The sequence below is a fragment of the Neodiprion lecontei genome, chromosome 7 (genome assembly GCF_021901455.1).
Source record: "Neodiprion lecontei isolate iyNeoLeco1 chromosome 7, iyNeoLeco1.1, whole genome shotgun sequence".
Lineage (NCBI taxonomy): Eukaryota > Metazoa > Arthropoda > Insecta > Hymenoptera > Diprionidae > Neodiprion > Neodiprion lecontei.
In genome coordinates this window covers 10,006,169-10,078,257 of record NC_060266.1, presented here as the reverse complement: position 1 = coordinate 10,078,257, position 72,089 = coordinate 10,006,169, and the positions used below count along the sequence as shown (strand labels likewise).

Here is a 72,089-nt window from a genome sequence, read left to right as displayed (position 1 = left end):
TGTATTCTCCGTTTCCTTCTGTTGTTGGTTCGGTCTGGTTAACGTTTCTCGTGTTGTTTCCCATTGATACATAATATTGCGTGACCGTAGGTTTTGGCGCTGGTACTTCTTGCTTCAGGGATCCGGGTATCGCGTATTCGTGTTTGATTGACATGTCCATGTGTATTTCGGGGATTCCGGAGCAGTGTTTCGGTTTTGGTTGTTCTTGGTTCCAGGATATATCTAAAGGTTTTGGTTCTGGCGGCGGTTTAGTTTGATTGTTAGATGGTCCTTTGGATTCCGTATCATTCTCTTGTTTTTGTCTGGCTAAATGTAAGAGCAGTGTTATGTTTAGGTTCTTTATAAATAAGGAACAAGATGATGTAAATAAAAGTAGGATTTATTAACAATAGATGACAGGATACTGTGATGCGTCAGTACGCTACGAGGGCTGAAGCCATTCTCTCCCAGTGTGTGCCCTCTCAGGCTCATACTCTACGTGTTGTACTACTCATTCAGCATACATACAACATCCTTCCTCTTTTAAAATAGACAAGATTGATAATTATTCTGTTTGGTAATCGTTTAGGTACGCTGGTCTTTTTACCGTGCGTCCTGATCTAGTTTGGCTTAATTTATCATTACTTTGGTTTTGATTATTGATCAATGAACTCTCTTGCACGCTTAAACTATTATTATTTTGTTGAGACTGATTCAAGGAATGCTCATTACACCCGTTTTCACTATTTACTTCTATACTATCATAGTTATTATTATCTTCATTGAATTTACCGCCATGAATAAGCATTCTTCGATTCCTTCTCATCATTTCTCCATTTTCTTTTTTAATCATGTATGATCTTTCTCCATCTGAAGGTCCTAAAACTATCGCACTTTCGTTAGGTGTCTTTTTGTTTTCATCTCTTATTTTAACAATTTCACCCTCTTTTAATGGAGTTAAGCTTTTAGAACCTTTGTCGATACAATTTTTGTTTAGCTTGTTTCGCAATTAATTCTTTATGTCTTTTCTCATTAACTTTGTCAATTATTTTTCTTTTTTCCCCTTCTGGTATAAAATTACGTACTTTTCTGTTATACAATAGTTCCGCAGGTGTTTGGCCTTCATTATTTATTGGAGTATTTCTCATTTGCATTAACGCTATACAAGGATCTCTACCGTCTTCTTTGACTTTTTTTAGTATTCTTTTTACAGTTTGAATATGTCTTTCTGCTAGCCCTTTAGCCTGATGGTGTTGTGGACTAGTTACTTTGTGGTTAATACCCCAACTCTTACATAATTCTTTACATTTTAGTGCTGTAAATTGAGTACCTGAGTCCGAATACATTTCTTCAGGTATTCCATGACGTGCGAATATTACTTTTAACATATTAATTGTCGTTTCCGCATACATATCTTTTAACATCTCAATTTCTACAAACTTACTGTACATATCAACCACTAGTAAATATCGTTTGTCATCTAAATAAAAAATATCAACAGCTACTGATTGCCATGGAAGCTTTGGTACAGTTTTGTTTATCATTGGTTCTTTTGCATTATTATTTTGATATCTCTTACATACGTCGCAATTTTGTATTAAGTCTTCTATTTGTTTAGACATCATTGGCCAAAATAATGTTTTTCTCGCTAGCATTTTACATTTCTCTATACCTAAGTGTGCATAATGTATTTTTTCTAACATTTCACTCTGTATTTTTGATGGAATTACAATTTTGTTAGCCTTATAAACAATTCCATTGTACACACTTAGTTCATCTCTATATGTGTAAAACGATTTTGCTTTTTCGCTTACTTCATTTTTGTTATTTGGCCAACCTTCTTTTATGTATTTACTTACCTCACTTAACTCAACATCACTCTTTGTTTTCTCTTTTATTTCTGTTAACTTCGTATCTGTTATATTATAACTACTATTTATCATAGCTACGTGAGCTTCTATATCAATTTGACTTGATTCTTCACTTTCATCTAAATATGACCTACTCAAGTGATCAGCCACTAACAACTCTTTACCAGCCTTATAAACTAATTTAAAATCATATGGTTGTAGACTTAACATAATACGTTGTAAACGCGCTGGACATTTGTTTAGCGGTTTATTAATAATAGATACTAACGGTTTATGATCCGTTTCTACTGTAAATCGTTGAGCACACAAATATTGATGAAATTTTATACAGCCATGCCATATTGCTAGAGCTTCTTTCTCTATTTGACTATAGTTCTGCTCAGCTTCTGTGAGTGCTCGTGAACCGTACGCTACTGGTTTATTCTTTTGTAAAAGTACTGCGCCTAAGCCTTGTTTTGAAGCATCTACACTTAGTGTTATTGACTCATTTACATCAAAATATGCTAAAACTGGCGGTTCACAAAGTTTTTTCTTTAAGGTTTCAAAAGCAATTTGTTGCGTTTTACCCCATACAAACGGTATTTCTTTTTTTGTTAACATTCTAAGGCTTGCTGTTATTTCTGATACATTAGGTATAAATTTTGAAACATAATTAATCATACCTAAAAATCTCATTAACTCTTTTTTATCACAAGGCTCTTTCATTTCAACAATGGCTCTTACTTTCTCAGTGTCTACTCTAACACCTTCTTCAGATAATATATGTCCTAAATATTTAACTTGCTTTTGCTTAAATTGACATTTTCTTAAGTTAAATTTAACACCGCGTTCTTGAGCTCTCTCACATACTTTTTCTAAAATTTTATCATGTTCTTCCTCTGTTTCTGCTCTTATTATAATATCATCACCATATATATCAACACCATCTATACCTTTAAATATTTCAGAAAATACTTTATAGAATACTTCCGGAGCCGAACATAATCCAAACGGTAATCTATTATACATATATCTGCCAAACGGTGTGTTAAACGTGGTTAATTCACGTGATTCTTCTTCGAGCTCTATCATCCAAAACCCTTTATACGCATCTAATGTAGTAAATATTTTAGCTTTAGGTTTATTAGCGTTTATCTCTTCTACAGTAGGTATTTGCAAGTGTTCTCTCTGTATTTGTTTATTTAAATGTTGAGGATCTAAACACGTTCTTATTTCAGCATTTGATCTTGTCGTTACTACTAGAGAATTAACAAACTCTGTTGGCTTATCAATTTTACTTATTATTTTCTCATTTTCCATTTTATCTAAGTTTTCTTTTAACTTAGGTTTTAATTTAAATGGCACATGTCGACAAGGTTCAATTTTTCCTACAGCATCTTTCTTTAATTTTATTTGGTATTTGTAACCTTTAATTTTTCCAACCTTACCATCAAATAAATTTTTAAATTTTTTAACTATGGGTAAGTTTTCTTTATCCTCAATGCTTTCAACTTTACTTTTTGCTCTTTTCAATAATCCTAGCTTAACAATACTTGGTAAACCTAATACAGAAGCATTATTTTCTTTAGTTACTTCAAATCTTAAAGAGCTTATTTTACCATTAATCTTACACTTTTTATGAATAAAGCCAACTGTATCAATTTCTTTGCCATCATAATTAATTAACTGCACGTTACTTTTTTCTACATTATCAATTCCAATTTGTTTACATGTTTGCATTGATATTACATTACTTTGTGCGCCTGAGTCAAGTTTACACCTAATACTTTTATCATTTTCAACAAAATGCACTTGCTCATACCAACCATTACTTACGCTTCCTACAGTGTTAACATTAATCACTTGTATAAGTAATTCTCCTATATTACTAGTTACATCATCATACTCATTGGTTATCGTTTGTACCTTTTTAACATTTTTACATAACTTAACGAAATGCCCTTTTTTCTTGCATGCATTACATATCTTGTTATACGCCGGGCAGTTGTTTCTCTGATGTTGATATCCACACCTTTGACACGTCTTCTTTTGTTCTTCTTGCGTCGATCTGTTCGCTGACTGCCTCTGTCCTTGTCCTCTCGAAGCTTCTCGATGTTGATCACGTGATCCGTGTGCTCCTCTCCCGGCTCCTCTCCCGCGAGTGCCTTGTGTTCTCTCCGTCTGTATTGCAGCTATCTCCGTTTTATGATTCAATTTCTTCACTTGCTCGTTTGCTAATTCTGCCGCTTTACATATTTGCATTGTTTTTTGAAGCGTTAATCCACTTTCTCTCAATAGTCTGTCTTTTAATTTTTTGTCATGTATTCCAGCTACTATTCTATCTTTAATCATTCTATCTTTCATGTTGCCAAAATCACAATCTAAACTTATTTTTTTTAGATCCGTGACGTATGAGTCAAACGTTTCATCTGGTTGTTGATCTCTTGTAGAAAACATGTGTGCACAGACACTTTCATTTTTCGTTGGTATAAAATATTCTCTGAACTTTTTTAACACTTCATCATATTTATCTTTGTCTGCTTCGTTCGTAAATACAAGTGTTTCAAATATGTCTTGACACGCTTCACCCATGCAATGTAGCAATAAATTCACTTGCACATCTTCACTTTTCTTGTGTGCACCTGACGCTTTTCTGTATCTCTCGAATCTTTTCTCCCATCTTTTAAATTCTTCTGCCGTTAAGTTTTGTAGGTTATCCGGGGGTCTCAAGCCCGTAATACCTTCTTCTACTTGATTCACCGTCACTGTCGGTTGTGGCTGTTCGGGAGGCGCCATTTTTCTCTGTTTCTTTGTTATACGTTGACGTTCACACCAATTCTGTACTTTTATTTAGTCTTTTCTTCTTCTTTAATTCACCACTTTATGCTACTTTTTCACTTTAGCCGCAGCGCCATGTTATGTTTAGGTTCTTTATAAATAAGGAACAAGATGATGTAAATAAAAGTAGGATTTATTAACAATAGATGACAGGATACTGTGATGCGTCAGTACGCTACGAGGGCTGAAGCCATTCTCTCCCAGTGTGTGCCCTCTCAGGCTCATACTCTACGTGTTGTACTACCCATTCAGCATACATACAACAAGCAGGTTGGTCAGGGAATTCCATATGGCTTCGAGCATGTGAAAGCTGCACCCGTAGGCATTTTTCAGAGCATATCCGTAGATTATTGTGTCGAGGATGAATTTGGTTATTTGGATGGTTACCCAAATTCCGATTCCTCCTGCGGTGAGGGTGCCGAAGCTTACGAACCAACCCCACATATTTGTCCATGTGTTCTTGGCTATTTTTTGCATCGCTTCTTCGGTTAGGAATTGCATGATAGATAACTGTTGATTTGCTATGGTTTGTCCTGACATTCCTCTTGCCATGTCGTTTAGTATTCCAGATCTCTCTGCTGGGAACATGATATCTCTCAGTCGTTCCAGATCTTCCGAGGAGTAGATTCCGCTGGTTGCTGGGTTATTGGGGTTAATGTATTTCCATGTTGGTGTGGTCAAAGGTTCTATTGTGCCTGGTTACACTGATTCAGTCAATTCTGGTAGTAGTTTATACCATTTCTTATCGAGAATGGAACATTACTGGGATGAAAGGGTTACACTCTATCTGTACTCCGGTTTTTAACAACATGCGGCTCTTCGGTGATACAAACATGCTGGTGTTTCCTCTGAATGGCGGTAATTCTTGGTAACAGTTCTTCGTCTTTCTAACTTTTACGTCGACTGGTATGCATTTGATTATGTGGATTACTTCTCCTGCTATTGTTGCCATGTAGCCTGGTCCTTTCATTGATTGGTGCGCGAAGTCGTCGGGCGTTAGGGCTGCGGTTGTCAATAAGTTCCGTAAAACTTGTTGTTCCAATTTGCATTTCTGCGAGAGTACGTCTCGGTATAATGCTGACATCTGCATTCTCATATGTCTTTCCACGTATACGAATTTTGAGTTTACATAGGTGAAAATGTCCAAGTTGCTGGTTGCTATGGGTTTTTTGTGAGTGAACGCGTTTTTAGTCGGTTCTTCGATGATGAGTAGTTTCGGGTGTTCGGTCCGAATCAATTCGTACCCGCATAATTGTTGACGTCCCTTTTTCGAAAAGGCGAAGGTTATGTCTTGAGTGGTAACTGTATACACTTCGTCATAGGTTTCATCGCTGTTTTTGATTTTTATGGCTCTGCCTTCGTATAAGACATCGTATCGGTCCAGTTGACAGGAATCCTTTGGCAAGGTTTCCCAAAACGTGTTTCCCCCTTCATTGTCTACGCAATTACCGTTGCTGAAGTCACATGTTGTTTCAGATCGAAATATGATTTTATTTGAATTTAAGTTTATTTTTGCAGTATTTTCGGCTAGACTAATCTTTACGTATCCTTGGACTATTACGTCGCTCCATGTTCCGTATTCGTCAGAGTATTGTATGCCTTCGCAAGTCCCGTCAAAATTCGTTGCTCCGCCAAGTGATATGGTTTTTGTCGTTGTTCCATTTGGTTTTAATAAGGATATAACGCTATTAACTCCGAATCTCCATGATTTGTGCATTGCAGGTGCATTTGTATGCATTCTTCTTTTGATACGAAGTGTATATATTCGAGTTGTCCGTTGCTAGTTGCCGAAATATGCGAATGCATTCCGCAGTGAAAGATCGATCGATGTATCTCTACCTTGCATTGCGTGATTCGTGCCTCTGAGTAGTCGGTGAGTTGTAGGAGCTGCATTTTGATGGTGCTAGTCACAGGTTGTAGCTTTGGCAGGTCGCATGTTCCTACTTCAAGGAGAGATACCGTGGTCAGGTTCATCATTTTCGATCCGCAGTCGTAGGCGATTAGGGCCATGGTCATCCAGATCAGTTAGGGCAGGATTGCTAGCCGGAGACCCATCTCGATCCTCTGCGATCGTAAAAGAAAATCGACTGTAATTAATAAACATTCTGGTGTTCGACGGAATTGTCTTTTGCTCTGGTGAGGACGTGTGGTTGTGGAGGAGGTTAGGACACTTTGATAGTTGTTATATTTCGTCAGTGTTTTGTGAGATGGGTGGTTCTTATTTTAGGCTTCGTCTTCCTTAATGTTGCAGTTAATTCTCTTGATTGCTTCGACTACTTGTTCCAAGACGTCTAGCCCTTTCCTTGCGGTGAGCGCTCGATCTAGTTTCGCCGGGTCTGTAGCCACAGGTGGTTCTAAAGCGATGTCTGGGTTGGGTTTCCATCGGCTACAAGGCACCGGTCCACAGAATTTTGTTTTCAGCCAATACATTATGGCTGCGGTATTTTGGTATGAGCAGTTGAAGTCCGGGTTCAATTTTGAATGTTCGTCGCACGAGGTTCCGTAGTTTTTTATGTCCGATATACCTGGGCATCTATAATCTTCTAGGTTGATTACCGTGTTAAAATATTCACGTAGTATGGTTTGCTTTTCCTTGCCTTTAACGTATACAGTTTCATCAGCGTCCAGTGAGTTTATTAATTCCTCCAATTGAGCGCGGGTGTTTGATCCGGCTTCCCAGGAAAGGCCGTGGAGACACTCTTTCAGCCAGCGATTAGTCCTTTGAATTTTCGCGGGTAGGTTAGTCCCATTTGTCTTTGTGATGAGGATAAGGTGGTGTATTGCGGTTCCGCAGCACCTTCTCACGGTGATTTCTTTAATGATGAACGTGTTATTTTTCCCTCTAAGTCCTTGTATGTCGATAACGTACATCTTTAGCCCTGTAATGTTACAACGTATAGGCATCAGTACTATCAATTCGGTGAAGTTACGAGTTCAACAAATTCTTTTCATAGTGCAAATGAATTCATTACGTCTGGGCTATCGAGTGGGCATAATTATATGGGGTTTGCAAGTCTGATTATCGGTTTAGGTATTTGGTTCGTTAGAGGACTGGTGACACGTATTCATTATTATTTCTTTTTTATTCTGGATTGTTGCAAACTTTTTCGATCGTGTTAACGATGTGTCCCAGTAAATTCAGGGCTATTTTCTTATGTGACTCAGGCACCCTTCGTTTCGGTGTCTCCTGTCGTCGTTGACAGCTTGGCATTGCTATTTGTGGGGGCCGATTAGGTTCGTTTGTCCATTTGTTGCAGTTCACAGGCTCGCGGAAGGATTGTTTCATCCAGTGAAGTAATACTGTGACGTTGCGGAGTGGACAGTTGAATTTGAAATCCATAAAAGAATGTTGGATGCAGGGTACTCCGCTTTCTTTAATCGCCGCTGAGGGCGGGCAACCGTGGTTATCCAGGTTTACTATGTCGTTGAAGTATGGTCTTAAGGCTTCGACCTTATCTGAGCCCTTTACGTAGATTCTTGTGTTCTTGTACATTGCCTCTAATGCCTTAGTTACGTCACTGGCAACGGCGGTGCCATCGTGCCAATCGAGCCCGTGGTGGTGATCTGTTAATTGCTGGTTGAGCGTTCGGATTTCTGGCGGAAGAGTAGATTTTTCTGTTTCCATACGGACTATCGAATGGTGTATTGGTCCTTCGCAGCAACTCATCACTGCGATTTCCTTTATCATGAAGACATGATTTTCCCCGTGAAATCCTTGAAGGTCTATGATGTACATTTTGGAGCTGCAACCACCATAGTTTCGCATCAGTTCGATTATCGTTTATTTCGCATTGTGATAGTTCCCTTGCACACAGGTTAAAGCGTTGTTCTCGTATGGCATCATTTCTTTTAAGGGACTTGTTCGATGTACTTTCTCGTCGTATATTAGCCGTCACTCCCGCATAAGGGCTGGGTGTTTCTTTATTCCTATCTTATTGTTAGAGGTATGCTATATGTATGTATATATCCGATGTACTTAACTAAAGGTATCTATGCGCGGCATGATTAGTTATGATGCTGGAATTAGTTGATAATATACCCGACAGTGGATCTCGTCATGGTTTTAGTTTATTAGTTCATCGTCATCGTCGTTAGGAATTTCGATTGCCAGATTGTCGATCATAAAGTGTTGCTTGACCTTGTAATTTTAATCATCAAAAACTATTGAAAATATTTCGCCATCTACGTCTTTGATTATTACTATGCTATTCGGATAATTCCCGTAATCGAGAAGATTAACGGTGGTGTATATCGCTAACGATGTAGTCGGTATGAACGCTATAATTATGGATTCTTGGTGGCAGGTCGTCGTTCCATAACAACTGACGGGTCACGCTCTTTACCCAATTTGGCATGATTCTATTGCATATTACGACAATAATATTACCAGCTCGCTTTATTTCTAAAGTTCGCATATTTGGCTGAAATCTATCGGCGAATATTATGACCAAATTTTCCTGGTTTACCAAGAGATTCATCTGCAAAATCGAAATGTTGATGTAGTAGTTGAAATCATAATGTTGATGAGGATTATTAATTGCGAGCGGTTGGTTTTCAGCGGGCATTGTGTGGTTGGGTATGTCTTCTCGGAATAGGGGAAGCGTAAGGTTTTTAAAAATTTTCGTTTTGATCGCTGAGCGTAGGGGAATCGCGCAGGCTTGGAGTACGGGGTTATGCGCGGGCGTGTCTGCGCGTTCTGATTTACCCTTACTCCCTCCTCTGGTATACCACCCCTTAGCCTTGGGTTGGTGTGATGTGTGTGTGTGGCGTATTTGGGCCTTAGTTTGTAATTCTTACCAGGTTTTTTTTTGGGGGGGGGGGGGGGTACTCTCGAGGCCCTATATAAGCCCCGGCTAAATTCCCTGCGGTCTCAGTCGTCTCTAGGTTTTCAAGAAAATTTTCTTGTTTCTGGTAGTTTGTTTAGAGCGGGGGAGAGGAAAAGAAGAGGAAGAAGAAAAATAAAAAGAGAGAAAAGCATAATGGATATCGGTTGGTTTTGTTGGTCATGTTTAAATTGTTCACATGATTGGGGCTTTAATATAGTTTGCTGTTTTAGTTCTACCGCGATTATTCTTGACTGATTTAATGCGAGACGTGGTTTCGGCGGTGGAGCTCTGGGACTTGCCTTTCGCCAGGTTGTGGGAGGATCGGCAAAAGACTTTATGGGAATGGTTCTGTAAGTCGACGCTTTGCATGAGTTTTGAAGCGTGGCGTCCGTCTGACGGAGGAGTATATTGCCGGACTTGCGTAGTGATAAAGCGGGGACCCTATATGAGGCGGGGGCGTCACCCGTTATTTGCGCTCCCCTTAGGCACTTTGATGGTCTGTGATACTTGCGCCCGTCTGGTGGCGACCTTTACAGGCGCCAAATGTTCGCAATGTGCTAGCGAATTTGGGGTGTACGTGGCTTCGGAGGAGGAGGCACTCTATGTCGACGGGCGCTTAATACCAGGCGTCGGTGCACGACTAGGTATGTTTATTTCGTTTATTTATTACTGAAACCTTGGTTACCAAAAGCTTAATGGCCCGTCTACTTAGGTGTGATTAATTACGGTTGATGTTGGTAACCGAGTAGCTAATTTCATCGTTCGTTCGTTATTATTAAATTATGGGCACGTGGTGAGTCGGTACAAGGCCTATAAGGTTCCCATTCCAGACGGTGTCTTAATCGATGTTTATTCGTTTGTTACAGAAACGGAGTGTTAACGATTGCGGGAATAGGTTCAAGTTCATCATTGGCCTCCCTTTATATATTACGTCTATATCGTATTCTCATGTGTGTATTTTAACCTCATTTTATCGGGATTATTATAGGTGGTTGTAATTGATTTTCCTTTTGTTTATACTCGTTATTTTAAGATTATTATCGAGATTTTGTGTATGAGAATATATTGTTTTATCTTATAATCATTTTTAAATTCACTAGTTCCTTTGATCCTTTATTATTTTCTCTCTTGTAATTAAGAACATCGTTTTCCTCCTCTTGATTTTATCTGTTTGGGTTTTTTTTTATTTCTTGTAGTGAGTAGTATCGTATATTCGGTCGGGCGTGTTGTTGACTTAGTTTTTAAGTGGCTGCGATTACAGACGGATCGCGGAGGCATCTCGGAGCGGCCATAGATATAGCTTTACGCGTAGAATTATCCAGGTTCGAGGTGGGTGGAGCTTGAATGGGTGGAGTTTGGTCGTGGGCTGCTATTCATTGGTTCCATTTGTTCTTGAGAGAGGGAGACGTCACTGGCCACGGGTTTGCCCGATTCAGGTGTGTGTGCGTATTTTAATGGTGGATTTTAACGGATGAACAGGTCATCAGAGGTTACTACGGTTCCTCAATGACGTCTGGCAATTCTGGTAATTGCGTTGTGGCGTGTTTCATTTTTTTGATATTGTAGATTTTTATTTTAAAGTCGTTTGGAAAGACGCGTTTAATCAACTGCTTTACAGTGTTCCAATCTAGTTGATCCAATCCGCAGCCTATTCTTGGCATTGCTTTCTCGTTAATTCTGAGCATGGAGCATTTATGATAGAGGGTTTTTAATGCATCTTTCAAGTCATCGTACGTCGGTTTATCATTGCTTCTTCTTTTGGTTATTAATTTTTTATTTATTTAATTATTTAACTGCTTATAAAGCTAAGCTTACAGCAGGTGATATACATGAATTTCACTAATACATGGGATAAAACAGTCTTGTGCAAGTAAAACGTATAAATTATATAATATAACTAGCTAAACTAAATAAACCTTAATCAGTTAACGATATAAAAAATAATAATTATAATAATAATTTTCCTTGATAAAATATAATTTATATAATGACTTTGGTTCGTCAGGCGGTAAGCTGAGGATAGTATTTTTGTTAAAACGAGTAGAATATTGCACAGGGAGCGCTGATATTCCCTTTAGTCATTTAAGCAAAACGCTCTGAGCTTCATCGAGCGTGCTAGAAATAAGTAAACGGCTTTTACTGTCACGGGTCTAAGGTCATTTAGGATGTTGAGGACCAGGGAGACATCATCAGTAGCGTGAGTAGGGTATAATGGAGCGATGAAGTGTTCTCTGTAGGGTCTGTAGACTGGACACCTTAGAAAGATGTGCGCCAGGTTCTCGTTTTCTTGTAGGTTACAAATTGAACATAGAAGTTGCGGGTTTATACCGTAATACATGCGTTTAAAACTAAAGCTGAAGTAGTGATTGTTGGCAAGTCTTGCCTGTGCGAGTACTCTGGCCATATGAACAGGATTTTCTTTGAGATATGATGCGATAGGCGAATTTAGATGACGGGGAATCGCCACTTGACAAGGAGTTTTTTCTGTGATGGCAGCTAGATCAAGGCTCCTGAGATTGGCAGAGAATGAGCTCAGGATTTTGGGGGTCAGTCTTTTCCAATGAGCACTGGATGAGCTGAACCAGATTGTTGGTGGAGCATTACCGAGTTCCAGCAAGCTGTTTAATCTGCAAGATCCAGTTGTAACTGGGATCGGTGGATAAGCTGTTTGCTAAAATTACAAGTCTGCTGAAGCAAATTTTAGGAATGCGATGTTCGTCCATCTCAAGAATCCTTGCGATCCATCCTAGTGCCAATCTCAGCACCCCGGTCTTTACATAGGATGAATTGAGCTCATGTTTTAGTGGTGCACTGGGGGTACCGCTTGGGAAAAGGAGGAGTCTCTTGTAAAAACTTAGTTGGGACTTTTCAAGTGTGTCTAGGTAGTGCAAGCCCCAAATATGAGAGGCATATAGGAGCGTGCTAGCTACAATGGCTTCGTAAATTTTTGTGATACCATGCCAAGACTCGGCTTTGATACTAGCAAGCGTCGAGAGCGCTGCCCCGGCGGCGGAATGTACTTTTTGTGAAGCTGATTTAGCCGCCGAAAGTCCCAGCGTGGAGCTTGTAAACGGCACTCCCAAGTATACGTACTCGACTGCCCATTCAATTGGTTGACCGTTGTAAAAGAGACTCCTTCTTTCCCTTGGGCCACCTTTCCTAAAGTGTATGATCTTGGTTTTATCCATGTTTACAGTGAGTTTATTACACGCACAATATTCCTCAAGAATACTGAGGGATTTCCTGAGAGTAGAGAATGTTCTAGCAAGTATCACCAGGTCATCAGCGTACAGTAGCATTATTAAGTCATATACATTATTGATTTGGATGCCTTGTGCACCTTTAGACCTAAAGAAATCTACTATGTCGTGCAAATATAGAATAAATAAAATAGGACTGAGTATTTCTCCCTGTAGAACCCCCTCCGTGACTTCAAACGCCCCCGAGAGGCGGCCTTCCGATCTAACACGTAATTCTGCTTGGTCGTACAAGCACTTCAGGATTCTTATCATTTTTGGACTGACACCCAAGAGAAAGAGTTTCCTCCAGAGGGCGCTGTGTGGCACGGAGTCGAAGGCTCTCCTAAAATCAACGAAGAGGCCGTATAGGCGGCTCTTTTTGTTTCTCAGTCCTATTTGAAGGGCAGCCAATAGCGAGAAAATATTGTCAATGCAGCCTTTTTTGGCTGTGAAACCTGCCTGTTCCTCGGGCAAGGCACCAGTCAGATCAATCCACTTTATTAGCCTGTTTTTCAAGATCGTAGTGAAAACTTTTGTTAAAACATTTATCATAGCCAAACCTCGGTAATTACCGGGGTCCGACTGGTCTCCTTTTTTGAATAACATGAACATAGCAACTTGAGCCCAGTCACTGGGAATGTGCACAGTATCGAGGATTTTATTGAACATCGATTGTATGTAGAGAAGCCAGTTTGAAGGCAAATTTTTTATGAATTCACCCGTGATTGCGTCTGGACCTGGTGCCTTACCATTTTTCATGCCATTAATTGACCTGCGAATCTCATCGTACGTGATTGATGTGTCTAGTATGGGGTCTGAGACTCCGAAATAGGTAGTGTTGTCTATAATTCTAGGCGGGAATACATTTTTATAAAATTCGCTCCAGGTGGCAAGAGGTAGAGAGGGCGAGTGGGAGTGCTTTTTGAAACTGTTATATGTGCGCCAAAATTGTGTGGTATTACTAATGTCAGCAAATCTCTGGACAACTGTGAGCCTGTAGGAGTTGAGCTTGGTGGAGATTAGCTCCTTGTATCTCTTTTTTTGGTTTAGATATTCTTCAGTTTCTGATAAATTAAATTTGGCAGCTCTGGCCAGCCTTAGAGTTTGATGTAGCTTTTTCTTAGCGTCTCGACAGTCTTTGTCAAACCACGGTTTGTGAGTGATTAATTGTACAGTGTTTTGCGTGTTTTGCGTTAACATTCCTGCCTCTTTGGAGGCCTCTATGATTGCCGAGACGAGGTTTGTGTGTAGAGAGTCAGTCGTAGAGGTCTCAAATGAGATCCCCAAGTGTTGAGACAGTAGCATGGCGTTTGTGTAGGAATCCTGTACTGGTGAGTTCCATCTCAGCTTAACGGAGGAGGAGAAAGAGTCGGAGGAGTAAGGAGAGGTTGGCGTCTTTATGAGAAAGTTGAGTGTTGCTACAACTGGGAAATGATCTGATGTGGTAGCTTCGGACATAGTCTGCAGGTCGTCTATAAGATTTGCACCCGCGAGATCAACCCAAACCAGATCTATGACTGACTTACCAGAGGAGGAACAGAAGGTGTGCTGGGCGGGGTAATCGCTAGGGGTTCTCCCGTTTAGCAGGATGAGTCCATTGATGTCGCCGAAGTTTATGAGTTGTGAGCCCCTGGCCGTGTGAGTGGTATCTAATGATGAACGAGTTGAGTGTAACGAAGAGCCTAGAAGGGCATCTTCATGAACTGAGCCCTGGGATCCCACACGGGCGTTAAAGTCACCTCCCATCACTAATAGCTCATCACTAGCTCATCGCGATAAGTCATTCGTATGTCATTTATGGTCAACTGAAGAATATCCAAAAGATGCTGAAGTGGCAGAGACAGACTAAAGTAAATATTGCATAGGATAAAGCTCCAGTTCTCCAGAGACACCCTGACAATGATCCGCCAAGGAGTTGTTTCTAGAGCTTCGTGTTTGAAAGCTTTGTTGATGCCCATTAAGAGTCCACCACTCGCCCTTCCCACGTCATGCATCCTGGTAGCCTGTGAACAAATAATATTAAAGCCGTTGTATTCTTTGGAGAGTGTAATGGATTTGTCAGTGCACCATGTTTCATTTATGCAAAAAATATCTGCCTTACTTAGTCGTGTGTAACTATTTATATTACCCAACCCGTGACAGTTCCAAAATACTATCCTCAGTTTCCGTTTTTTGAAGAACAGCGCGCCTGTATCCGGGTGTCCAGTGGAAATTGAGAGTTGGTGGCCTGTGAGAGAGTCGTCGTTGGAGTCCTTGGGGGGGTACTAGTCGGTAAGTGAGAGGTGGTCGATGGCTGTGGGATGGAACTTGCGTTTGTATAGCTGCCGCTTTTATCGTTGCGACGTTGTCTGGCTGCTAGCCTGAGTTTGTAATCAGCATCTCGCTCTTCCGGTGTTCGGTCATGCTCGATGTATATCTTGCGAGCTCCCGGTGTCCTCTTCTTCCTCATTATCTCCGTTTTGGCTTTCATTGAAGCGATTCTGGCTTTGATAACTGAGCCAGTCTTGTTATAGCTGCCTATGATTCTCGCTTGCTCAACACAGCTGGACACACTGAAGTTATCTTCCAGGAATTTGTCGACAGTCTCTGTTAGACTTTGCCTTGGAACGTCGCGTATGGCTAGGCCCTTAATTATGATGTTCAACTGCCGGTGGTGTTTGTCGAGAGAGTCAAGCTTCTTGTTGAGTTGTTCTGTGTGGGCTTTGACTGCAGCTTGTATCTCATCAGTCCGAACGTTTTGTTCTGAAGCATTCTGTGCAGAAGCCGAAGATAGTTGTGTGCCCTGTTGAGACATTGACTCGAGCTTATTTATCCTCTCGCTGAGTTCGTCAAATTTGCGAGAGTGTCGATCGTCGTTGGCCGCAACGGTGTCTGTTAGCTTAGCTATGGTCTCGGCGTTTGATTTTTTAATTTATTCAACTTCCGTCTGGAGGTTGTAAATAAAGGACAGCTTGGAGTCGATTATTTTTTGAACATTCTCCGATAGGGCTTCAACTATGCCCTCTCGGAGGCTGGCGATAGTAGCGGCGTCCAGTGCTAGTCTTCTTTTTGCCGGATGTTCTTCCTCCGTTTCTCGAGACCTCTTTTTGTTGTTGTTGTTTAAAAGGTCAATCGGGTTTCCTATGACGTCCAGGTTGAGTGAACTCCATGTGAGTGCCATTGGTTTGCGACCTCTAGTGCCGGGTGTTTTATCGGCAGTGCGGTTATCATTATCATGGGATAGCGGGGTCGTAACCTGCTGCCCTCTGTTGGTGTTCTGTGGAGTCTCCTGCTCAGCCGAGACTGAGTGAGAGATACCGTTGTTAGAAGGAGACGATATGATTGTGGACTGAAAAACAAACCAACCTCACTTTGTCGAAAACTGTGTGCAGAGTTTTCGGATTTTTTCTCCTTGGGTGTAGTTGCGAGCCACGGTGATTATCACAAAAGGAAGCCTGATTTTTTGTCACTAAAACTATCACTTAAGGCGCCTTGCGTGCTGAGATCTGCCAATAGTAATACACCAGAGAGTCGTAGCGCGATTTTTCACGTCTGTCACTCAAGCGGCCATCCACGAACCTTCTCTTTTGGTTATTAAGTAGAACATCAATCGTTGTCCCCATTGTAATGAAAGAGCGTCGCCTACTTCGGGTTTTTGTTGCTTCAGTTGTCTTATGGAATTGAATCGAACTTTGAATTGTAGGGCTATTCCAGCGTTCATTTCGAGGTCCTTGGCAACACAATGTGCCAGCGGGGTGTCAAGTGGGGCGTCAAATAGGTTGCCTGTTATTTCTTGTATCTCCATTCTGTTGTCCCGCTCCTGTCTTTGTTCTTTCCGTCGTCGGTCTGCGAATGGTATGGTGATCGGTGGTTTTCCTAATATTAGTAAATCATTCTCCAGATCTATTTTTGCGTCCGTTTTGTCTAAGAAGTTTAATCCGAGAACGGAAGGTTAGGATAGGTCCTTCATCACTACTACGTCGTGCTGCAGTCTCATTCCGGTGACATGCATGTTTATTATTACTCTTCTTATTGATTGTTGGAAGTCCCCGGTTTGTGCTGTTCCCATCATTACTGGGGGGGCATCCGGTAATCGTCGCAATGGCCTTGGTGCGATACTCTCCAAGTAAGTTACAGCGGCATGATCGATGAAACTACACTGGGCTCCGGTGTCGATTAGTGCGTGTACGATACTTCCTGAGATCAGAACTTTTATTGTTGGTGCAATGTTGTAATCGTCCAATGTTAGTAACAGGTTCGTGGCAGCTGCTGGTGAGTCATGATAAATACTTATGTCAAATTCTTCCGTAAAATTGTGTTTCAGCATCTCGCGTACTTTACTCCACTCCAGGTTCCCTGGTTCGCAGTCCGGTGGAGGCATTGCCAGTGTTGTCAGATCAAAATTTTTACACGTTTCTTTGAGCTTGGTTAGAGCATTTTCTAGCGTTTCATACGATGGCTTTGAATCGGCCTTTTCTTCAGTAATTAAAAAGAATATTATCCTGTTTTTATTTGTGACCAAGGTTATTATTTCTCCCAATTTTATTGGTTTATTATATGATGGTAATCGTCCGAATTTCTCTGTAATCTTTTTACATTGACCCGTAGTCATATCAAGGTCACTAGATATTGTTGCTACCAATGTCGTTCCTTTGGGCGATGAAAGGATGTCGCCTGGGAATTCACTAATTTGGGGGCCGAAACGGACGTGTCTGTCTACTGTTTCTTCTTGAAGGGTTATGCGTGATTCTTCCGGGGTCCGAGCTATCTTCATGCGGTTTAAATGTATGACTTTTGTCTTGCCGTTTTCCATTTGAATTTTAATGTTCTGCTTACTCAATACTTCTAAAACTTCATAAGGACCTGTATAATGGTCTCCGAATTTTCCCTCCTTATCCTTCATTAAGAACACCCTCTGCCCGACCTTGACTTCTTGCGGGTGTAGTTTACGATCGTAGTATTCTTTATACCTTAATTTGGCCTTTTCTATGTTTTCTCTCGCATCGGTTTGAATGTCGTGAAACGTGTCTAACAGGTCGAATATGTATTCGCTATATACAGTTTTAGGTCTCCATCGGCAGGCACTCGACTCGATGGCGCGCGTGCTATGCGCCCGTATACCAATTCGTAGGGTGAGTATTTCGTAGCTTCGTGCGTGCTTGTGTTGTAAGAGAACATAGCTAGCTCGATCCAGTTGTCCCAGTCTTGTTTATCTTTTATAAAGTGTTTTAGGTATTCTGTTAGCACGTGGTGGGATCTTTCTAGCGAACCGTTCGATTGCGGGTGAAACGCTGTTGTTTTAAATTGTTGAATTTTAAAATATTTGGCTATTGACTTGAGTAAAGTTCCTATGAATGCTTGTCCTTGATCAGTCAGTACAGCTCTTGGTGCACCAAATTGGCAAATAAATTTCTTTACGAAGGCTTCGCCGATTTCTTGCGCTGTTGCTCTTTTCAAGGGCACGGCTAATGAATATTTCGTTAGGTTATCCTGCATTATTAATAGGATTGAGCATTCGTTTTTTGTTGTAGGTAGTGGTCCTACTATATCCAATGATATTTTGTCAAACGCGGTTGAAGACGTGTCGGTTATAACCATTGGTTGTTTAGTTTTTACTCGGACTAACTTTTTCTTCTGGCAGCTTATGCACTGCATGATAAATTTTTGGATTTCTTCTTTTAAGTTTTCCCAGTAATAGTGTTGTTTTATTCGATTATATGTTTTCGTGACGCCTTTGTGTCCACCTATTGCTGAGGCATGAGCTTCTTCGATAATAGTCAATCGTTCCGAGTGAGGGGGTAGGATAATTTTGTTCGTGCAAACTAGAATTTTTACGGGATCGGCGATGAATGTTATTCTGAGTACATTAACAATGTGTTTCCAGGGAATTGTATAGATTCCAACTTTAGTTTCTGACATGAATAGTGGTGTTATTTTAAACTGCGTGATAAGAGTCTTGAGTTCGCGGATAGCGGATTTTAATTGCTCGCTTACATCTCCTTCTTCAGACAAGATTATTACAAATTGTTTTCTCGATTTCCTTCTCTTAAACCATGTTTCTCCTCCCTTTGCGTTAATATTTCCAAGTTTTATAGCCTTGCCACAGGCTGCGAGTGATTTTCCTCCCGAATCTATGGGTTCTCCGCGCTCATTCGCAAACCAAATGATTGCTCCCTTTTTCGTCACTATATTGTCTCGAATGGTGATTACATTAGAACGGGACCGAATATCTTCGATTATGACAGGGTTAGACTTTACGATTTGTTTTTCGCTCTCTTGTTCAGTTAAATTTTTGTCGGGTGGTAATATTTCGATTTTGTCAGCATCGTCGTATGGTGTTAGCCTATTTCCTAACGTCTCCAGTTTGTGCGCTTTATTGCCACCATTTGTTTTATTTTCAGTGTTGGTTAGGTTGCTGCTTTTTCCTTCGTGGTCAGTCTCCTCGTTAGCGATATCCTTGGTAGTGTCCTCAAGTTTTGTTGTGTGAGGGTGGTCGTCTGCATCTAGCCACTCTTCTAACATTTCAAGTTGTTCGTACTCATCCTCGTTTCCGGATTTTGCTCGGGGTTCGTTAAAATTGCCATCGCATATAGTTTTGAGCTCTTCGTAATCGTGGGCTAATGGTGGGTCCAAGTGTATGTCGGCCTGTGTGGTGACCGTGTCGGGTTCGTCTTCGCTTGATCCGTCTGGCTCCAGTGAGTACTTGTTTATTGCGAGTATTTGTGAGGCGACGGGATTCCTAGATAAGGCGTCTGCGTTGAGGTTGGTTTTTCCGGTCTTATAGACAACTGTGTATTCGTGTTCGGCAAGTTTGATTTTCCATCTCAATAATCGTGAAGTTGGATCCTTCACTGAGTGCAGCCAGAGTAGGGGTTTGTGGTCGGTGACTAATGTAAACTTCCTGCCGTACAGATAAGGTCGAAAATATTGGACGCTGTATACTATTGCGAGAAGCTCCTTTTCAATCGTTGAATAATTTAATTCTGCTCCGTTGAGAACTCTGGAGACGTATGAGATTGGTAAATCTTTTCCGATATCTCCTTGACTTAGTATTCCTCCGATTGCAAAGTAGGAAGCGTCGGTGGTTACTACAAATGGTCGCGTAATATCTGGATATTGTAATATGGGTTGATCGCACAGTAGTCGTTTTAATTTTTCGAAAGCTTGTTGTTGCACTGTCGACCATAAGAAGATCGAGTTTTTCTTCAATAGGTTTGACATAGGTTTTGCGATTTTTGAAAAGTCCTTGATGAAACGGCGGTAATAGCCTGCTAGCCCTAAGAATTGTTTAATATTCTTCTGGGTTTTGGGTCTTGGGAATAGTTCTACTGCTTTTAGTTTCTTCGGGTCTGGTCGGACAACGTCTTCGCCTATAATATGCCCGAGATAGCCTACTTCCTTCTTTAGGAATTCACATTTATCAGGTTGAAGTTTTAGGTTCGCGTGCCTCAATCTCTCGGCTAATTTTCCAAATTTTTCGTCGTGTTCTTCTAGCGATTCTGCATATAATACAATATCATCGAGGTATACGAACATTTCTATTCCTTGGAGTCGCGTTAATACGTGGTCCATTAAACGCTGAAAGGTTGCGGGCGCGTTTTTTAAACCGAATGGCATCCTATTGAACTCGTAATGCCCATAAGGTGTTGTGAAGGCGGTTTTACCCTTGTCTTTTCCATCCATCTGAATTTGATGAAACCCAGAGGCTAGGTCGAAGACTGAAAAATATTTAGCACCACCTAGTTGATCCAAGATGTCTGTGATATTGGGTAGCGGGTATGCGTCTCCAAGCGTTTTTTCGTTTAATGACCTATAGTCGATGACAATGCGCCAGCGCTTATTCCCTTTAGAGTCCGGTTTCTTAGGCACTATCCACAACGGAGAGTTATACGAAGACCCTGAAGGTTGAATAATATCTGAATCTAATAATTCTCCTACTTGTTTTTGAATTTCTTCTTTATGGATCGGTGGGTAGCGATATTGTTTTGTATTTATTGGCTGTTCATCGGTTGTGGTTATTTTATGTTTAATTACATTAGTGCATCCTAGATTATCGCCTGGTAGGTAAAATATATCTGCATTTGCTCGGATTAAGTTATAGACATTCTCTTTTTCCTCGGTATTTAAGTGTTCTAATCTCAATAAGGATTCCAAAAGCGCGACCCTGGCTTTGACTAGGTCGTCGTGGGAATTTTGAACCATGAATAATCGTTTTATTTTCGGGATATTTATTTCATTAGATTGATTTGTGTTTTGCGTAGAGATATTTCGCGGGACTGCGCACGTTGTCTTCCTTTTATACTCGTCTCCGGCTGTTTTCGTATAGGGTTTAGATTTGCGGATTCGCGTAGACTTTAAATATCGGGGTGTGTTTATTCGTTACAGCCTTGTTTGCGTTGTCAATAATATACGGTTCCATTAATTTGATTTTATTTAATTCACTCGTTGTGGGTTTACTGGTTTTAATTTCATTCTTCTCAGATCTATCTTCACGTTTCATGGGTTTATTGGATTCACTCAGGTTTACTATGGAATTATCATTTCTTATGGATTCGTCGGAATATTCATTATTATTTTTCTCGGATTCATCGGAATTACTTTTACACTTATTGTTTGTAGTTTTATTTTCGTACTTCACGGATTCATTGGATTCACTTGGTACTATCGTAGTTTCATTATTATTTTTCATGGATTTATCATTATCTTTCATAGATTCATTGGATTCACTTGGATTTATCGCATTTTCGTCATTATTTTTCATGGATTAATTGGAATATTTCGTAGATTTATTATCGTTTTTCACAGATTCATTGGATTCGCTTGGATTTATCGCATATTCGTCATTATTTTTCATGGATTTATAGGAATATTTCGTAGATTTATTATCGTTTTCATGGATTCATTAGATTCACTTCAATTTATCGCAGATTCGTCATTATTTTTCATGGATTCATTGGAATATTTCGTAGATTTATTATCGTTTTTCACAGATTCTTTGGATTCAATTGGATTTATCGCAGATTCATCGTTATTTTTCATGGATTTATAGGAATATTTCGTAGATTTATTATCGTTTTTCACGGATTCATTGTATTCACTTGGGTTTATCGCGGATTCGTCGTTATTTTTCATGGATTTATTGGAATATAGCGTAGATTTATTATCGTTTCTCACGGATTCATTGGATTCACTTGGTATTAACGTAGATTCATTATTTTTTTTTTTTCATGGGTTTATCATTATCTTTCATAGATTCATCGGATTCACCTGGATTTATCGCATATTCATCATTATTTTTCATGGATTTATAGGAATATTTCGTAGATTTATTATCGTTTCTCACGGATTCATTGTCGTATTTTATACATTCGTCGGGATATATTTGATATTTTGTGGGTATATTCTTATAATTAACGGTTTCTTTTGCATTCTCGCTTTTGATTTTAAAATTTTGGGTATCTGATTCTGAAGAGTCCTCTGTTTCACTCATTTCCTCCAGGATTTGCGGTGGATTCCTCAGCCTTATTTCCGAGTCTGACGTATTAATTGCATAAAGGTACGCTTTATTATCTCGATTTGCCACTAACGCGTTCCCTATGTTAACGTTGTCACCTGCGTCTATCAGAGGTAGGTACCCTTCGGTTAACTCAGTTTTTTCGAGATTGATACGGATGCCAAGCCGTGTCCTCGATGGAATTACGATAACATCTTCCGGATTTTTGACCTTTCCCTTTCCTTTAAGAGGTTCGGAAATTTCCGTCGTTAAATCGGATTTTGTATAACCGAGACACCCGTTAGATTCTACATCCAGGAGCGGTAAAACCTCGGTGCCTAGTTCGGTCTCCGCGAGTTTGTCGCAGTTGCCAGTCTGCGCTCTATCCGGAGTCGTTTTTTCCTGCTAGTTTAGAAATGGGATTTGTACGTTACCGAATTCTAATGTGCCTTTATCAAAATTTATCTGAGCTCGATTTTCGTTGAAGAACTGGGATCCTATTATTCCGTCCTGTGGGATCGGTAAATTTTCTGGAACTATATGGAACTGAGCTTCGGTTCCTATTACGTTTATGGGAACTTCTCCCATAGTTTCTACGCACGCGGGGACTATTCCGCTAAGATTAAATTTCTTTTGTTCGTTTATTTCGATTTCTGACCTTACACAATTATTTTTTATAATGTTCAGGTCGGAGCCTGTATCCAACATGAAAGTACTCGGATTTTGTAATTCGCTCGCTTCTAATTTGATCGTAGGGATTATACTCTCTGGATTTATGATCGTATTGATGGATTTGTTATCGGAATTTTGAAGCGGATCTATAATTATTTGTTCCATATCGCTTGTAGCCAACGTCACTAGTTTTCTATCGGTACGCCCTGTATAATAGATAAGGTGCGGTTGGGTGTTTTGAGAGCCTCCGAGGTCGCACCATCGTTCGGCAGGCTCTCCCCGTTTCCCGAAAATGAGACTCGATTTTCTCGCGGTATTTGGTTTGATCTACCATTTTGCTGTTTAATTGGACATTCGCTGACCGTAGTTTCTACAATATAGACAGTATTCGCGTGGTTTTTCTGTCTGGTATTCCTCAGGTCGGTTTGAATTGTAGGGTTGATAATTTGTTTGCGGAGTATAGCGCGTTTGTCTAATTATTTGATTATCGTCGTACTGATTTGGACGCTGATTTCCCTGTCTGAAATTTGGTTGTATCCTCTGCGGGCTAGGGTCCCTTGAATAAGTTCTTTCACGGTACGAGTTATTGTTGGGATAAATGTTTCCGCGGTATTGATTCTTCCCTTAATAGCGATTTTCGCGATATTGATTATTTCTAGGATAACCTTGTTGATTAGGGGAGTTCGACCTTCGATTACTGTGATTGTCTTGGTTACTAAAATTCGGAGGTCCCTGCTGTCGATTGGGACGATTTTCTCTTGAATCGTAACCGGGTTGCGGTTGGTAATTTATTTGACGATTTTGATGTTTCGGAAATTGATTTCTCGAGTTAGTATTATTTTGCAGTTGGTAGGTGTTCGAGTTACGTCGAGGATCCGAATAAGCATCTCTCGAATTATAATTATTCCGATAGTCTGCTCGATTACCTTGGATAACATAAGTTTGATTCCGAGGTTTACGGTGGTCGTAATAGCTTTTATCTGAATTATATTGGCAATCGTATTTATCGTGGTCGTTTGCTCCACATACAACGCAATTATATGGTTGAAACATCGCGTAATTTATCGTGGCGTCTTGAATTGTGCTAGGTTGATCTCCTCGTCTAAGTTGGATTTTAATTTTCTCCTGTTTTTCTATTTTCATCGCTGCGTCGACCAGTTCTTTTAGAGTACTGGGTACTGTGGGGATTTTCCGGTCGATTTCGGGTCTTAATCCGCGCAGAAAAGCGGCTTTGCCGTTCGCTTCGGTATTTCGCGTGAAAATTTCGAAATCATCTTTACGTTGTTCCTGCAAGAATGCCTGTCTTATATTTTCCATCGCTTCGCGTACCCTTGATGCGCACGTCACGACGTCTTCATTCTGTCTTTGGAAAATTTTCCCTAGTTCACCCTGACACAGATTAACGGATTTGGCTGGTCCATAAAGCTCATTTATTCGCGCGGTTAATTCGTCTACGGTATCGAACCGTTAGTTCTCGATCACACGTCGAGCTACTCCCTTGATTTTATTACGTATTATTCGCGCGAGGCTTAATTCGACTTGAGGCGGGACCATTTCGCGTGCATCCTTGCATCCCTGCACAAAACTTCTAACCTGGGACGGATTGCCGTCAAACACCCGGACTGCCTCTAAAGCATCCTTAATTGAGATATAACGATAAGTCGGTGCGGGTAAGGCGGTTGCGCCTGTACTTGCAACGGGTTCGCTTACCATTTTAAATTCCTGAGGAATCTTAAGGTGCCGCTGACCTGGATCTAAAAGTTGTAATCGATCGAAGCGCCCTCTGCGTAAGTTTCCTCGGTCCCAAACCATTCGAAGGTGGTACTCTCCACCGGGGAGTAGCGCAACACAATATTAGACAAAACGCGGTCGGTAAAAGGCCTGAATCTGAGTCGGTAACCATACCACCAGGATTGACCCGAATTTTGCATGCAAATGATGACGTCATGTGTGTAGCGATTGCATCACGACCGAACTGATTATTTTGATAGTTTTACGGTGAATATAGCAAATTCAATTTATTGTTCCGTGAAACACCCTTGAATATGGGACATTCTTTGACGAATCGGAGAGATATAGATAAAAATCGACCGACACAATTTTGATGTAGCTTAAAATTTTTTCACGGGTTCTATATCGAAAAAATAGGGATACGAATTCGAGGATTTTTTTATTTTACATATTTCGTAACATAGAGGGGATCGAAAATTTGATAATTTGGTGTTTTCTGGCACAGAGAACTCATTTTCAAAAATTCATAACGCCGGTTCTGTTTGAGCTGAAAAGTTCGTTTTTTCAACCCAAAGCTAATAAAATGAATTTTAATGCAACAATTGTTTCATTTACGACTAACCGAAATTTATATTGTTATAAATAATTAATATGTTTAAATCGATTTTTAGCAATTGCCTTCACCTCGTGGCGAGTTCTCAGCACGACCATCGTATTCTCCATCAATTCAAAATACGTTATGGATGAAAAATTTGACGTAGAATACGATGGTTGTGCTAAGAACTCGCTACGAGGTTGGGGCAATTGTTAAAGATCGGTTAAAACATATCAATTGTTTATAACAGTATAAATTTCGGAATAATCGTTAATGAAAGAATTGTTGTAATAAAATTCATTTTATTAGCTTTGAGATGAAAAAAACGAACTTTCCAGCTCAAATAAAATCGGCGTTATGAATTTTTGAAAGTGAGTTTTCCAAGCCAAAAAACACCAAATTATCAAATTTTCGATCCCCTCAATTTTACGAAATATGTGAAATAAAAAATCCTCGAATACGTATCCCTATTTTTTCGGTATAGAACTCGACAAAAAAAATTTCAGCTGAATCAAAAATGTGTCGGTCACAAAGGTGTTTGGTTGTAAAAGAATGTCCCATATACATTAAAACATATCGCGCAATATTAATTTTACACAGCACGAAGTATTTTCAAAATGATTTCATAAATATCACCATTCACCATTTGTAAATATTTGGAAATATGTTCGAAAAATACGATTGAAACAAAACGGGTACGAATCGTTGTGGTCTCGTTTTATGAAGTTACGCCATCGGTCGCCCCCCCCCCCCCCCCCCCAGCCCAACTCCGCTTCTCCTTGTCGGCAAACTTGAATGGTTATGTTTATTTTCCGTCCGTGCATTACATTGTATTCGATTATTCGTTCAGTCTACGGATAGTGACTGTGCGCGAGAAAAAAAAATCTTTGTGTCGGCAGACGACTGTGCTCGAACATTTTATATTTGCAAAATAAAGAGTATTTCTCATTCTTCTTCAGAGGTTTTCTATGAGGTACATACATGATTATCTCTGATGAGTATTGTAACGTTAAGTCTTTTCTGCCCCTCGTCGAGCGCTAATTTGTAACGCTAAATGTTGTTACTTTCGGATGAGGACTTACCGTTGACACTTTGGCGCGATTCTCTACTTATCCGCAATATTAAACTACAACAAAATAATTAAGTTGGGCGCCAGACGCGTAGCGTCGATTCTCAAAGAATAATATAAATCAATAAAATTAACACAAGACCGTGCAAAAGGGATAAATAGAGAACCCGTTGTATGGCTGGCTAGGCACAGGTACGATCGCGTACATCCCGGTAGAGTGGCGGAGTTCAAGGCAGCTAGCAGTGATTCCAGAATTGAAGAAAATGACAAAAATAAAGAATGAACTCCAGTTAAAAGGAAAATGAATAAGTCAATCGATCATGTATTGTCGAAAAGGTTACATAGGTGAGACAGGCAAATGAGATGGTATCGATAGCGGTAGTTAATAAAATAAATTGTCGTTGTTCATAAAAAATTATCGGTAGAATAGCAGTAAACGGTAGCTTTAACACGAGAGACGGTAGTTAACAGAGAAAAATAGACGTAGGCCGAGAGATGCGATATAATGCAAGAGTTGACTTAAAACTACACGTCACTGGGCGACGTGATCTTACCCAAGTTGCAAATGACACTACGAAAATTATTATTCTGTTAATTAGAACGAGAGAATTTTACTGCGATCGGTAGAAAACAACGAAACCGTAGTTCGGTAGAGGTACGACAAATTTACCATAAATCATAACCAAGATGAGAGATTGACAGTTAGTAACAATTTACTAAGTTGGCAAACGATCGACTCGGTAGCCTTCGGTAGAGTTATTCATACGGTAGACTCGATAACTTATAATCATTACATAATTGAGGAATTAAATAGTGAATTCCTAAACATGACTTTTGAGAGAATACCAAAATACAAAGTTATGAGAGTGAGAGAATTTCGGAGAGTTTACAAAATAGAGAAATATACTAAAATACACCGCAATACAAAAGAATAGTTTACAGAACTTAATTTAACAAAATATGGGGAAATAAATAACAGGCAAAAATAATATAAAATGGTCAATAGTAACAAGGAAAAATGCGGTAATATCTAAGGGTGATTCTACGCTCGCTTGTACTCCGTAGAACTCGATATACGATACAATAGGCACAAAAATAAATAAAAATATAATAAGCAATAACAGAAATAAAATATAAAGCACACTACTATTACAAAGAGAGTATGGAATAAAATATGAAGCCAATAGGGCTCAAAATAAGATAGAGACTACAGAAGCAAGATAATAGAGATTCACAAATAATCAGAAAAGTCATAAATACCAGAGATAATTATTTGGCAGTTACGAGGTCGCTCAGATACGAAAATAATGAATTACTGAAATCATGCAGTCACACGGAAGTCGTGGACCATGATTCACACAAAATGGCATCACACGATGCAATCAAGAAACAATAAATATAATATTAATGACCGGAATCATGCAGCCACACGGCGGCTTACAGCAACTTTAACCGTGGACCATGATTCACGCAAAATCGATAAATATTACGAGAAACAATAGAAATTGTGAGCAACTTCGTAACAGTACAATTCAAAGGCAAAAGCCTTACCTTAACGGTCGATCTCAGGCACACAAACTGATTTTAATTTAAATTATACTATAGAATAACAAAACTGGGAAGGAAAGGAAAAGAGAAGGAAAAGAATTTAGAAAGATAAAGGTACTCGGTAGGATAGACGGTAGAACGAAAGCGGTAGGATAGACGGTAGAACGGTAGCTTAAAACGGTAGAGATGTCGGGAGAGCAATTGGAAAATTGAAGCTGTTCCTCAACAGGTCGAGCGTAGAATAGCAGGTCGTAGTTCAGCTCGCCGATCTCGCGGTTGTCGTGAGGTGATTCTTCTTCTTTGATTGGTCGCTTGACCCCCACCGCAAATAGGCCATCCCCCTGTGGCGAATATCGGTTACTGCGTGGTCGTACGTTTTCCAAAAATTACCGCTAGATGTTGTGCAATGTGCTGCTCGCGATTTCGTCGTTGACACCAACTCGTACGGTTTCATAGTCGCTCCAGTTTGCAGTCCAGGCTGCCTATCCTCGGGGACTTCTTTGACAGAGGCACGCACAGGGTGCCTCTCGGTCAAAGTTAGCGGGTGGAGAGTGACGCCTCATTGTTCACCTCCACCGGCTTTTGTACAGGCAGTAGCTAGCTGCCTGTACCTGAGGCCGTGCAGTCAGACGGTTGGCCAAACCGTGGACCACGACCCACACAATCGGTCCTCGTCGATAGGGAGGCGGCTAGTTCCTCTTTGAAGAACGATGCCCCCGGCCGCCGGGAGGATTTTTATCTCCCTGTTCACCGGCAGTCGAGGCGATACGGAAGGTTCGGATGGATGCTACCCCAGGTGTATATAAAGGTGCACCAAGGTAGCCAGTGTAGTCTGGTGAGACCGTCAGTAGGCGAAGTCGTCGAGAGCTGCAAACGGTAGATAGGGGTCCCTTGTTGATCGGGATCGTAGTCGTCCAAGTACCTTGTTAGCTTGCGCCGAAGCGCGAAATAAAGAATTTACAGAAAAGAATTGGTTAAAAGTAGATATTGCCTAATTTGTATCGAGTTCGTTTGGAGTACCCTGCTGAGGACGCGTAAATTAAAAATAATAGCGGTTGTGTGCCCTTGTGACGGGCGATTCTGAAACGCCACGTTACAGTATTTATACATATATATATATATATATATATATATATATGTACATTATACAGTTGTATAAAACGTGCACCCCGACTTACGTTTTTTTCGACTTACGCCGTCAATGCCGGAACGACCCATAGCGTAACTTCGGGGTATTACTGTATTGGAATCATTCTGGAATTGTACATCGCTTGTTACACACAACTCTACTGACAATAATGAAATAATTTTATGTTCGAAGCTATTTTACTAGTGAAAAGGGTTTCAAAAAATGATTATATATAATATTGTAACACTTTATTCATGTTACTATGGATATATGAAACAATTGTTGACATCGACGTTGAGGATTATTTTTATACCCTCTGAGATATTAAATGCAAGGAAATAGTATCTGAGATTCGAGGTAACTATGAAGCTGCGGGTTCTGCGAAACAGTTCCTTCACCCGGTTGATGGGAGTTTCTAACATCCTTTGCGAAGTAATGTAATTCGAACATAGTTCACCACTCCATAAAGATATCCTCGCGGCATGTGACATTGCGTCCGTCCAACGGTTACGACGGATTATCCTGTAAAATGTAAGCGTGTTCATTTGGTTGTTTCGCTTTTTCAATGCAGAATCCATAACATGATTAGTACTTGTCGATAAAAATATACTTTGGCAGAGAATTCGTGCTCTCCCCTCCTTATCGTATAAAGACACATACAAATACATGGGTCCTCTTCTGTTCTCTTATAACCATGTGTCGGCGCCATCTCACTATACACAAAAATGTTAAAAGTGAATGGTCGAATCTGATGAAATGGAATAGTGTGATTAAAAATTTTGATCATCTTGAATAATCCGAAAAGTTGAGATAATTCTTTTGAAATTGAGATATTCATTTTTTACGAATCACTCTAAATTTCACCGTGTTCAATATTTTACTACCGATAGCAGATATCTAACGTATGGCCGTTCGGAATGAATATGAATGGGAAATTCCTTGTCAAACCCGACGGATTATTTGTAATCGGAAAGATTTTTTATAGAATGTATAAAATGGTAGAAGCCTCGCCAAGAATGGTACCATTAAACAATTCGTTCGTTAATAACAATTACAATGTTCAATGTTTCCGGATAAACCAAAGTTTTCTACGAAAGCTTATCCTCTCTGCTCGCGAATGCGCTGTGAATCATTTTTCTTCGTCAAATAGAACCGGAGATGAGATATTGATTCTTCAACTTTACTGCGCGCCCATTTTGCAACAAAATTGAATGACTCGGCGCTTTCGGAGAAAAAAATCGTAGAAATAGGTTTTGACTTTTTATGCTCACATATCACTTCGAAAAAGCTTTCATTGTTTTGGAAAATACGCGGTCATTTTTTGTCAGAATGATATTTCTGACTCAAGAACCTAAATTTCGTCCCAACTGACTTTTTATGGTTTATATGATGAAATAATAACAATCGTAATATTTATTTTCCTTAAGATTTGAAATTTCTCGATTATTTGCATCGTACTTAGGGTATATGTCAACACGTGTAAATTTCTCCAATTATCGGAAAAGAAAATTACCGTACGATTATAATAATTGAACTCTCCGAGCATTCGAATCTAGGCTCCGATAAAATTGTGGTATTCGCAACGAAGCATTCAGCAATTCTTATGTTCTGCACACTCCTAACGAAAAATCAAAATGATTATATATGAAGAGAATAGAGAAAAGAAAATTTGAAACACGTATACAATTTGGTTACTCAATATTTTGAAAAATGTATAACAGAACGACGATCGAAACAAATGTCAAAAAAACGACGATCTTTCGAACGCCACTCTTTCGAAGCAAACGTAAACAAGACGATTTGTTTTCTACATTTTTTTTCTATACTATAAAAATGCTGGAAGTCCCTCCCCACTCCTCAACGGTGTACATTTTCGTAGAAATACAATGAGCATCATGGGTACAGTGAGAACAATCTGGGGCGAGTGTTTCCATACTTATGAACGGTAGTGTATATTCATTTAAAGAAAAAAACGGCAATTTCTCAAATAATGAATTGAAAAATCTGAAAAAATTCACGCAGAGTACCTTTCAGTAGTACTTTGATTTAACCAATTATGGGGCAAATGGGGTAAATTACGAAAATATCGATTTTTGGAAAAAAAGGTGAGAACCGAAGTTGTTCAGAATTTGATTATCAACAAGTTTGTTGCTATTCATTTATGCCATCAAGTTGAAAATAAACGAGATAATGGAAATATTTCGAATTTGTCACTTTTTTCAGGTTTAATTCCAAAAATCTTGATCCTGGAAGAAAAACTGTAATAACTAGACTTGTAGAGAATCAAAATTGATACAACTTTTGTTCCGACGGTTTTTCTGTAAAATCAAAACCGGCCGAGTTATTCAAGAAAAACCATTTTAACCTAAAAAAACCATTTTTCGAATATACGCATAAGCATGATTTGGTCGCCATTTTGAATTTACACTCCCAGTGACCCCCCCGAGACAGCTGTGAAAAAAAAATTTTCGTACAAATTATTTACAAATTAACCGGGGAATTTCGATATCAATTCTGACGATGACCCAAGAAATTAAAAGGTTGATCGAAACAGAAATCCGAAAAAATTAAATTTCCATTTCTTTGAATGAAAAAAGGCGTTTTCCCGAAAAATTTCTTAGGAACTGTCGACTCCAATTTTGACAAGGATTCGCCCTGTCAAGTATTTGCTGTGAATTACGAATCACCCTGCATAGCAAGTGCAGATTTGGCAGGATTCTTGTAAATTGAAATTGTAAATGAAATTTGCAGTATAAAACACTTACCATTGCAACGAACGATTCGTTCGTCGGCGCGTCAAATTTAACCTTTTTTCGGTTTAGCCGTGCGACGTAACTCATCCATTGTTGCACTCACAAGATTATTGTTGTTTGTAACAAATATATGTATACACACTGGCCGCGTGAAAATTTGCACGTGATTAGAACTTGTGTCACGGCAAATTACCAAAACACTCGCGTTTGCTTCGTTCGCCGCGAAAAGTGAATGTGGACGGTACGCGAGGAAACGCAGAAGTGACGGCCGCTCGGATAGTGGGGACAGTGGGGTGTGAGGGATAGTACTCGGAATCCGAAGAAGTTGATTCCTTCGAGAGTTCCAAATTTCTGTGAAATCTTATAGGATTGTGCCGGATTTGATGTACAACAGTAACACATACCCTGACTTTTCGTAGGTCGTATACAATGCAGAAACCAACCCAAAACTCGCTAGCGTATCCGTAGCGTATACCATCTACGAGAAGTCACGGTATGTAGTTTTATAACGATTTCCACCAAATGAGTAACATTCAGGTAGTTCGTCTAATGTAAAAAAAAATTTTGGTAGCATCATTCAGAACTAGGCGTAATTGACAAATGAAACGAAGCAAATAAAGTGTGAAATCCTTATTTGTTGAGAATTAAAAACAGAAAAAATTGGCAAGCAAATTCTTCATCAGAATTTTAACAAGGATCGGCCCTGTAAAATATTTGCCACGAATCTTGAACCGTTGTATGCAGTAATTGTATGTATGTACAATGACATAGATTTTTTGCGGGATGTATTTCTAGTATTGTTAAACACATCCGGTTCAGAAACAATTTCGCGTATGTATTAGGGTAATCTTTAAAACAGGCTCGGACGATTATCAACCGGCTCCCCCCCCCCCCCCCCCAAATTTGCTATAAATAAATAAATAATGGTCTGTTCAAGAGTATAATTTTTTATCTCAACCCTAAACCCTCACGCCTATACTTGCGTGTTTCCTGCAATTTCGGTATTTATTTTACTGCCGCATCAAATCTTTCGGTCAATAATCTGTAAGTATAACAATTTTGCGGACATTGATGCTACTATTAGATGAGGATATCCGGAGCGTATATGGGGCATTCTATGTCAATTATTCGCCATTTACATCTGCCTTTTCGACGAACAGGAATTAAAGGATAGGTATTTTCGTTTTTGTTAATGATTTTCTATCAAATCGATGAAAAAAGGTAGATTTAAGTGGTGCGTACTCGATGTAGAATGCCCCAAAACCCTTTAATGAAATGAAAAAGAATAATTTTCTTTGCGGAACTACGACTCAAAACGAGAAAAGAAACAGTATGTTATTTTAATATCGGGTTTTGGAAAAGCCATGAGCATTTAAAAAAAAAATTGTGCGATATTTTGATAAATTTATGGTGTTTGGATGGGTTGAGACAAACATCTAAAATATTTCAGAAAGACTGCTTTTGGCAGGTACAAGAAAGTGTAAAATTTTCAGTAGAATAAAAATTGGTCGAGGTCACGGGTTGGTCGGTTTCGCATGGAATGCCCCGTTCACGTATAGTCGGGCTACGTGTGATTACGAATAGTTACCGCGATTGTGAACTGATATTACCATTTCCCAACGATGCCTTATAATATGCACGAATTTCGAAATCTAACGGTTATTCTGAGTGAGTTGTACATTTTTTCGTATCCACCTAAAAGCCTATGCTCTCGTCGGCACTGCAGATTGTTGCTTTAGCAGAAACATAGGACGTGTGCGTATTACCATGTCGTTTTATCATCTGGTACCGCTTCGGTCGACTACAGCGCTTCTGGAGGTTCAACGTTGAACTAAATTACAGACTTCTCGTGCATCAGAACGGGCTCCTGTCACCTGAAAATCGCCCGCACAAATCGTGCCATATTTACAGCAAACTGACTGGTGCTATAGGTTTTCCCGGATTACGTGTGTGTTTTTGTACGTCGGTATCTCCCTGGCAAAAGTGAAAGAAATTCTGATATCGCACAAACGGTGAATATTCAACAAGTCGCTAGCCCGATCGGCCATGTTTGACGCGACGTGATTTCATTGAGTTCATCATTATTTTTATTAGACGTTATCAATGATCTTCGATAGTAGTGACTGAGATACAGACGTACAATTTTATTCAAGCTATCTTTTAAAAATTTTCCCAGTCAGATTCGTACCCCCGTTTTATCAGGATTTGTGCGGGCGATTTCCCCGCTTCTGACGTCACGAAATATATATAGGACATGCCAGGTCAGCGGCACCTTAATATGTGCTTGGGATTGGTTTTCCGAATTAGGCGTTTGAATAAGTATTTGAGTGGATTTTTCTGTTTTTCTCGAGTTCTCCGGAGAATTTTTATTCGTTGAATTAGAATTTTGGTTGGAGATTTGTGACTGTTCGGGAGTTAGACGTGAGTTTCCCGACGCGTTCGTCTCCTCTAAATTTTCTAATTGTCCTTCAAATAATTGGTCGCCCTGCGTACTAACTTGTGATCTGAGTCGTCGATCTGAAGGCGGAGTATGTACTACGGCTGGGCGTTTTTTATCGGTAGGAGGGTCTTCCTTTCCCATTTAATGTTGGGATTGCACAATCTTTTGTTAATAAGGTTTATTTTAATTTTTAGATCCCGTGTCGGAGAAAAAGGAGGTAGAAATCGTTGAAAGTTTGCACGGGAGGTATTCAGAAATAATTTTTGCCTTTTTCCTAATCTTTGCGTCTTCTTCGCTTATCGTTCTGGGTCGCGTTGGGGGCTCGAACAGCTTATTTCTTTCTTTTATTCGCTCTTCTGTATCTCCCGTGTGATAGCAAATATCTTCAAAAGTTCCGATGGTATGGTTAGAATTCTGCGGTTTATTGAGATAAGGCTCCTTTACAGAGTCCGGAATTTCGTGCGGATCGCTTAATATAATCGGCTGAGTATGTTGTTCCCAAAGCTTCGCTACGGTTCCGCGTTTTCCTCCGTTTATTTCGTTCGATTTTGGAAGCATCCGTTATGAGAACAACGGGTATTTGTCAGAGGTTTCGATTGAAGGTTGAAATCTTGGTTCGACAGAGTATTTCGATGAAAACGAGGGATCTCAGTGATACAAGATCCCAGTGGTTGCGATATTGAAGAAATATTCGAATGGAAAATTTCCAGAGCGGATGGAAAAATTCTTGACTGACTCATTGATTTTTAGAATTTTGGCAAGTTAACGGGTATTAAAATTCAGGTTTGTTGAGTTATTTTATCAAATCGAGCGAGATTAGGATGATTTTCAGTTCGTGTCGGTAGTGCGCAAAGCTTCCGCCGTCCGTCGGTCGCTACTCGCGTCACAAAAAGTTTTTTGCGATTATAACGTTTGGTTTTCCCGGCCGATGCACCATAAAAAATTTTATATGTGACGTTGGAACGGTACCTGGTGGAAATTTTCAGATGTTAGACACCGGAATCATTCACACAGCTACAGTTAGACTCACATCAGTAGTTTGGGTCACCAATTACCGATAAAGTATTGAAATACACCGGATAACGGGCATTCTGTCGCTCTAATCGAAGGAGTAATTATTGGATAAAAGATTTAATTAATTAGCTTACCTCTTGAGAATACTCTGGATATGATGACTTGCAGCGTAGATTGGTGAGAGGATTTAACGGAATAACTGATTCTAATATATTTGGATACTTTGATTAACTTGGATTTATTTTATAAGTTCAATATTTCAAGTCACAAAAACGGAGTTACTTGGTGTAAGATCTTAAATTAATATGAAAATATGGAGCTGAAAGCTCGCTGGACTTTTGGGCAGAGTAACGTTGTAGGAAAAGTTTAAATGCAAAAGGCAAAAGGATTTTACCGCGAGACTGTACCGGAACAAGATGACGAATCTGGTGGTAGAAACCAAGAGGACGATCTGATGATCGGTCGCCGTTTTTATAGGGGTCGATCGTTGCGCAGAACGATCCCTTTCTTTAGATTTTGTCACCTTTTGCGCACCTCCCCCTTTTTCTAGGAATTCCAATTAGGGCACGACATCTTCGCCGCATGCACGCCTGTGATCTTAGTTCTTTAACTATTACTATATTGCAAGCTTTTACATATGGTATAACGCTGCGTTGGTGCGGTGGTGTAGGTGCGGGGTCGTTATTCTGTAATTTTCCATTCTGCGTGAGCTTTGTTGTTGGGGCGCAAGCCCCCCCTTGGCCCTTCGGCTACTGTGCTTCTTCCCCCCGTGGCGTACTTTCAGCAGCTATTTCCTAATATGGTAATCGCAGTGCGTATGCGCTAGTGGTGACTCATGTTTTATGTTAGTACCGTGTGCATTTTCGGGGTCACGATGCGCTGAATTCTAGTTCCTGTTTACTCCTTAATATTCTTACTATCCTGTTCGTTACAAAGTCTATATGTCATATTGGTTACTCGTCGTTCGTTAGTTTTATAGCGTGTATCTATATAAAATTGCATATGTATTATAATTGATTACTGTCGTTATTCACCTGGAGTAGAATAGCGATTGTTTATGAGACATAGTTGCTATTTGCTTAACATTATTAGAATCGCGCTGCTTCGAATATTCTTAGGTGTTTGTATTATAATTATCTTAACAGATTTAGGGTATTTAACAATTTGATAATCCATGGTTTTAGAGCAGGTTTACATGTGTGCTTTTGTATATCTCTTCTGTAATTATTAATTCTTATATTGATATAAATCGGCTTGGAAGCTTCTAGAACGTTTTCTTTATATTTGTTGGTTGCCTGTCATTGGGCGTTGCCACGTATGCATCTTTGAGTTTATTGCGAGTTGATTTACCTTCAATCGTTTCGTCGGTAAGTTTCCTTATGTGTTCTCTAGATGGAGCTCTGTATGGCTCCACATTGGAGATCTGCATTGCCTTCAAAACTTTGCGCGTGTTGCCTACAATACGGTGTTACGGAGAAGAGTATGATTCATGCTGGATAATTAGTATTTACGGTTTTGAAGGTCTTGCACTCTCTGGTTTTATGGATTATTGCAGCAGTGCTATCTTTACATTATATTGGTTATACATTTATCTATGGTTTTACAGTCTTCTATAAACCAGGCTATATAGTATAGCGTAAGTTGCTTACAGTATAGCTCTCAAATGCGAATGCACAAATGGCATTGTCGAATGTTACATAATAATTGGATATAATCGTGTTAGTTAATTATGGTGTTAATATGATAGTGATATATAATAACGTATAATAATATTATAGCTCTTTGTAGTGCGAAGATCTCGTAACATGGTTTTTAAGCTTTGGTTAGTGAATGTCATAGTTATTTCCATCTAGGGATATTCCAAATAATTAGACAGTTGTTTTAATTCCCTATGGTTACAAGATTCTCGTACTTCGAGTTTGGTTAGTTCATAAAAGTAATATGCAGTAATAATAGTCGATAAAACATACGGACGTTCCGGTCGGATGTTACACTGTGTTGGATTCATTGCTGCCGATTTTTTAGTTAGAGATTTGTTAAGAATCTGAGAAATACGGTGTGATTACCGGACCGCACAACCCCCACCCATTAATGAGACGCGAAAAGCGCGGCCTAGCCGCACGACTGGGGTTGGGGCCGAGTGAGTCTGTCCCGAGCGCACCGCCGTGAATGTGTGCGTCTCGTTAAATGTATTGTACGTCCCTTTAGAGTTTCTATATTCTGCATTATCTATATGTATTTATGTATACGTCTCCTAAAAAGCATGGTGTCAATAAAGAACCGCGCTGTTTTACCGGTCGCATAAAAATAAAAAGTACCGCCACCCGAGTTCTCTTTACCACCTAACCTCGATCTACGCCGCGTGGTTAGGAACAATTGCAAAATCTCTATTAGATTTTATTTGCGACGCATGGTATTGTATATATTTATTTATTAAATGCAATGATAATCTACACGCGTTTCACAAATGCTTTTTTTTTCCTGGAGCGCTCAATGTTCGTAAATTTTGCGTATAACGCATGAGCGGACTCTAGTGACTGAATTAAGAACCTCAAAGCGTTCCAACAAGCACCAAGGCACAGTGTTCGACCGTGTAACACAGTGTCACACTGTGTCTCCTTGCTGGGAAGCTCCCTATGACATTCACTAACCAAAGCTTAAAAACCATGTTACGAGATCTTCACACCACAAAGAGCTATAATATTATTATACGTTATTATATATCACTATCATATTAACACCATAATTAACTAACACGATTATATCCAATTATTATATAGCACTCGACAATGCCATTTGTGCATTCGGAGCTGAGAGCTATACTATAAGCAACCTATGCTTTACCATATAGCCTGGAGTATAGAAGACTGTAAAACCATAGATAAATGTATAACCAACATAATGTAAAGATAGCACTGCTGCAATAACCCATAAAACCAGAGACTCCAAAACCGTCAAAACCGTGAATACTAATTATCCAGCATGAACTATACCTTCCTCCGTAATACCGTATTGTAGGCAACACGCGCAACGTTTTGAAGGCAATGCAGATCTCCAATGTGGAGCCATACAGAGCTTCACCTAGAGAATACATTAGGAAACTTACCGACGAAACGATCAAAGGTAAATCAACTCGCACTAAACCCAAAGATGCATACGTGGCAACGCCCAATGACAGGCAACCAACAAGTATAAAGAAAACGTTCTAGAAGCTTCCAAGCCGATTTATATCAATATAAGAATTAACAATTACAGAAGAGAATTATATACGACAGCATACATGTAAACCTGCTCTAAAAACTACGAATTATCAAATTGTTAAATACCCTAAATCTGTTAAGATAGTTATAACGCAAACACCTAAGAATATTCGCAGCAGCGCGATCCTAATAATGTTAAGCAAATAGCAACTATGTCTGATAAACAATCGCTATTGTACTCCAGGTGAATAACGACAGTAATCAATTATAATACATATGCAATTTCATATATTTACACGCTATAGAACTAACAAAACGACAAGTAACCGATATGACAATCTTAATATATAAACTTTGTAACGAACAGGATAGTAAGAATATTTAAGAAGTAAACTATGACTAGACGGCATTAACGTACACCACGAAATATGGGTCACCACTAACGCATGCGCACAGTGATTACCATATTAGGAAATAACTGCTAAGATCGGCCCGGGTCCTAACGCCCACAGTAGCGCAATTCTGTAACTCGTTATGCTGTCGTTATGGACTCATAACGACAAGTTTCGTTATGCTACCGACCGCGTCGCTATTATAACGACAAATGCGATTCTGTACACTATTCTTAGCGAGTTTTGTCGTTATTAGTAACGAAAAGTGTCGTTATGATGTCGTTACGGTGCGAGCGGATAGCGAGGCTCAGAACCCCCTCGGTACGCTATAACGACGATTATAACGACACTTTGCACACGAGCTAGTGGAGTGGTGTGCGTTTCCCATATTTTTCTCGACTCCGAGAAAGTGCTTCGAAAAGTGCTCCGAAAGTGAAAAATAATTACGACGTTTGAAATAACAAGTAAGTAAGTTGAATTTTGCAGTAATTATGAATTATCAATGCAGATTGACTTCAGAAAAAATTGTAGAATAGATTTCATTATTTTCTAAAAAAGAATAACATAACCTATAAATTGTAGTGTTGCTCCGAAGAACCCACAAAGTTGCTTCCACAAATATAATTATTCATTAATTTCATTAATAATTCATTTCTACTATTAAGTCTATTATTTACGCTGTTTCTTTGATTATCTTCAATCTCAAAGGATCATGGCTATCGAATACCTTGCTTGGGATGTATTCGTTCTTGAGGAAAGATTACGTCGACTCGAACGTCGTGTGGAAAGAAGGCGACTAAGAGATGCTCAGAATCCTTTTTAGCTACCACGAGAAGAGTTTCTCAGCCTTTTTCGCCTGCCTCAAGAAGCTGTGATGAATCTTGGTTAACACCTCAGCAAAGCAGCATAGGTTCAGTTTGAGTTTTATATACATAATATGCATATTATATTTAGTCTACTTTTTTCTAAATCAATATATTTTCCATCAGGTGATGCTGGATATCCGTTGGAGCCTTGGCTGTTAACACCTCTGGCCAATTTTCCTGAAGATACGCGACAACATCAATATACACAACAACTATGTAAGGTTAGAAGCGTCGTCGAGCGGTTTTTTGGAGTTTTTAAATCTGTATGGAGATGCTTGTCATACCAGCGAGTCTTGATGTACGAACCAGCGTTCGCAGCGAAAATTGTTAATGCGTGTGCAGTACTGCACAACATGAGAGTGCAACTACGATTAAACAATGAAGATGACGAACAACTAGCACCGATAGCTCATCCCGTAGAGAATGATGTTGATCCGATGGATCAAGATGACGAATACAACAGACGAGGACCACGCGCTTTGGCTCAACGAATTCAACAACAAATTATGAGAGAAAGATTTCCCAACTTCCGTGATGCGGATGAATAGAATACAGAATATGGAATGATGTTTATGGTTAAATTGCCAACAAGTATAATGTTTAAAGGTGATGAGAGAAATTAACGACAACAGAGTCAGGGCGGTGTTACGCTCCGACGTACTGCCTTGGCGTACCTTTTTCAAAATTCCATGTCATTTCATTTCTTTAATATCTTCAATGCACAGATATTATTTCATCAAAATCTCATAGGCTCATAGGAGTAAGGCTGCGGTCAAGCATCTCTATACGCCAGGTTCGATTCCTGGCTCCGTCGTTAATTTTTCAAAATCACCAATTTTTCGAATTTACATTCCTTCAACTATAATGTTTACAATTGATTGTACATAAAGAAATATTCAATTGTGTTTTTAAAGTATAACTTTATTTTATAAAAAATATTCACCTTTTCTAACCTGAACAAAAAATAAAAACGCGAAAAATCTTTATTCTAAACTAGACCTCAATTTTTTTTCAAATGGTATTGTTTTTAAATAGCTTTGCCTCCATGAAATTAACAAACTCAAAGACTTCTTGAAGTATTGAAAATATTACAGCTACAGTTATGATCTTTAGTAAAAAATGGGAGTAGTTATATAATTTTACTCTTCAGAATATTGGTTCTACGTGAAGAACCCAATGGTGGTCCATGCAAAAAGAATAGTGAGGAAAACGTAGAAGCAGTAAACGCTGCATGGGGATTCACGACACGTGGTCAAAGGGCTCCTTTTAAGAGTATGAGTGCAAATAAATTTTTTTACTCGTATTGAAATTTATTAAAAGTATTAAACGGTGTTAAGATCGTTAAGATATAATAACAATGATGATATTTATATTTACAATGTTCACTATACGATGGATTTGCACTGACTGTGACTGAGTGATTGTGCGCGCCTCGATTTAAACCTTCATGCGCGCCACCGCGGCACGAATTTCAATTATTTTAAGGCGAGTTTCGATGAAATTCTAGTTACTTACTAAGGATTTGTCACAATACGTCACTTCCTGTCGGTATCCATAACGACGATTCGTTATCCCATTCTGTAACGTCGAAGTGTCGCTATTCGTAGTTACGGAATCGCACCGTCGTTATGAGATTGTCGTTACACGCGGCGAAATTCGTTATCGTTACGATAGCGTTCCGAATCGTTATTCTTATAATGAGTTACAGAATCGCGCTACAGGGAGGAAGAAGCACGATACCCGAGGGGCCAAGGGGGGCTTGCTGCCCCAACACCAAAGCCCACGCAGAATGGAAAATTACAGAGCAACGACCCTGCACCTACACCACTGCACCAGCGCAGCGTTATACCATATGTAAAAGCTTGCAATATAGTAATAGTTAAAGAACTAAGATCACAGGCGTGCATGCGGCGAAGATGTCGTGCCCTAATTCTAATTCCTAGAAAAAGGGGGAAGGTGCGAAAAAGTTGACAAAATCTAAAGAAGGGGATCGTTCTGCGTAACGATCGACACCTATAGAAACGGCGACCGATCATCGGATCGTCCTCTTGGTTTCTACCACCAGATTCGTCAGCTTGTTCCGGTACAGTCACGCGGTAAAATCCTTTTGCCTTTTGCATTTAAACTTTTCCTACAACGTTACTCTGCCCAAAAATCCAGCGAGCTTTCAGCTCCACTTTGTCATATTAATTAAATATCTTACATTGAGTAACTCCGTTGTTTGTGACTCGAAATATTGAACTTATAAAATAAATTCAAGTTAATCAAAGTATCCAAATATATTAAAATCAGTCATTCCGTTAAATCCTCTCACCAATCTACGCTGCAAGTCACCATATCCAGATTATTCTCAAAAGGTAAGCCAATTAATTAAATCTTTCATCCAACAATTACTCCTTCCTCAGTTCATTCGATTAGAGCGACAGAATGTCCGTTGTCCGGTGTATTTCAATACTTTATCGGTAATTTATGACCCAAACTACTGATGTGAGTCTAGCTGTAGCTGTGTGTCCGATTCCAGTGTCGAACATCTGGAAATTTCCACCAGGTACCGTTCGGCGTCACAATGGGTATGTTCCGATGTTACGTTCCGAGAGGAACGTTTCGAGTCGACTCTGATTCGCCGCGTGATTTAAATTGTTCTCCTGACTTACGTAGTTGGTGTATGTAAATCTCGGGAATCCGCTGATCAGCTCCTCAGATCTTCTCGTTCAACTCGCCTACAATTCTGAGAGTTTGTTAGGTAGGGCTCGTGCCAACCATCACTATGCGTGATTGAAATAATTATTTATGACAACACTTGGGTTAATTACACATTTATTAACGGTCTCCTTCTAGTTCTCGATGGTAGGTTTACAATCGTGTTACAGATTGGTGTTAATCACTATCGCAGTGACAAACTTACAAGTCTCGAAGGTTCTGAATGACTTATAATGATTTTATTCTAGGATTTCGGTAGAGGTCTGATCTGTTGTCTATGATGTCTGAAGTTCTTCTACTTATTCTGTTTTTGGGAAGGTTGACTTAGAGGGGAAATAGGAGGAGTTCAAAAGGAGTCGCGGTTTCTCGCGGGTCTCGGATGATTGGTTGAGGATGATGAAAAAATTGGGGGTAAGGTTTCTGGTTCGTGCGTGGGATCTCGGTGGTGGATTGGCGCGAGGTGATTGGTTAAGAGAAGCAAGCGGCGAAGCGCTGACTGGTCTTGTTTTCGTTAAAATAAGGGCGCTATCCTGAATTCTGGGAATAGGGGTTTCTTTCTCTGTGAGCTATCCGTGATTTATCTTCCCTCGTTTCCGGTGTTTGTCTTTTTGGTTATCTTGAACTGTTGCAGGTTTATTATTTTGGGTTATTACGGTTGAATGGGAAAAAATATATATATAACATGTATGTTATGAATTTGACTGATGAAATAACGGTTAATCTAGCGTGTGAGGACTGTTGATATAAGAATTTGGACGTTGTGATGGTAACTAAGTGCGTTGGTATTAATCTACGACTATCGGTAAGAGCACGTAGGGCTCTCTTATGGTAACTGCACGCTGGTCAGGTAGAGCGCAGAGAGGGCGCCGCCGTGGATACCGGCTGGCACGTAACACCGATATACACTGCGAGCACTGTAAGTTGTGTCGTCAATTTAGTATACTGCGAAGCCGTTCCTTCATAGTTAGCTATACTGGTTACTGCTTAAAACGGAACGCAGTACAGTATACTGTGATCGACATTTTTTGGCGTTACTTTCATTTCATACATAATATTTGTTTCACATTGCAATAAACACAATTTATTCAAATTTTCCATTTTTGTTTTTAACGGCCGGTATTTTTAAATGACAATATTCAATAATAATAATTATCAATAGTGGAAGCTGTTAAATTTCTGAACGCTGTTGATCACGTGATCAAAGCACTGAGAGCACCTTACCTCGAAAGCACCAGTGTTCACAGTAGAAAAATGGCGACGATTTATGACGTCATATATTTCCCTAGGATACTGCGACTGTATACTGTCCGTCTATAACGGAACGAATTTCTCCCCAGTAAGAGCACTGAACAGTGCTCGCCTCTGGTATATCGGAACATACCCAATATTTACGATCTTTTCGACCTCTGCGATGCTAGTGGCAGAGCGGAGAACTAATTGAAGGACGGGTTTTTGAGGACGCCGTTACTACTTATTCTCTTATGCTGTGTCCACTCCTTTACTGTAGTCTCCATGCAGTAGAGATTAGTAGAGATCAGTGGTCCGTGCCGTCCAATTGTCAAATTTATTCCAAGAAATACCGATGTTTAAACAGTAATCAGCTTAAATGCCGCTTCCAGCTGCCTTGGCGGCTCGTCTTGCTAAGCGAGGTCTTATTTCTGGAAGTGAAAAAAATGGTAAGCGTCAAAAATCTTCAGTCATCGTAACCTTATCCAACTTCACCGAACTTAACCTAGCTTAAGCTATAACCTCCATGTAAACTTTTGGAACAAATGTGAAGAAATAAAATTTTGCAGAATCTGTAAAAAAGGATCCGAAGAAGAAGATTCACGAGGAGATCATTGCCGAGGACTACGACAACGCAAAGGATGATATTAATCAAATAGATATATCTCAAAAGTTTATGGTAAAGATCAGAGCCAACTATGAGGATACCCAGATAGCACTGTGTTCCTGTGCAAGAAGCGATAGTTATACGTTGTGCTTGTATTCAAAGCACCTTGGGCACACCAGTTCAAAGGAGAAATTTTTTATAGCACAAATATATTGGCTTGAGTCAGCATGATGCTGTCCAATTACTATCAATCTCAATTTCTAAAAGCATGTAATGATACTTGATCTCTTGCAATATTATTCATCAAGAACAAAGGCTGGTATTCGATCAAGCAGGAACGGATACCCTTTCCTCACAAAAAATGGAACTTTGCTATCTGGGTATTTCAGTTATGTGCAAAATAGCATAGAACCATTCCTATTAAGGTAAACATATAGTAGTTCATATCAAACGCAACAATTCTTTGAATGATCAATACCAATTTGATTTCGATTATCAATTTTATGCTACGAATGGATGTAAGTCTCTGAATCAAAACAAAGGCTACTATACAATTTGTTTGGCTACCTATCAATGGTAAATGGAGTGTTGTTTTCAAGCACAGTGTTTTCTTCTGCGGCTCATATCCCAGTTGTTCAATAAGAGAAGATTAATTAACCTTTTAATGGTCGGAGTGGTCGATATATGGGCCAACCACGGGACTCATAATATTTGATGTTCTTTCAGGGAATATATATTATGTGTTGAATATGGGAAAAAGTAATATCAAAATTCCTGGAAGCATACTTGACCTTGAAAATTGCTATTTCAATGTCAGTTCTTTTTTTTTACTATTTTGGCCCAAAAGGGTTTATTTTTGGTTTGGGTTTACCTGCTTTGAGGCCAAAATAACAGCAAAAAAAATTTGACCTTTAAATGGCAGTTATGAAGGTCAAGGGTACCACCAGGATTCTTTTATCGATTTTCCCTGTATCCAGGAGATCAAATTACGTAGGAAAATATTTTCAAACCTTCGTGCCAAATTTTTTGCATTTGACTTTACTGTGCTGGTGGGGCCGTTCGATATATCAAAAAGCAGTCAGGTTACGGGCTCCACATAGAAAATTCATTGAATTTATTTATACATTTCACGTCTAATAAAAGGTCGATTTAAAAAGTTTAAACCATTATACTCATATTTCTACTCAATCTCGGTGTAGTACTTAAAAACGCTATTTAAGTTGGAGTTCCATTTCACAAGAACTTTCTTGATCTGAAATTCGTTGTATTAAAAAATTTTTTTTCAATTTTAAATTAACATGTCTGTCAATATTTTTTGCTTCCGATAATAGCTACTGAGCAATAAATGATTCCACTTTTCCACTTGGGCTATATATTGTGCATATTTTGAGTCTTTTTAGTATTGATAATAAATTTTTTCAGAAAAACCAAAACACATTAAAACGAAAATATAACCTGGACAGCGTTTTTTTGTTACAAAATTGAGGATGAGTAGAGACGTGAGTATACCGGCTAAAAAGTGTGTGAAATTAGCAACTAGAACCACTTTAAACAATTGAAGTTTATGCCATAAACAACTGAGATATGAGCCGCAAAGAAATAGACTGTACGCCAAAACAGTATCTGTTTTCTCTGCTAGACAGTCAACTGAATCGAAAAGTGGCCTTGAGTTTGATTCAGAGACTTACATCAACAACTTGTACAAAATACCTGCTGAACCATAAAGGTGGATATAGTTTATTCAGAAAAATGGTCTGCTCGAAGCAAAATCTTACATATGTAGAATATTAGAATATTTGAATTTTTTTTACTCAATATTTATCTATGCAGCAAAGATTAATTCCAAAACTCGAGTAGTGGCTTGGGACACTGCCCTCCCCTTCAATCGTTGTCACTTGTTCAAGGATGCATGTGGCCCCCACCTAAGACTGGGCCTGGTAAAGATAACAATAACAAAAGTGATTGACTAACAATATTTTTACGAGTAGACAATATCCGTTAATGTAGAATAAGATTGTTGTTTTATAGGGCTATAGCAGCTGCCCAAACAAGTACAACATCTATCACGAATGCAACAGTAAATGCAAAGAATTATGGGGATCAGGACGACTGCAGCCTACAGAAAAGTACATTAAACGACAAATAAGATTGTTACTAAAGTATCCATTACCTGATACTTGGAAAGCTGTATTCGATCCAGGATCGTAAGTATCAACCTCTCGTTTTTTTCGTCATTCACATTTTTTCTTTTTTTCTTTCATCAAATGCCGAATACCAACATTGTACCTTCCGATTTGCTACTTCGATTGCTACATTTGAAGGCATCGATATAATCAAGGTCCAAGTCGATTTAGGCCATCTCCCCGGTGATCAACTCAATGAAAAAGCGCCAGAACTAGATTAGGTTTGTTTTTCAAAGATTTACCCAAATGTTGCAGAATTTTTTATAGATTCAAATGCACATTGCATTGGCTTGCAAATGGTGAGTGTGCGTCTTTCTATAAAAGCTTTAAAAAATATCAAATGCTCAAGCGCTGTGCTTCAGTAAATGACATTTGCTTTGGAAATGTTAGAAATAAAACCACATTTGTTCTAGGAAAGCTGCTAAAATTCAGAAAAAAACCATGAGCATTCCTACAGAATACTTATGGACAACTTACTAAGGAATAACTACAGCCTTTTTAAATAGTTCTCGTGGTTCTTGGAAATACAATAGTCAATTGAGACCTTCCTCCATCCATGCTTGTTTCATCAATTAATTACATTTTCAATAATTCATGTACTTTCAATCATTCCCACCAGTGGACAACACTATTACTGGGAGTGGTCATCAGATTTGGTGTCATGGTATCCACCAGGACATCCTAAGTGCCAGATATCACAGCCAGCCTCACAATTACGTGAGGAATTGCACTTAAAAGCAGCTGATCAAGATGATAACTTGTCCAGTGACGAAAGCACCAGTGACCAAGAGCCCATGGAGGTGTGCATATCCTGAAATACCTAAAAGAAAAGAATCAATTGATGCAATCAATGAAAAGTATCTTATTTCAATCTTCGAAAGCAATATCAAGTTTAAAATTCTTAACCCTCAATCTGTGCATTATTTTGTTTATGCTGAAAATTAACTGCACATTTTGTGTATGTTAATATGAGTCGAAAAATCGCAAATATTTAGGATTATAAATTCAAGTTTATTATGCGACTCAATTTCATTCCCATAAAAACAAAATCGTATTATAGGGTCAATCCTAGACCGTAGCGCTGGTAACAAGTCACTTTTTCTATGCAATCCTACAATATTCTACCAAACTTCATTTGAGCTGTATATTATTTGTATTTTGATTTTATACTGTAATTAACGAGTCGGCGATGTTCATACCAAAAGTTTTGATACTCTTTTACTGGTGATAAGTATTGAAGTTTGACGTGCAATTATAAGTAATTGTAATAGTGAACACATATCCCTCATAAATTTTATAATATACAGCTCATCATGATAATTAATGAGAATTGTATAAACGCATGGGAATTTTGACAAATTATAAACTACAATATTTTCTGTGATATGATAAGGATACAAAGAAAAAAAAACACTTTTGCTCACCGTAACAAAGACTCAAGCATAATGAGTCCAATTTAATAGATGGCATATTCTGTGCATTTGAAAAAATTAGTAAGAAGCCCGTACGAAAACTAATCAACGCAAGGTGAAAGCTTCCAATTGGAAATTCCATTTTATCGAAAAGTTGACGTTTAAAGTATCATGTCTAGGAAAAAACGTCCATTCATTACAAAAACTATAAATATTGATCATGTAGAAGTACTTGAAAGTAACGGTAAGAACTCTTTTCAGCTATAATGAACATGCAGTAAATCTTGTGAATCAGTTTCTATTCAATTTTGCAAATGAATAAATCATGACTTCAGTTTTTCAAGAGACATTACCAGCTGCCAGCCTCTAGATCGAGAAGAATCAGTAGACAAGTTGTTCTTGAAAATCAAAAATTGAAATTTGACTGCTACTGCACAGTATTGATAAACGTATGATATATATACTTAATTTAATGCAACCATGATTTACAGATAGATGAAGCAGAAGCAAAACGGGAACAAAAACTTGAAATTATAGACAGATACATGGGTTTTGACAACCGACGTGTTCAGAGACATGAAAGCGCTAAAGAGAAGAAGGATCGATCTTTAGATCCCATGGATCCAGCATCTTACAGTGATATCCCAAGGTCGTTATATAATTATCTTTATTCTAATTAAATATCTTTATATTATTATAATTTTTTCAAGGCATTCAAATCATTGGCATCTGCTGTGTGTGGATTTGATACGTGATCATTTTCAAACATGCTATTTTTGCAGAGGAAAATGGTCAGATGGATTGGCCAGACACAATGAAGCTAAAACAGGAGCAGATACAACGGCGTCAGGACCACTTTATCAAATGCGGCCATATCCAAGTCCAGGCGCAGTGCTTCGTTCCAATAAAGTCACCAAACTAGAGTCAGAAAGCTTGAATAAACCGAAAGTTTTTTTTCCGGAAAAATCGGAGTGAAAAGAATATCTCGACATCTGTTGTACCTCTAATTTGCAATTTTACTGCAAAACGTAAATAATGATGAAGAATTGTCGAATTTTCAAAATAATTAATAAATTTATTAATTTTCAGTGTGATTTTGCTTGTTATTAATCTAAACACCTCCTGGTTCATAAAAAAATTCATCGTAATGAAATTATGTAAGAAAAAAAAGTTTGCCACTCACCGATAAGTAACTTTTCGCCAAGCGTCTGGTAAAATATCGACTGTACAAATAGTATACATTATCAAAAAAAATTTCGATTGAATTTAATTGACACATTACTTTTTTCTTATTATTATTATTATTATTAACCAAGTTACATTGTAATAATACGATACACAGTGCTGTATTTTGTAGAGATTCTCTGCGTCTGTACATAGACTGATCACTAAAAAATAAAAATTCAACTTAAAAATAACTTAATCCGAAAATATAACGAAATCACTATAAAAATTATTTAGTAAATCTGTGAAAGGCATTATTATTACACACTAGTATTCCTGAAATAATTCTGGATAATTGTTTTATACCTTTTGGTTTTATGTTTTTCATAAATTTTTCGTAATTGTTGAAATTTAGTCTGGCAATATACTCATGACTTCTTCCAATTTTTTTTTACTCTGGGTAATCTGAGCATTTTATTTTTAGTGATTGCAGTGTTGTCTGAGTGTTCTTGACTATGGTTTTGATAATTATGGGAGATAGCATCAAGCATGTATATCTTGTAAAGTTCTAGATGTTTTTTCCCTGCCAGTAAACCATGCATCAACCTTAGAATGCTGTTGTGTACACTTTCGATTAGGCTCATTATTGTTTTATTGGCTGATCCCCAAGCTAATATCCCATAAGGAGCAACACTAACAATAAAATATATTCCATACACAATCATTTTGAAATTGTTAGGTGCTATCAGTTTGCCAGTTCTTGAAAATACATATAGAAGGTATTTAGTGTAGTTTACTTTCTTTATAATCTCTAAATTCCATCTCAGATGGCAGTCAATGCAAACACCTAAAAATTTAGTTGAAGAGAGCTGCTACATTTTTCCACCATCAATTTCTGATTCAAAATTGACTGGTATGCTATCTTTGCAACAGCCAAAAGTAGCAGAAACTGTCTTGCTCACATTCAAGGATAGTCTATTGTGATAAAGCCAGTTGATGTAATATCTGAGCATATAATCACAGTATTACCGGCGTATTAAAAAATAAAACATTTCTCAATACTTTCCTCAAAATATATATATCACTAATATAAATAATAGTGGTCCCAAAACTATCCCTTGTCCTACCCCTGTTTAGATTTTCAAAAATGTATGTTTCATACTATTGAATTTAACTAATTGCCTTCCATTTTGCAAATAACTGGTAAATACTTTTAGTGATAGACCTCTTATGCTAAACAATTCAAGCTTTACAATGAGTTTTCCATGATTCACCATGTTCAAAAGCTTTAGTTAAATCTAAAAACACTGCTGCAGTTGGTTTACTTTGGTCTAAATTTTCGTAACTAATTTCAGTTACATTAGCTATTTTTTAACATATTTAGCTTTTGCATCTTTTGCTGCAAATCCCTTCCTGAAACTAAACTGCAAATTTGAAAGGATTTTATATTTATATAGGAAACCTGTGATTCTAATATACAACAGCTTCTCGAAAATTTTGGCAAAATTAGATGCAAGTAATAAATATAGTAAAATAAGAATGCCACAGGAATGTTTATCAACAGCCTTAAAAACAGGAACTACATATCTCAGTAGAAATACTTAGATTACACACGCAAACTAACGCCTTATGAAATTAGTATACTTGCCGTATATCTTTATAATATTGGCATGAATAATATCAACGCCCCTAGCTTTATTTTTCAATTTACCAATGGTACTTATTATTTCAAGGGCATCAGTAGGGTCAAGAAAAATTTAATTTTTGACTGATTCAATTTTACGTTCATTATTTCTAGTTTTGATTTTGCCTGCTAACTTTATCCCTACCCCACCAAAGTATTCATTAAACTGTATTCTCTTGCCTTCAATTTCATCCCTTGTATCATCAAACCGATGTTCTATGTCAATGTCAGATTTTTTTTTGTTTTTACGTACTTTCCTATTTACATACAACCAAATTCTCTTCTGATCCATTTCCTACATAATTTCTACGATTTTCTACGAATATTTAGAGAAATTGGGACATTTCGTAATATGTCTTAAATTTTTGATATTGAATATTCATAGTTTCCCATAAAAACTTGTAGATTTTCATGAACGTTTGTATTTTTTCAATAAAAAATCTACAAGCTACTACAATTTTGAACGAAAATTAACAATACTTTACGAAAAACTATGCATATTTACAATTTTGCAAGAAATAGTAGGAAATGTTCCAATTTTTGTAAAAATTAGTAAGAATTTTTACCAGTTTCTACATTTTTCTAATATTCCCCTCTGGAAATTCATCAAAATAATTAGCTGTATGATGGATATTGGGAGTTACACGAGGTCGTAGAGTTTTTCGGGATAAAAGAGTAAAAATAAAGTAATAACATGGATTGAATAATTGACAACACAAGACATAGATTTCACATAGTACATTGAATTTTATTTAACACACTATTTTTGAAAATCTCTGACACTTCTGTTGTTACATTTATGTATTATTGAGCCAGTAATGACAGTTGTCTTATTACGATATAAATAATAACATGTTCATTTCTATAACAAATATTAATAAAGATTCATAATCACTGTTTTCTTTGTGTTCTTTTGTTTTCTTCTTTTTCTCTCCTAACGTGGCGTACATGGTACGGCTTGATGTAGATAAAATTTTATCTACATTCTTATCATACTAAATATACATAGGTATGTATACATATCGATATAAACAGCAAGTTTACATAACATACATATTTTTGTTTTTCAGAAACTGTTTGCTGAATGTTTTTATCTCTCATCTTGATCCCTTTTAATATAAATTATTTTTCACATTGATACGTCAACGTTAAAATATCTTCTATTCCATTTCAGTTGAATTTTACAATCCAATCCAAGCCAAGCCAAAAAATTGAAATGTAACCAGACATTACTGTTTTGGAAATTCACTATTATTAATATATTATTGCGATTACTAATGTTTTGATAATCAAGATTCGAAATACGAGATCATAAGATGATGTATAGTATACACTACACATGTACCTTCAGTTATTGTACAAAATTTAATCTTCTGCATGGACTTAATCCCCAGTTGTCAAGGTAGGAAAAATTTTTCAAAACCGTATGAATTTGAATATATTTCCAACCTTTTAAATGTAATCGGCCGAGATTAAATTTCTCTTTTTTTCATTATCTTTAGCTTTCAGTAAAGTACATTAATGTGATTACAATGGTTGGCGTAAGCAATTTGGGTATACGGATAACTTCGAAGAAAACCGTAACTTAAAATGACGTGTTGAACTGGACACAAAAATCTGCTATCACTTTTTTCATCAAATGTATATAGGGTATTATATTTATACATATCTATATTTATGCATGTTTTCATTTTAATTTACATTTAATATACAACTAATACGAGATATGCCGACAATAAACTCTCTGCAGTACTTAAGACAAGTTTGTTCTCACAGACTAGATATGCCACTTGTAATGTAGTGGCAGCAGTAGCAGCAACTAAAGGGTAATTACATTTTCACACATTTTCAAATTATTGCAATTAATTCTTATTGATAATCGAGAATTACGGCTTGAATGACGTTTTTAAATTATTATCATTTGTTACACACCAATTTATTTCCTGTCAAATATATAATAATTTCTAAATAATTTAATCTACGTGTTAATACTATTCATTTACTGATATACTATATTATGACAATCAAATGGTAAATTTGCTTCTATACATCTTCACCCTTAAAGCAACGATTTAAAATCAATCAGGAAAGATCGATGCAGTTATTCCTTCACATGCTAGGTAGGAAAACGTCTTACCATACTAATCTTTAATCTCCGAACTATTTCAACTCGGGTCATTTTATTTATTTACTAGTTAATATTATAACTTTTTTAGCACAGAGCCATGTTACAGCATAAATCTTGAAATTATTGCTCTAAAACTCCCCCTTACGAGACTGCTTCTTTATTCCTTTTATGAAATATCTTCCACATATTTTCACCTACAGTGCCAAACATTATAGGAAAAAGAATTTTTATTTTCCAGACAAGAAAGGCAATGAATTGATTTAAAGCGTATTATCTAATGAACAAGGTTCGAAAGAACGATAACGAATTAAATTAAATTAAATAATACTCGGATATGTCTAGGAAAATAAAAAAATAAAAATTAATATGTTATGATGAACTGAGAAACACAAATGAAGTAAGTATACTTATTAACATTTGAATAATAATGCAAAAGTTAAACAAACCAGGTGTAAATTTGTAGTCTAAAAGATGTATGTACACTTGGGTGGTTTTTATTCAACCCATGTTCGAATTTCAATTATGCCGCCTCATCGTTTGTATCTATATAAAAAAACAAAAAATTTCGAACGTAACGTGAATGTCCTAACTTGATTTTTACTATCCATTGTAACGACGCGAAGTTTTCCATTTAAAATAGATGTGATTCTTCTCTTATAATGTGATTATTTTACTGAAACATCTAATGTTTGATGGAAAAAATAAATATTATATGGAATTGACAAAAAGATCGATAGTACTTTCAAGGGGAAAAAAAGAAAAAATGTATTGGCCATTCTCAGGCATTTATGCCCTGCTAATTTCAATATTTTTCTATTTTTTAAATTAGATGCGGATGATTGTTACTAAATATCTCTTTGATGACTTTGTTAGAACCTAAAATTTATCATGTTATGTTTCTAGATAACCTGAATACGTAATAAACGTCAGATATGACAGATATCTTGCTTTCTTCCTATCATTTTCAATTAAAACAACGAAAAATATTTAAATTAGCAGGGTAAAAATGCCATAGAATAGCCAATACATTTTTTCTTCTTTTTCTTCTTGAAAGTACTATCGATCCCTGTCAATTCCACATAATAACAATTTTTTTCGTCAAAGATTAGATGTTCGGTAAAATAATTACATCAGAAGGTAAGAATCACGTGTATTTTAATTGGAAAACTTCGGACATCGGACAAATAAGAACCACCCTAATATACGTACACACGCACATGAGCACACACAGAGTTGTATATATCTTTACATTAACAGTGTTTCTATAGTCAACAAAGACTGCAGCATTTAGATGTATCACCAAAGTGAATATGACAAGCTGCAGGAACGGCCGAACACCCTTGACCCATTGTATTAACTAATTGATGGGTGATGTCCAAATTCTGATTAATGTCACCGTAACTACCTCGATATCGATGATTGTTGTCGCACCAGTGTCGCTGTTCCTCCCAACACGTACCATGACGGTAAAGTAGTACAGATTTAGGAGACGAAGCAGATACCTTGTCTCTCGTAATACTGCCACAAGATTGAGCTTTATATAAGCGTCCTCTGCCGAATATCGAGGGTAACGGAATGCATAATTTTTTGTGAATGGCAAAGTAACGACTAAGCAAATGAAGCTTTTTGTTTTTGCAATTACTTTTTGTAATAGCCGTAGTACGATTATCATCATCTTCGTTATTGGTTGGTTTTTTATTATTAGACGAAAATACTCTGTTACTTTGTAACTTTGATGATTTTACCAAATAGTGATGACTATCCGGATTAACTGTTTCTTTCTCACTTATATCAACTGATTTATCGAGTTTACTATTACTAAAACCTTGAACAAATACTACATTTTTACATTTGGATTTATCAGAGTGATAATGATGTACTGTTTTATCATCTTTTGAATGTTGTAGTTTCATCGCGTTTTCCTTTAATTCTACGATTATTGATTTTCTAGTAGTAGTAGTAGTAGTAGTAGTAGTAGTAGTGGTAGTAGTAGTAGTAGTACTATTACTACTACTACTACTGCTACTACCACTACTACTACTACTACTACTACTACTACTACTACTACTACTACTACTACTACTACTACTACTACTACTACTACTACTACTATTACTACTACCACTACCATCATTATTATTATTGTTGTTGTTGTTACTATTATTACTATTAGTACTAGTACTAGTACTAGTACTACTACTACTACTACTACTACTACTACTACTACTACTATTACTACTACTACGACTACTACTACTACTACTACTACTACTACTACTACTACTACTACTACTACTACTACTACCACTACTACTACCACTACTACTACTACTACTACTACCACTACTACTACCACTACTACTACTACCACTACTATTACTACTACTACTATTAATAATACTACTACTACTATTACTATTACAACTATTACTACTGTTTATACTGTTAGTGGTAAGTGACCAACTGTGAAATAGTCTCGCACCAAACCCCTTCGCCTTCTGTTTAACATTAGCCGACGATGTGCTCGAAGTATACTGAGTGACAACAATGCTAGAATTATGGATATGACAAGGACCCTCGGCTTCTTGAACTTCAGTAATACGATTCAAAGATTGGCTCTCTCTTAATCGCGTTTCGCCAGACCTTCGTCTACCCGTTCTGTGCCTTCTTTCAAAAACAGTCGCCCTGTTAATAGCGCATCTTTTACTTCCCTCTGTACCATTGTTGGTCCCGCTATTATTCTTGTTATCTTCCGTGCTCGATGAACTTGGAGGACACTCTCTGTTGTCAGACAAAGCTCTCCCATGGCCAGTCGTGTTACCGCTGCCTCCTCCTCCTTCACTGCCACCTGGATCCTGAGAATCGCTTGAATCATCATGACTATCCCTTCGTGGCGGTAGCGGTTTTCCCGAAGTTCCCAGTTTGTGAGCTCGCTTTTTTCTCCCTTCGCTGTCGTCATCACTGGCATCAGAACTTGAACAAGACGCAGTGCGAGTTTTGTGAAATTTACTTCGCCTTTGTTCGTAACTGGTCCGTCTTACGATACGATTTCTTGACCAGTCTATAGAGGCCATATCCTGATCCTCGAGAATCTCGTTGAAAGACAATTCTGGAAGTGTTACATTGTGTGGCGCTGGCAAGGATTTATAGCTTGGCAACAATTGACTGTTCCCTGTAATTGTAGCTGTGTTTAAGGGAATCGGAACGGTCGATGATACTGTAAGAATTGTAGAAGTTACTGAAGCTGAAGTATCTAAGCTGGGTTTTATTCTCTCTGGAGACTGCAAAGAGGATTGGTGCTTGGTCCCCATTCGCCACTTGTTACAAGGGGTTGATTTTGAATAATCAGTTACAGACTTGGGCCGCCTGTCTATATTTTCGGTTTTTTTTATCCAGTCCTCTGAGGCAACTTCGAGTCCGGAATTGTCGAGATTATTTCTGAAGTTGGCATCAAACAGATTTGCCTTCATTGGTTCAGATAAATTTTCAACACCTCCACCGCTGTCAGCAACTTTGACTGAGGATTTATACCCAGATTTATTGCTGTCCTTAATGAACTTATCACAATCATCGCGCGAGTTGGCTATTGTCGTTTTATTGCATGCAGATATTGTTATTGGATCGTGCGTGTGATGAGAGTGAGTGTGTATGTGACTGTTATGAATGGAATGTTTCTCCAGATTTTGAGAAAGTTTTTCCTGAATAACGTGTGACAATTTTCCTTCTGATCTTGATCCTCTTCTGCTAACCGAACTTTGCGTCGAGTTACTACCATGATCATCTCGACCTGAGCAAGAAGACATATCGTCCTCGTCGTCCTCTTCTTGGACAATACTGCACTTTCTTGTTCGAAAGTTCTGCAAGGCACGTGAAATAAATTATTTTGTATCAAAATATCTACAAGCTTTCGAATCTTTTATTTACCTTATTTATATGGTCAGATGATCTCAAGTTACAAGACCTAGTTTTATGCATGAGTTTTGACAAAGTACAGTAGCATCGGAAAGTCGGTATGCGAAATTTTCGTACTTTATAATTGTACCATCATGAAGCAGGACTCAGTTCATTAAAAAAGGCACGAAATGAAGTAATCACAGATTAAGAGCTCTTAGATAAGAGTATAATAAAAGCATAGATAAATGTCAAAAGTATTCGTAGATAACTGATGCTAGTTTACCTGTACTTCTGTCGATGAATAAAAGAGGAATTCATGTAGTGCCAAAGTGGACTTTTGTTGTGATGGCAAGACTCGTGATCTGGAAGTTCTCTTCGAATAACAAAACAAATGACTTTTTCGGAAAATCAAAGCAATTAAAAGTGACTTGTGGAACTTGACACATATTCATAATAAACGAAAGAGAATTACAGTATTTTCATCTGATGCGATTTCATGTATTATACTTGAGCCAAATTAGTTTGCAGATATATAGTGAAACAAAAATGTAAGCACAAAATACGTTAACACGTAAACTTACGAATGCAACTTTTTGAATTTACAGTATACATTACACCATAGGGTGGGCCAAAAAAATCGAGTATTTTTTTTTCACTTTATACTACGAAAACTTGGTTGGTAGAGACCTCAAAAACATTCTCTCCATGTATGATCTCTTAATTTTAATAGGAAGGTCCTCCGCCTCGCAGTTTTCTATTTTTTTCTTATGGTGAGGAAGAAAAATACATATCTCGGTATCTACTATTTATAAAAAAAACATTCATCTCATATTTTCGTAGGAAATTGAATTCTCTACAAAAAAAGGTTTCTTAAAATTTTTTTGTATCCTCACTGTTCAGAAGTTATTGAAGGTTGAAGTTTGATCATTTTAAGGTAGATGTCGTTTTTTTTTAGAATTTTATAACTCTTCAACAAAAAGTCATTATAATACGCGCAACTCATGGTTGTGTCGGAAATTTACTGCTCTACAATAATGGTCTCTTATGATTAGTTGATTAAATTAACCGTTCAGAAGATATTCACCGTCAAACTTCAATGCACACTATTTTTAACAGTTTTTTGTTAATAATTAAAACAATTCCAATTTAATTCATGAGTTTCGGGGAAATTTGTACAAACTCAAACAATTTCAATTTAATTCATGAGTTTCGGAAAAATTTGTACAAAAACTATTAAAAATAGTGTGCATTGAGGTTTGACAGTGAATATCTTCTGAACGGTTAATTTAATCGACTAATCATAAGAGACCATTATTGTAGAGCAGTAAATTTCCGACACAACCATGAGTTGCGCGTATTATAATGACTTTTTGTTGAAAGGTTATAAAATTCATTAAAAAAAAAGACATCTACCTTAAAATGATCAAACTTCAACCTTCAATAACTTCTGAACAGTGAGGTATACAAAAAAATTGTAAGAGACCTTTTTTGTAGAGAATTCAATTTTCTACGAAAATATGAGACGAATTTTTTTTTTTATAAATAGTAGATACCAAGATATGTATTTTTCTTCCTCACCATAAGAAAAAAATAGAAAACTGCGAGGCAGAGGACCTTCCTATTAAAATTAAGAGCTTATACTTGGAGAGAATGTTTTTGAGGTCTCTACCAACCAAATTTTCGAAGTATAAAATGAAAAAAAAATGGTCGATTTTTTTGGCCCACCCTATTGCACCATGTTTGTATTGCATTACAATTAGACTGATTCTGTTAAAAAAAAATATAAGTCATGTTCCATAAATGATTCAGGCTTGACCAATTATTTGCAAAATGCTTTCTCAGCATTTCAACTCACGGATCACGAAGTACAAAAAAAAGGACTAATTTGTTAAAATTTTGAGACTTATTTGTTGAAAATCTGTTTCGAAAGAAACTTTCGAGCACATTATACGTTTGCGACAATAAGAGTGAGACAGGTGACTGGCTACTATATATATGATAGTTTTAATACAATAGTTTTCATAGTCGTCATCATTACCTGTGTTACGTCGCCAACTGTTCGAGGAATATTTCGGATTGATTCATTTAAATTGCTTAATGCATGCTGATCTACTTCTGTATTATTTGGAGCGAGAACATTTTGCTTGCTGAAACAATAAACAATCCGTCAAGTTAGGTGTGTCACACACACCGCCCAGGTATGATGAATACATAATCAAACAAGAACTATTGAAGAAATATTTAGTTCATTACCAAGCTTGGTTACACAGCCAAAGATAATAGACAAGGACACAAATGATGAAATGACAATATAATCCAATGAAATAAAACCCTTGATAGAAATACTATAATCATTTGATTAGAAGATTGATGATAAAAAATAAGATTTTTTTTATCACTCTTCCATTCGTCGATCATATTACATTATCACTACGGACATTGGTTAATAACACAATTTTCGAATCTTTTTGTTTATGGCGTTACATACTTATGTTACGTTTGCGTATTTTTCCAATATACATATCATCGTTTATTCACGTGTTTCTTATTAGAATATTTTTATGCTGCTGCTGAGACAGCTCTCAATAAATGTGTATACAATTTTCCAACGTTCAAGAAGAAGTCATATAAACCATTTGTCGCCTATGATAATTTCCTATTAGGACACAGTAGCAAAGCGTACGAAATCAATTCTAATTTTAGTAATTTGATACTTTGTTAGCACGTCTAACAACTAGCGAATGTTTCTTAAATTTGAATACATGCAAGAACGTAAAAATAATACCATAAGCAGCATGAACAATAATTTCTAACACAGAATTTAGATTAAGTCAGATGTAATCCTCTAATCTATTTGGGACGACTTTGTAGGTTAATTCTAAGCTTAGGAGCATTTCCAGGAACACGTGTGCAATTTTTATTAAATACACTTGTTCCAAGAGCAATGATTTATCTATTAATTAATCGTTGATATGGACAAAAATTTGTAAATCATCTCACAGATTAAAATGCTGTGAACTACATTCCTTGGCATAACAACAGTTGTATGAGTTTAAATGTATAAAAAAAAAAAAAAACCTATCAAGAGTTAAACTAAAATTTTGTGATTTCTCACATTGGCCTTATCGATTTTTTTCTTTCATCTCTACTCTACAGTAAGTATATTTAAATAGTACAATCAATTATTACAAGTGTCAACTATATGTATTTTCGAAAATTGGTGTATTTTAGATAATTCTACGTGTCATACACTCTCTTAATCGCAATTATCAAGACAATAAATTCGAGGAATGATAGAATTTTGTAACAATAACTTTGGCACAGAAAAATACGAAAAGTAATCCTAGGTTTTTTGATAGTATAAGAGACTGAGAATTTTTTTGAAATGAATAACATGATTCTATATAGTATTGCTGTTCACTATACAGGGTGTTCCTAAATTGCCTCCCAAGGACTAGCCAGCATGATACCTCGTTAAAATCCAACGAGAATTTCTTTTCCGGAAGCTCGTCCGACGCATAGTTTTTGAATTATAAGCGATAGCGCTAGGCCAATCAGAGTGCACCATTTCATCTAGATTTGCCGCCACGGAAATTGCTGTTTTGTTCGTCTGGGTGAATTATTATTATTCGTTTATGAATTAAATATCGGCACCTCCCCTCTCTCGCTGCTGCACCCCTTATGCTTGAGGATGCGCTTCTGTTGACACACACAAGTGTGCGCCCATGGATGTGCGGCCAGCAGCGTGTGCCGCGGCAACAATACCGAGGTCAGCGCCCGAGAAGGGGTACAACAGGGAGAGAGGGGAGGTGCCGATATTTAATTCGTAAACGAATAATAATAATTCACCCAGACGAACAAAACAGCAATTTCCGTGGCGGCAAATCCAGATGAAATGGTGCACTCTGATTGGCCTAGCGCTATCGCTTATAATTCAAAAACTATGCATCGGACGAGCTTCCGGAAAAGATATTCTCGGTTGAATTTTAACGAGGTATTATGCTGGCTAGTCCGTGGGAGGCAATTTAGGGACACCGTGTATATGGAAATAGTAAAAGTGGGAATGATAATTAAATTGTGGTACTAAATTAAAGCAAAGGAATTCAAGTGGATAGTGTTAGAGTAGTTAGAGCTCGTTGATAAATATAATGTAATTTGATATTTATAGTAGCATGCAAGAGCGAAAAAAATGTGAATAACTTATCACATGCATTACTATCACCAAGATTCACCTGGATGAGATGTCAAGTACTTCGGAACCATTTTTTTGTACTTGCTCTTGCCTGTGAGCACGAAGCTTCCTTTCCGCCAGCAGGAAATACGTTGCAGTGATATGATTGTATTCATTCTTATCTAGTGCACTGCAATATTTTTCAAAGTATTAAAACTTTTATTTGTAAATTGACATTACTTACCTGGTAAATTTTTATTAGTTAGATTGCGAACAGAAAGAAAATATCCGTACTTCACACAGTAGCAAAACGAAAAAAAAAAAAAAAAATATCTGAGAAAACATAGTGCAAATAAAATATATATTAATCGTGAATAAACTAAACAATATTGACAAATAGTGGGGTTCTCTGAATGGAAAATGAAATTCTTCACGACTTCTATGAAAAAAGTTACCCAAATATTTTTTTAAAAAATTCGGTGAAAGGACCACAATTATTTTACTAAGCTTGGAAGTAGGAAAAAAATCAACATACAGCCAAAAAGAAGGTGATATGCTTAAATATATTGTCATATAGTGCTTCACTTACTCAAGTATTTCTTCTTTGGTAGCAATGTTTCCATTAACCATTTTGGTAATAATGAGATTATGGTGGTCCTCTGAAACTTGTTGCCTTGATACAAGGGGCAACGATTCTACAGGGTCAGAATCTGACCCTGAAACAAGCCAGGGATTGGATGCTATTTCCTCGAGGGTAGCACGCCGTTCTGGTTGCCTGACAAGCATTCTTGCTATCAGTTGCTTACATCCATCAGAGACATGTGTTGGAATTGAATATTTGCAGTCCATAATCATGGTGAGGGTTTCACTATCATTTGCTTCTTGAAACGGAGCTTGACCGCAAACCAACATGTATAGTATAACACCCAGAGACCATACATCTATGAAAATAGGTATTTTTAATTAAAGTGTAATTTAAAAGACTACTATTTTTTTCGCTAGTTTGATATTATCTCACAGCTTATGTCACACTCACCAACAGCAGGAGCGTCATAACTATCTCCGAGGAGAATTTCTGGTGCTGAATAAGCCAAAGAACCGCAAGACGTCTCCAGCTTTTGCCCCGGGCAAAATCTATTACTGAACCCAAAATCCGTAAGCTTCACCATTCCGAGTTTTTCAAAAAACACAACATTCTCAGGCTTTAAATCTCTGTGCACAACATGGAGCCTATGGCAGTAAGAGATGGCCCTAACTATTTGTCTGAAATACATCCTTGCGACCTGAATTATCACAAAACAGTATCATTATATAGTGAAAAGTACAATTAAGTAGTGAATAATCAATTTTTTAATCAAAGAGTAACTTTTAGTATCATCTGATCAATAATTTCACTACGATTACTTTCAATGCTGACAGAGCCTCAATTATTCAAGCCTCCTTCATCTGAGTTTGCGATTATTCAAGCTTGTCTCGAAGTTATACAGGGTGTTTCATTTCAATCACTCCAGGCCGATTACTCCCAAACTAAGCAAAGTAAGAAAAAATATTTCGTAAAAAATATTTAAGGTTTCAATGGGGAAAGAACATCAACACAGCAGTTTTTTTTCAAGTGGAGCCACCAAGGTCAGGTAGAGGTCAACTTGGTTTTTAAAATGGAACAGTGTACTTTTTTTTTGGGGCATCTGAAATAGGATTAAAAAGTACTTTTCGGTTCAGAATGCGGTAACTTACCGGTACCGTGCTCCATAGCAACTTGACTAGCTCGTATTTCATTACCGATCAAGTTTAAGTGATAAGAATGTACATTTTGATGCAAAATTTCATGTCTCTTCAGACGCTAATGGAAAACATACACTGTTTAACTTAAAAAACCAACTAGATCTTCACCTGACCTTGATGGCCCATTTACGAAAAATCTGCTACCTTAGTATTCATTGCCCCTTCGAACCTTGAATATTTTATACAAAACCTTTTTTTGAATCTTGCTTAATTTTGGAGTAATCAGCCTAGGGGGGTTAAAATGAAACACCCTGTATAAAACTGTCTTGTATGAGCTTGCCTTGGCATGTCTGTCTATCAATATTCGTTAGAACTTAAGAATGTGCTTGAATTTGGTTACTCTGAAATATTGGGGACGAGTTCTTCAATTATTCTATAAAATAGCTCCCAAAGTAGACAAATGCAAGGACTGATATTCGGAAATTCCTAAAAAAAAATAGTATTACAGCACAAACCTCTTCGCTCAATCCACTATCATGCCGCATAATGTAATCATAGAGGTCGCCGCCATCACCCAATTCGAGTATAAGATAGAGCTTTGTCTGTGTGTCTATCACCTCGTACAATCTAACGACATTTGGATGCTGTACCAATTTCATGCATCTCACCTAGAAAGGAGAATATTAAATATAACATTTGAATACTTTTTTTTTCCTCTCAGAAATGAATGAACACAACTAAAATATATTGTAGGATGAAAATAATGTCTCACTTCTTGAAACAGATGAGCACGCGATATTTCATCTAGTTTACTCTTATCGATAACTTTGACGGCGACTTTTTCACCAGTAAATACATGACGAGCAAGTTTGACAACAGCAAAGTGGCCCCGTCCAAGTGTCTCCTCCATATCATAAAGGCCAGCAATCTTGCCATCGTAATTGCTGTGCCCTACTCTCCGATGCATTGTAATCCTATAAACTTTGAAAAAGGAGAAAGTGGAACTGAGAAAAATAGCAAATGAAAATCGAGTACGCAGAATACACGAATATGAGATGTGGCAAAAAAGATCGTGTTCAAAGGTCATGCCTTTCCCAATTGCCACCTTTGTTTTCTAAAGTGCAGATTTAAAATGCATCAAAAATATTTAGGAAAAATAGTTTACTCCAGATTTGGAGACCATACTACCAAACTTATATCGATAAGATTATAGAAATTCAAATGTGATGAAAGCCTTGTGAACAATGCTCGGAATAGTGGCTTACAAATCTGCAAACTCTCTATAGAAAAATATGATCATATGATTACGAACTAGCTAAATTTAAATTCTGATTCTTCCTATCAAATTATTCAAATTCTTTCAATAATGTCGGCAAAAAAATATTAGCCAGTTGTGTTTGCGAAAATCCAAAAGGTGTCTTCAATTACTACAGACTTTTCAATAGCATTTTATCATTTCTTCACGATGATGTATTTGTAAAAAGGTATTGAGTATTAAAGCTTGCCAATGACTGAATAAGAGAAACTACATTTCGCTTGTATGTGTGGGCATACTTAGGAAACTGAAGTTATTGTTATTACGATAAGGAAACACCAAAAAAATGACCAATTGTAACTTTACAATGACTTTGAAGCAATTTTATTTTCGAACCAATGGAATACGAGGAATTCAACTAATTATGGTAAAATATTCAAAGAAGTATCCGTAAAGTTCAAAATAATAAGAATTTATCAGCTTTGTATTAGGAACAATTACGGCAATTAATTGTAATCCTGTAGGCTACTGCCATATACCTAACTTTTATACATAGTATAAACTTGTAAAGCCAAAATTGCATAATGAGACTGTTTGGAAGAAGCTGTTGAATCCAAGATATAAATTATAGAGTAAAGTTAAGCAAAGTATATTCATTTTATAATTGTAACTTTTATCCACTAATGACGACCCGACTTTATCCAATATTTTCTTATGGATTACGACCTTTGATTTCACAGTTGTACATGTGTGGTTTCCAAAAAATTATTGAATTTAAAAGAGATAGATACAAGAATTAAGAATGAAAGCCTGAATTTTACATAAGCTGAGGTTTCAAAGTTGATAAATTCTGAAGGAGCGGTGTAAAATTCTCTGAGACTTCTACGTTTCCGTCCCGGTACTACTAAATTTCATAAGAGTACATATTCATGTAGCTGAAATTCATACTGTATCAAATCTTCTTTAGGCTTGGTCAATTTCAAGTATTGTTACAAATTCGAAACTCAATTTGAGTTGCAGAAAAAAATTCTTTATAAAAATTTTACGTATGGTTGAAGATTACGATTGCAGACAAACTTCAACTTATTATATGCTCATTCATGTGAGCATATTTATTGAGTATATGAATAAGTGGGAGTCTGTTCTGTTAATATGAAGAATTTTATTTTCGATCTCTATCAAATCTCCAATTACAAAATACTTTTAAATTCAATAAGACAAAACAACACCTAGGCAAACAGTTCTGTAGGACTGTTTTGTGCTTACACAGAGGGTCTACTGCTTATGATTAGGTACTTCAAATTGACTTCTAGCATGTCTGGATTTTCAATGTGTTATACAACAACAGGACGAACATCATGAGTCTAAATTCAATTACACACCCTAGAAGGAAGCCCTTGCAATTAAACTATACTGCCATTCATTCTTGTTTACTGCATTATTCAATGCTATGCCTGTGGCTAAAAGACTTTGTTGGCCTGTAACCTTCCATCTCTTTCATCTCTTCTATCTTCCTTACTCTTATCATAAAAATTCAATAAAAACTAAATTTCTCTTCATACAACCCAAATCGAGAGGAAAGCAGTTGTGACCAAAATTCTGCACAAGAATCGAAAGGACCTACTAATATTTTCATTTGCCAAGAAATTAAGTAGTTTTTCATACCTAATAACTTTCTGCATACATTCTCACTAAGAACCAAATCGTATTGCATGATTCCACATAACAGATATAAACTTGAAAATAAGATAATCGTATAAATTAGAACAATTTAATCTCGCAGTGAAATAAATATTACAGTAATTTTTCATTATTATTTTGAATTTAAGTAAAACGCTGCGCGTAAGATTTTCATACATATTTGTCATTAGAATGATAAGGAAACCTTTGTCAAAATCTAATACAGTGATTAACTCAAATGGAACTAGAATGAGATTTGCACAATGACCAAAAATAAGAGAAAACTACTTGTCACCAGTCTCGGATTATTTTTCAGGTACAAATGCAGAGAGTTATTGCTAGTCTGTGCAGAAAAAAGTCAGAGCAAATACAATGATGCAACAACAACAATAAATTCTATTATGTCGTACTTATGTCAAGCCAATCATCACTGTAATATTGTAATACGTTTGGAGTTTAAATGGAAATGGCGAATTTAATAATTAGAGACTGAAGAGGGGGGAGGGGGGGGGGGCTGGTCTGTAACTCCTTTTTTATTTGCCCATTGTTGTGTCAGACTGCCAGGATGATAGTCGTGCAATAATAGCGGATAAATGACAATACCTATGATTCGTACTTCAAATCTACGTGATGAAAAAATGAGACTATGCGAATAAGCGAGAGTGGAGAATAGACGGTGATTGCTTGTTTAGGGCAAACGATGGTAAAAATTATTCTTATTTTGAAAGTTACTTGGAGTATCATTTCCATAATCAGTCCATAATGTAAAATTTTTGCAGTGTGCGGAAAGACCAATAGCCGAGGCTTGTGAGAAAATACATAGTCTATTTGTTCCGATACTCGTAATCGATAAGCGGTTTAGTACGCATTTATTGCGAGTAACCGTGAACTCGGTAAATCCGCAGAGGTTTGTTACAACGGATGAAGAGGCCATTTTAAATTCTATTAAAAGCTACACATACCTTAGGTATCGTTCGGTTACACCTCTACACGCTGTCATCTACAGCTATCCTAGTATCCTTAATTTCCTATTGTTGTTCCGTACATCATTCAACGCTTATTATCATCACACTGTTCCAATCACAATAATTATTATTTACTTCAAAGTCCACTTTTGGTTAATACATCAAATTCCAATTACGAACAAATATCCCAACACCTCGACTTTTTCAGACTTTTTAGAGACGGAGACGCACGAATTCCCACGAAGCGGAGAGGCTCTGTGTATATCACAGGCAGAGAGACTCACAAATGCATGGACACTACAGGTATGGAATCCGAACGCAATGCTAGCCAAATGGTCGGTGAAAGTGATGAACGATCCACGGATTGTAAGCGCCTGGTGGCGCTACCACTGCGGGCTCCGTCAGCGTATCCTATTCGTAACCAGGCGCTGGTATCGCTTGCGAATACATCCCGAACTACAAGATCTTTCATCACTTCCACGAACCACTCTTCGACGATTCCTCCATATTGTGACGTCGGAACGGTACCTAGTGGAAATCTCCAGATGTTAGACACCGGAAACATTCACACGCAGTTACAGCCAGACTCACATCAGTAGTTTGGGTCACCAATTACCGATTAAGTATTGAAATACACCGGACAACGGGCATTCTGTCGCTCTAGTCGAACGAACCGAAGAGGGAGAAATTGTTGGATAAAAGATTTAATTTGGCTTACCTTTTTGAGAGTATTCTGGATGCGATGACTTGTAGATTGGTGAGAGGTTTTAGTGGAATAACTGACTTTAATATATTTGGATATTTTGACTAACTTGGTTTATTTTATAAGTTTGATATTTAAAAGTCACAAACGCAGAGTTACACAGTGTAAGATCTTAGACTTAGTAAAAATGGAGTTGAAGCTCGCTGAACTTTTGGGCAGAGTAACGTTGTATGAAAGTTTTAATGCAAAAGGCTAAAGGATTTTACCGCGAGACTGTACCGGAACTAGATGACGAATCTGGAGGTAGAAACACAAGAGAGCGATCGAGTGATCGGTCGCCCTTTTTATAGGGGTCGATCGTTGCGCAGAACGATCCCCCTCTCTAGTTTTTTGGTCGCCTTTGCGCACCTCCCCTCTTTTCTAGGAATTCTAATTAGGGCACGACATCTTCGCCGCATGCACGCCTGTGATCTTAGTTCTTTAGCTATTACTATATTGTAGGTTTTTACGTATGGTATATCGCTGCTTGGTGCGGTGGTGTGGGTGCGTGGACTTGGTTCCGTAGTTCTCCGAACTGCGTGAGCTTTTCGTTGTGTCGCCAGCCCCCTTTGTGGCGCCAGCCCCCTTTGTGGCGCCAGCCCCCTTTCTGGCGCCCCTCAGCCACTTAACTACCTGTCTACCTCTTAATGTTTTTGCTATCTTGCTCGTTACAAAGCCCATATTTCATTTTGGTTACCTGTCGTTTGTTAGTTTTATAGTTATATCTATATAGAATTGTATATGTATTATAGTCGACTACTGTCGTTGTTAGTTTTATAGTTGTATCTATATAGAATTGCATATGTATTAAAGTCGACTACTGTCGTTGTTAACCTGGAGTACAATAGCAATTGTTTACGAACATAGTTTGTTATTTGTTTAACATTATTAGAATCACGCTGCTGCGAATATCTTTAGTTGTTTGTGTTATAACTATCTTAACAGATTTAGGGTACTTAGTAATTTGATGATTCATAGCTTTAGAGCAGGTTTACATGTTATATGATTCCTACTTTTGTATATGATTCCATTCTGTAGTTGTTAATTCTTATATTGATATAAATCGGCTTGGAAGCTTCTAGAACGTTTTCGTTTCGTCGGTAAGTTTCCTAATGTATTCTCTAGCTAAGGCTCTGTATGGCTCCACATTGGAGATCTGCATTGCCTTCAAAACGTTGTGCGTGTTGCCTACAATACGGCGTTGCGAAAAAAGGTATAGTTCATGCTGGGTAATTAGCATTCACGGTTTGATGGTTTTGCAGTCTCTGGTTTTATGGGTTGCAGCAGTGCTATCTTTACATTATATTGGTTATGCATTTATCTATGGTTTTACAGTCTTCTGTACTCCAGGCTATATAGTAAAGCGTATGTTGCTTAAGTATAGCTCTCAGCTCCGAATGCACAAATGGCATTGCTGAGTGCTATATAATAATTGGGTATAATTGTGTTAGTTAATTATAGTGTTAATGTGGTAGTGATATATAATAACGCATAATAGTATTATAGTTCTCTGTGGTACGAAGATCTCGTAACATGGTTTTTAAGCCTTGGCTAGTGAATTTCATAGTTATTTCCATCTAGGGATATTCCAAATAGTTAGACAGTTGTTTTAATTTCTTATGGTTACAAGATTCTCGTACTTCGAGTTTGGTTAGTTGATAAAAGTAACATGCAGTAATAATAGTCGATAAAACATACGGACGTTCCGGTCGGATGTTACAGATGTTTCGATCACACTATACGAAACAGCCGAGGTCCGACTTCACGACGTGTACACTTGTGGACAATGAATCTGAGACAGCTAATTTTTCACACTAGACAGTTAAGTTGGCAGCACAGGAAACGTACAGCGCCATAGTCGGCCGAGCGCGAAACAAACTCAAATCTCAATAAACATAAAATAACTCATGACCGTCGAATCTAACCTTAGAATATCGCGGGGATAATGATTTATTGGATTGACACATATTCTACAGTTAATTTCTACGGTCATGGGTTATATTACGTTTATTGAGATTTGAGTTTGTTTCGCGCTCGGCCGACTATGGCGCTGTACGTTTCCTGTGCTGCCAACTTAACTGTCTAGTGTGAAAAATTAGCCGTCTCAGATTCATTGTCTACAAGTGTACTTACTTGCTGAGAGATCGTAGGACTTGGGGTTCTTTCCTGATTTCACGACAGACACCGGCAATATCTAAGTTGTTCTTGAATTTTTATTGTGATTCGGTTTCGATAACTTGGCGGATTTTTTTACATTTCAGATGTTTTTGCCTAGATATAACATATAACTATACTAGAAGGGGCACTCAGTTCTGTGCGAGAGAGAAAGAAATTCATGAGGCCACCTGCACCTGTCGTACAGTCCGTTCAAAAACTTACGTAAAATGGCTCAGCGGAATAGGCTTATCCCTTGGGAACTTGTGAACACGGTTTGTGGAGATTAATAATGTATTAATTGAATATTGTTGTATTCGAATAATAAATAATTTCAAGTGAAAATGTTAACAGACAGTTTGGGTTGAAAATTGAAACAGCCACAAAAAAGATAACATGATATTTTCTTTCAAAATTACTTATTTACTAGATAAAAAATTTCATCGATTTTCCTCGAGTTCCTCGATTGATTTTGAAAAGCTATCATTTCAGAATTTATTATTTTATGCGCAATAACTCCTGGACAAAATCACAACAAGCCACACCAAACGCTCAGGGCAGACAGGACTAACTCTAGAGTTAGATTATCCACTGCATGGTTGACTCGACAGAACGCATGCGCAGAAAGATAAAAAAGGACAGGTGGCCTCACCCAGCCCCCTAACACTCACCACTGTAGCGCGATTCTGTAACTCGTTATGAGAATAACGATTCGGAACGCTATCGTAACGATAACGAATTTCGCCGCGTGTAACGACAATCTCATAACGACGGTGCGATTCCGTAACTACGAATAGCGACACTTCGACGTTACAGAATGGGATAACGAATCGTCGTTATGGATACCGACAGGAAGTGACGTATTGTGACAAATCCTTAGTAAGTAACTAGAATTTCATCGAAACTCGCCTTAAAATAATTGAAATTCGTGCCGCGGTGGCGCGCATGAAGGTTTAAATCGAGGCGCGCACAATCACTCAGTCACAGTCAGTGCAAATCCATCGTATAGTGAACATTGTAAATATAAATATCATCATTGTTGTTATATCTTAACGATCTTAACACCGTTTAATACTTTTAATAAATTTCAATACGAGTAAAAAAATTTATTTGCACTCATACTCTTAAAAGGAGCCCTTTGACCACGTGTCGTGAATCCCCATGCAGCGTTTACTGCTTCTACGCTTTCCTCACTATTCTTTTTGCATGGACCACCATTGGGTTCTTCACGTAGAACCAATATTCTGAAGAGTAAAATTATATAACTACTCCCATTTTTTACTAAAAATCATAACTGTAGCTGTAATATTTTCAATACTTCAAGAAGTCTTTGAGTTTGTTAATTTCATGGAGGCAAAGCTATTTAAAAACAATACCACTTGAAAAAAAAATTGAAGTCCAGTTTAGAATAAAGATTTTTCACGTTTTTATTTCTTGTTCGGGTTAAAAAAGGTGAATATTTTTTATAAAATAAAGTTATACTTTAAAAACACAATTGAATATTTCTTTATGTACAATCAATTGTAAACATTATAGTTGAAGGAATGTAGATTCGAAAAATTGGTGATTTTGAAAAATTAACGACGGAGCCAGGAATCGAACCTGGCGTCTAGAGATGCTTGACCGGAGCCTTACTCCTATGAGCCTATGTGATTTTGATGAAATAATATCTGTGCATTGAAGATATTAAAGAAATGAAATGACATGGAATTTTGAAAAAGGTACGCCAAGGCGGTACGTCGGAGCGTAACACCGCCCTGACTCTGTTGTCGTCAATTTCTCTCATCACCTTTAAACATTATACTTGTTGGCAATTTAACCATAAACATCATTCCATATTCTGTATTCTATTCTTCCGCATCACGGAAGTTGGGAAATCTTTCTCTCATAATTTGTTGTTGAATTCATTGAGCCAAAGCGCGTGGTCCTCGTCTGTTGTATTCTTCATCTTGATCCATCGGATCAACATCATTCTCTACGGGATGTATGCATCTTCATTGTTTAATCGTAGTTGCACTCTCATGTTGTGCAGTACTGCACACGCATTAACAATTTTCGCTGCGAACGCTGGTTCGTACATCAAGACTCGCTGGTATGACAAGCATCTCCATACAGATTTAAAAACTCCAAAAAACCGCTCGACGACGCTTCTAGCCTTACATAGTTGTTGTGTATATTGATGTTGTCGCGTATCTTCAGGAAAATTGGCCAGAGGTGTTAACAGCCAAGGCTCCAACGGATATCCAGCATCACCTGATGGAAAATATGTTGATTTAGAAAAAAGTAGACTAAATATAATATGCATATTATGTATATAAAACTCAAACTGAACCTATGCTGCTTTGCTGAGGTGTTAACCAAGATTCATCACAGCTTCTTGAGGCAGGCGAAAAAGGCTGAGAAACTCTGCTCGTGGTAGCTGAAAAGGATTCTGAGCATCTCTCAGTCGCCTTCTTTCCACACGACGTTCGAGTCGACGTAATCTTTCCTCAAGAACGAATACATCCCAAGCAAGGTATTCGATAGCCATGATCCTTTGAGATTGAAGATAATCAAAGAAACAGCGTAAATAATAGACTTAATAGTAGAAATGAATTATTAATGAAATTAATGAATAATTATATTCGTGGAAGCAACTTTGTGGGTTCTTCGGAGCAACACTACAATTTATAGGTTATGTTATTCTTTTTTAGAAAATAATGAAATCTATTCTACAATTTTTTCTGAAGTCAATCTGCATTGGTAATTCCTAATTACTGCAAAATTCAACTTACTTACTTGTTATTTC

General features: G+C 37.7%; 3 protein-coding genes and 1 long non-coding RNA gene across 7 annotated transcripts; 2 read left to right on the top strand and 2 right to left on the bottom strand.

The window, feature by feature from the left end:
* Positions 1-11,567: 11,567 nt before the first annotated feature.
* Positions 11,568-14,478, bottom strand: LOC107216614. The gene is made up of 2 exons (XM_015653856.2): positions 12,098-14,478; positions 11,568-12,003 (listed from the first exon to the last, which is right to left on the bottom strand). Exons 1-2 carry the CDS (start codon positions 14,476-14,478, stop codon positions 11,568-11,570), a joined length of 2,817 nt encoding a protein of 938 aa, XP_015509342.2.
* Positions 14,479-38,866: 24,388 nt separating this feature from the next.
* Positions 38,867-40,529, top strand: LOC124295381. Of its 2 annotated transcripts, none has more exons than XR_006905328.1 (3): positions 38,867-39,215; positions 39,456-39,657; positions 39,737-40,529. It is a non-coding gene; the product is annotated as an uncharacterized LOC124295381 (long non-coding RNA). The 2 variants fall into 2 exon arrangements; XR_006905327.1 differs by having other exon boundaries at positions 38,869-39,211.
* A 3,269-nt stretch (positions 40,530-43,798) lies between these two features.
* On the top strand, positions 43,799-48,836 carry LOC107227401 (polyglutamine-binding protein 1). 3 transcript variants are annotated; one of them, XM_015668530.2, is made up of 6 exons: positions 43,799-43,989; positions 44,110-44,219; positions 46,176-46,351; positions 46,950-47,130; positions 48,234-48,391; positions 48,525-48,836. In XM_015668530.2, the coding sequence occupies exons 1-6, from the start codon at positions 43,920-43,922 to the stop codon at positions 48,715-48,717; spliced, it is 888 nt and encodes a 295-aa protein (XP_015524016.1). In that variant the 5' UTR covers positions 43,799-43,919; the 3' UTR covers positions 48,718-48,836. The 3 variants fall into 3 exon arrangements, with proteins under 3 accessions (XP_015524016.1, XP_046600719.1, XP_046600718.1); XM_046744762.1 differs by lacking the exons at positions 43,799-43,989; positions 44,110-44,219 and adding exons at positions 45,708-45,873; positions 45,978-46,084; XM_046744763.1 differs by lacking the exons at positions 43,799-43,989; positions 44,110-44,219 and adding an exon at positions 45,620-45,646.
* A 2,477-nt stretch (positions 48,837-51,313) lies between these two features.
* LOC107227400 (probable serine/threonine-protein kinase MARK-A) lies at positions 51,314-66,907 on the bottom strand. Its single transcript, XM_046745458.1, has 9 exons — positions 66,403-66,907; positions 63,278-63,479; positions 63,021-63,173; positions 61,820-62,066; positions 61,373-61,724; positions 60,845-60,973; positions 58,651-58,759; positions 55,043-56,575; positions 51,314-54,931 (listed from the first exon to the last, which is right to left on the bottom strand). The coding sequence occupies exons 1-9, from the start codon at positions 66,438-66,440 to the stop codon at positions 53,987-53,989; spliced, it is 3,708 nt and encodes a 1,235-aa protein (XP_046601414.1). The 5' UTR covers positions 66,441-66,907; the 3' UTR covers positions 51,314-53,986.
* Between the last annotated feature and the right edge of the window lie 5,182 nt (positions 66,908-72,089).

Bases quoted from the DNA above. Each gene is read 5' to 3' on its own strand.
- LOC107216614 (XM_015653856.2), bottom strand. From the start codon at position 14,478: ATGGGAGGTGACTTTAACGCCCGTGTGGGATCCCAGGGCTCAGTTCAT. The intron at 12,004-12,097 runs GTAATGCTCCAC...TGCCAATCTCAG, and splicing joins AAACAGCTTGCTGGAACTCG to GAGCCTTGATCTAGCTGCCA.
- LOC107227401 (XM_046744762.1), top strand. From the start codon at position 45,732: ATGAGCCGCAAAGAAATAGACTGTACGCCAAAACAGTATCTGTTTTCT. The intron at 46,085-46,175 runs GTAAAGATAACA...GTTGTTTTATAG, and splicing joins CCCACCTAAGACTGGGCCTG to GGCTATAGCAGCTGCCCAAA. The intron at 47,131-48,233 runs GTGTGCATATCC...CATGATTTACAG, and splicing joins GTGACCAAGAGCCCATGGAG to ATAGATGAAGCAGAAGCAAA.
- LOC107227400 (XM_046745458.1), bottom strand. From the start codon at position 66,440: ATGACAGCGTGTAGAGGTGTAACCGAACGATACCTAAG. The intron at 60,974-61,372 runs GTAAGTGAAGCA...AAAATATTGCAG, and splicing joins ACCAAAGAAGAAATACTTGA to TGCACTAGATAAGAATGAAT. The intron at 56,576-58,650 runs GTAATGATGACG...CGTGCCTTGCAG, and splicing joins CAGTTGGCGACGTAACACAG to AACTTTCGAACAAGAAAGTG.